Raw genomic sequence first — 72,089 nt, 5'->3', positions numbered from 1 at the left:
TTTGTGCAAATTGCAAAGAACACCTTTGAAAAGCCACAACAGGGAATCATCATCATTATGTGTTGTATTGTTTTCTTTTTATAATGCACTCATTTTAAACCACAGATCTAGTGTTTTGATGGCCCAAAGTACAAATTTAACAAATAAGTCTCTATTGAGGTTTTACTACATTTACTGCTGATAAACTTTGCAAAGATGATATGCAAGATCTATAAAGAGCATCTACTCAAAATATTTATATGAAATTAGCCACTGCCTTGAAGGTTCTATTGGGTCCTGAGGGCCTACATCACTATATGCCATATAGTGAAAAGACTTAAGGGAGTTTGAGAAATGTCATCTAGCTGTGTGCTAGGAAAAAGAGGAAACTGGTGAGCATTTAGTCTCTAACACAGTAATTAATGGGAATCAATTGAAAACCATTAACTTTTTCCAAACCAAGCTCAATAGTTAAGAATTCTTAACATACATTCAATTTGTGCTCAAATTAACTCGCATACAATAAAATTTAATGTTCACTAAATACCAAAACACTAGTAGTTTATCCCTATTCATGTTTTTCTTTCTCTTTAACTAATAAAAATAATAACACTGGTGGATTTTAAATAGTCTATTGCATTGAATGTTCACTTATTTGGGCCATTATTTCAATATTTACTACATTTAACATTATAGACAGAATACTCCCTGGATTGACCCAAGTGTTTTCTTTCATTTCTGCCTAGAAATTGTGTTTTCTTTCCATTTCTGCTTGGGGCCGCAGAGTATGGATGCTGAGAAAGTAAAGAACTATGAGGGACCCACTATGCATTCATGCAAACTTCAGCTGTCCATTTACTGTTGTTTGAAAACCACCATCACCACATCACCACCACCAGCACCCCACTACTACCATCCTAGCATCTCCTAGTGGCGCCTCGGGGCCTTCCCCCCATTGGTCACTACTTTCTCCTCCAAAGTCCTCATGCTGCAGACATCCCTTACTTTCAAGATAAATTCATCACTGCACTCTTCTTGTTTAATTTTATTTTTTTGTTCAAATGACTCTATCTCCACTTTATATGAATGCAGGAAGCATTTCTTTCATGTTTACAGCTCTATCTCTAGTGAACACCAGTGGGGCTATTTAGAGTCAGCTCTATCATGTACCTGACTTTTCACCTCAAAATAGCTCTGTCTCTATCTACAACACCTTCAGGTTCTTAACTCCTGTCCTGGAAGATCCTTCTTTTCTATCTATGGCTTATTTCTTCTTCATCATGATGTCTCTTCCCAAGATCTTCGAGTCTTCCTTCCTCAGCCATTCTCCTTCTCCAGCATCTTTACTCTCTCCGTTTCCACTGTTTTTTCTTTGTCACCTCTCAACATATGAATAATTTCTTGCCAGTTTGAAAAAGTCTTTGTTTTGCCCCTCTGTCTCTCAAGTGTTTAATTTCTTTCTTTCTTTCTTTCTTTCTTTCTTTCTTTCTTTCTTTCTTTCTTTCTTTCTTTCTTTCTTCTTTTTTCTTTTTGCAACCAAACTAACTGCTGGCTCCAATGACTCATGTCCCATGCACGCCTTCATCTTCTGCAATCTGATAATTGCTCTGTTCTGGGCTCTCAAAGGTCATCAGTGACTTCCTAGTTACCAAATTCAATGATCTTTTCTCAGTTCTCATTTTCCTTGATCATTTTGCAATATCTGAACTAGTACAGACTATGGAAAAGAGACTGCTGGTTGACCAGCACATATCCCATTCTCCCCTTCTTTCCAACACAACTCCAATTTTATTCCAAGTGATAATGTGTCCACCTAAATGACAATATTTCCCAGCCTCTATTGCACTGGAGATGACTTTATGAAATGTAGGCTGACATACTTATATTCATTAGGTTAAGGCCAGTTACTATAACAGATAAATTCTAAATTCCCGTCAACTTAGACAGTAGTGGTGTGTGTGTTTTTCTCACATAACACCCAAAATGTGTTCCAAGCTTTCTACATGGTCATTCTGGGACCCAGGATCCTTCCATATATTGGTTCCTTCTTTCCTAGGACCTCAAAGTCCTCTATAATGACCTAGCAGATAGGAAGTGGGTGTGGAAGAGAGCATGCGGGAGGCTAGAACTGAGCTATGTGTTGACAAATGACTGCAAGGGGGGCAAGGAAATGTAGTTTACATAACTGCTCAAGAAGAGGAAATAAATTTGGTGGGCAGTTAGCCAGTCTCTGCCCCACAGCTAAACCATTCCATAACGAATTCTGGCCTAGCCAAATCAGCAAGCATGATTGGAACAGGCCATAGTCACGCCTCCCTAACTGGGTGCATTCTAGGGCAGAACATTTCAATTGAGCAATCCTTAAGGCAACGATCAGCATTTCTTCTTTACTCTCTGACATAACAAGTTTATTACTCTTAACATACTTTTCTTTGTATTTTTGTTGCCATAAACCTTGAGTTAATTTACATACTGTCATAATAAGAACCATTGCCAATCACAATCAGACTTGTAATTCTTTACAGCTGTGAAAAGTGAAGTTTGAAAAATATTGAGATAACGAAATAGATGAGGTAAGCTGTAACTAGTTTGTATTTTAAATCCCCAAAGAGAGCCATAATTGTAAAATTTGAGTCAAATCAGTTGCTATCAACATAATGTTTTTTTGCAAAGTACAAAAAAAAAGCACAGATGAGGTTTATCAGACACAAAAATCATAGTGTCTCACTGCTCAGACCAACAACCCTCCTGTGAGTTTAATTCACTCTGTAGACACTACATCAAAGTCCTTCCCAGCCTTCCTATACCATGTATACCAATGTGGGTAACACTGTCTACTCTTGATCCACTAGTTAAAGTGGCATGCCTGTGGATTACCCTTCATTCACCTCGGATTCCTCTCTAGTAGGAAGACATTTATCTGTATTTAATTTCAAGGGAATCCCATAAACATTTGAACCAGATAATTTCTCCGCCTCTCTCTCCAATATAATTAATAGTAATAACAATAGTTCATTTGAGGGCACCAAGAGAATGGGTCACTTAGGTTTGGGGATGAGGATGAGGATGAACTTCTGGGAAGAATCTGAAGGAAATCATTGAGTGAACAGAGAGGTGAAATAAAAATCCAAGACTATGCTGAGAAAAGCTAGATCAAAAATTGTGTGAATAAAACAATAGAATTAGAAAGTTGTGCCCTAGGCATTGGCCTTACTTGCCTGGGGCCACCAGAAAGGTGTTTGGGGAGGCTCCTTTGACCTGAGGTGAGTACAGGTGAAGCTGAGGGACCCACTGCTCTGCGCTTCAGCTGAGATGCCCACTGGCACCATCTTGGTGGTGAATGCTGCAAAGCACCTCCCAGCTCCTGTTTAGGACTGAAGATCATAGTCCTCCAGCTGACAGCACACAGGCCTTCACTGTCAGCCCCTCCAAGTATCGCCTTGTTTCAAAAGAGTTGCTGCACCCAAGGCCATGTACCCTCTCCTACCCTCACCCCCTGGGTCTGGTCTCCCCCCAACCCCCGGGGTGTAAAGACCCTCACTCCCAACCCAGAACAATTGTGAGGGCCCCTCTCAGGTTAGTTAAGGCCTGTTATTAAAACTGTATCACAGCCTGACTTCTTCCTCCGCCCAATCCTGCTTCTGTTCCTTCCCTTTCATGGGTGTGAATACAAAAAACACTGTTTAAAAAATGTCCTATAATCTCCATCTCAGAGTCTGCTTCACAGGGAACAAATCAGCCACATCTGCTGACAACAAACTGCTAGAAAATCTCACTCATCAGAGAACTGTCACAACCTATAATTGGGTTAACAAATGTATTACTCCACCACTGACTTACTCCTGGTCGTCACCCATAGATTTTTTTTTTAAATCCATGCTAATATTTACAGTTTAAACTACAGCCAAGCTAAAACTGAGAGTAAGCTCTGGAAACAAAAGGTCACCTGAGGTTGGCCAAGACACGCCCGTTCCCCAGAATCTGAGGAGGATGTAATCTCTCTCACTTTGACAGCAAAAGGTATCAAAAAGGAATTTCTTACTGAACAAAAGGTGGGGGGACCCTAAAAAGCAGGAATCCGGTTTTTACATTTATAAAATCACAATCTAATTATATATTCAAATTTGTTCACATTATGCCATATATATTTTTCCAGATTTGTCTTAGAATTAAGCAGCCTGGTACAGATCTGCAGATAACAAAGATAATTTTATCATGTACCTCGGCCCAACATATTTTCATTAAAAGTTTCCCTCTTTTATCCCTGGCCACGTGGCTCAGTGGGATGGAGCATTGTTCATACACCAGAAGGTTACAGGTTTGCTCCCGTTAGATGTGTAACTGGGGGGCAACCGATCTCTCTCTCTCTCTCTGTCTCTTCCTTCCCCTCTCTCTAAAATCTCTCTCTCTCTGTCTCTTCCTTCCCCTCTCTCTAAAATCTCTCTCTCTCTCTGTCTCTTCCTTCCCCTCTCTCTAAAATCAATTATATATATATATATATATATATATATATATATATATATATATATCCTCAAGTGAGAATTTAAAAAAATGTGGTGGGAGGTGGATAAGGGTATAGGAGGGATAAATGGTGATGGAAATAAATTAAAATATATATATTTAAAAATCAAAGTTTCCCTCTTAACCATATGACCCAGCAATTCCACTTGTGGGTATTTGTCCAAAGAAATCCAAAACACTAATCAAAAAGATATATGCATCCCTATGTTCATTGCAGCATTATTTACAATAGCCAAAATAAGGAAGCGACCTAAGTGTCCATCAATATACAAATGGGTAAAGAAGATGTGGTAAATATATACAATGAAAAAATCCTCAGCCATAAAGAAAAAAATGAAGTTTTGTAACAACATAGATAGACCAGAGGATATTATGCCAAATGAGGTAAGTCAGACAGAGAAAGACAAATACCATATGATTTCACTTATATGTGGAATCTAAAAGATAAATAAACAAACCAACAAAACAGAAATAAACTCATAGGTACAAAGAACAAACCGATGGTTGCCAGGTGGGAGGGGCTTGGAGGAAAAGGTAAAGGGATTAAGAAATACAAGTTGGAAGTTATAAAATAGTCAAGGGGATATAAACTACAGTATAGGGAATATAGTCAAGATGGGTAGTAGAGTTACCAGGGGAATCACCTCATAAGTTACATAAAGGTTTAACCACTATTATGTATACTGAAACTAATATAATATTGAATGTCAACTGTAATTTTTTTAATTTTAAAAATAAAATGTAAATAGAAGAAAGGAGAAAGTATTAATCCACAATTTTGCATGCCAATTTTTTAAAAAAGTTTCCTTCTTAGAAAAAAAATCAGCCTTGTTATTCTGAAAGTTAATATAAAGTTTATAACCATGTAAAAGTCACATGACATGTCATTTGCCTTCCCTTATTTGCTGTATACTCCACAAGCTCCTTACCCCATGCCTGGCACAAAGTAAGAGCTCAAACCATACTTGATGCATGAACAATGATATATTTCTTGGCTGAATAAGATTTCTTAGGAGGACAGGAGACTCCAAACTTAAGCCTGAGAGCAGGACAGGGTGAACAAGAGCAAAGTAGGCAGGAAAGCAGCCGGAAACCCATGGTAAAGGCCAGCTACATTGGCCAAGAGGAAACATGTGGTTTCCTGAATTGTACCCGTTCAAAGCCATGAACTTGGAAGCATACCATATATATAGCATGTCAGGTCCATAACTGTCCCTTCAGTCACACTTTGGAGTGATTTTGAAAAGGTTATGTATAGTCCTGGGCTCCTCTGTCCCTGTGCATTGCTCCTGGAAGGGATATGGAGGTGGAGGCAGCTGTAACAGAAAAATAAGGCTGCAAAGAACTGGAGAGGGTACATTTCACAGAGCACCACTTACAATGTCTTTAAAGGGGGATTTTTTCTTTTTTTAATCCTCACCCAAGGATATGTTTAATGATTTTTTTAGAGAGAGGAAGGGAGGAAGAGAGAGATATTGATGTGAGAGAGGAACATCAACATGAGAGAGAAACAGTGATCAGCTGCCTCCTATAAGTGCCCCAAATGGGGGCCAAACCCACAACCTAAGTATGTGCCCTGACCAGGAATAGAACCTGAGATCTTTTAGTGTATGGGATGACGCTCCAGCCAACTGAGCCACACTGGCCAGGGCCTCAGAAGAGGAATTTTAAGCTAGAGTCACTGGGCCTCCTCTGGGCACCATAGTGGGATTTCAGGAAACTCTGCACACCCTGTAATTGGTGTAAAGTGAGTGAGTGTGTGTGTGTGTGGGTCTGTCTGGAGAGGGAGCCTCAGATTTCATTAGATTCTTGTGTCTTTGGTTATAAGACCTTCTCCTTCTTTGGCTTTCTCAACTCAGGTGGGGCTCTTCTCAACCCATCATTATCCTTTAAGGGCTGGAGGGGGTGGCGAGAGGTGGGGATGACAGGGAACTAACCATATGGGAAGCTTTCTATTAATTGAGTGAATAGATGTGAATGGATTAGAGAGTGCCCAGCATATACTAGTATAAGGACCTATAAATATTCACTCTTATTATTACTATTACTCTTTGCTAAATAAATTATGCTTTCTGAACTTCACAACAACACCATGAGGTCAGCATAAATCCCATGCTGTAAACCCTCGATTTTGTGGATCTTGATTTGACAGACTTTGGATTTAACAACAACAAAAAAATTTCCAGTCTATATGTCATATGTGAAAATGAACACCCTATTAATTTTAAAATGCTTTTAACCAAGATTTACTAATAACTAAATTAACAGATTAATTCTTTGTTATTAATTCACTGTTATTTTTAACAAATTTTAGCAAATAGGCCATATGTTGAGAAAAACACTGTAGTAATTTCACCGACATAAATTCATATTACATATCTACAACTATAGTCTACATATTTAAATCTGAGAGTCACTGCTTATAAACAATGTTCAGTGAATGATTAGCATGTGATCACATCACATGGCATCAGGTAATTGGTTCTGCAGCAGTTTTAACGCCTGCTGGCCCATGTTCCCACATGCACTGTGGGTATGTGTTTACTTGCAGTGACTGGTGAGTGCATGCATTTACTAGACCTATTCAGTATAAATTTAAAATTACAGTAATACATATAGGAAGCTTTTCTGTGAAATTAAACTTTTCATGAATACTTAATTTTAATTATACAAACATGTCTACGTAAGTAAAAGCAGGTAAACTAATTTGTCAACTTTTTAACATATACATTTGGAAAACCTACTTTATTATATAATGGACTTTCGGCTTTCACAGACACCCCCTCGCCTGAATTAGTTTTACTGTATCCTACTTGTGAGGGAAGGACCTCAGGGATTGGGTAAACTAACCCAGGGTCACACAGCTAGTGGTAGAGTTCAGAACTCATTCCAAAGCTTGGACTCTTTGTCTCCACCCCATGGCCAGAATTACTGGGAAGGCTTTCTGGGAAGGCAACCTCCCTGACTACGCTTAAGGCATCCAAAGCTCCAGGGTCTTGCTCTCTCCCTGAGTCTGTCCATCATCACAGGCACTGAGCCTAAAAATTAGCTTCTTCGAGCCAAGGCAGTATCTACTTGCTCATCTAAGATGACACTAGTCATCCCACTCAAATTCCACACACAAAGCTAGTTCCTCTCCTAGGGTATGAAGTGATAAGTAAAGAAGTAAATCACACTTATCACAACGCCCTTGCCTCTCTGGTGCAGCCACGTCAAAGGCCAGAGGGAAGACATGTTTTCTCCTTAGACACCAACCAGAGTGAGGAAGCTCTAAATGGAGTCTCCTATCTTTTGGTTTTCAAATCCATGCTAAGAACTGCAGTGAAATATCAGCTACTAAAATAGCCTTGCTAAAACCACGTGAGAACCCTGACAATTGCATTGTACTGAGCACTTTTTATGTGTCTGCACTTATGCCTCAAAGGAGCCAAGCTGGCTGGCTAGATGTCATTTTTAAAAAATATATTTTTATTGATCTCAGAGAGGGAGAGAGAAAGAGATAGAAACATCAATGATGAAGGAGAATCATTGATCGGCTGCCTCCTGCACGCCCCACACTGGAGATCAAGCCCGCAACCCAGGCATGTGCCCTTGACTGGATTCGAACCCAGGACCATTCAGTCCGCAGGCCAGTGCTCCATCCACTGAGCCAAACTCCCTTGCTTTTCCCTGCAACCACTTCCCTGAAACCTGGCCAAGCGCAGGAGGAGAAGTCAAGACTGATGGGCTTTATAAGTAGGAGATCTGGGTTCCAGGTCCAGCTTTGCCACTTACTAGCTTTGTCGCCTTGGGCAGATCACTTAACCTTCCAAAGTCTCCGTCAGTTTCCTCACCTATGCATGCAGGCCAGTGTTCCCTGGTGCACAGATCCAGAAGAGAATTCGAGCTAAGGCTTCAGTGTTAAGCAAATGTTAGTTACTCACCCCCTCCCTAACCCACTAATTCTAACACTGGTGGTGGCCCTTCTCAGCCTCCTCACTGCCCTCCTCCTCTTCAGCGTTCTTCTTGGCCACCTCCGCCACCGCCTCCTCCGACACCCCTCCTCCCTAGTAGCTGCTGCTTCATTTCCCCTTCATTTCAGAAGTTTTCTGGTCTCGTAGGAAGGACTGGCCGGGGTGCTGGGAGTCTGGCAGCTTTCCTTCTTCCTATTCGGCTCTGGGCATGAGTCTGTCCTTCCTGAGGACCCAGAGCATCCGGGCCCAGCTCTGCGCTCTGCTGCTCCACGCGCCCTCTACCTCTGGGCCCCGTGCGCCGCTGGCCGCACGTCCCGCCCCTCGGGAGGGGTGTGACCCGAGAGTTTAGATAGGAGGTGCCTGCTGTCGGGCACACCCGGCGGCCGCAGAGCTTCCTCTGCAGCGCAGCCTCTCCTCCCGGGGCGCACGCGGAGCGGCCAGGATCTCCTCAGCCCCGGACGCGGGGACCCTGGCCCTCCCGCAGCCTCCACGCCGCCCGCCATGAAGCCGTCGTTCTTCCGCTGCCAAAACACCACCTCGGTGGAGAAGGGCTACTCCGCGACCATGGGCTGGGTGCTCTTCAGTGCGGGCCTCCTGGGCAACCTGCTGGCGCTGGGGCTGCTGGCGCGCTCCGGGCTGTCCTCATGCTCGCTGCGCTCGCCGCGCCCGCCGCCTTCGGTCTTCTACGTGCTGGTGTGCGGCCTGACTGTCACCGACCTGCTGGGCAAGTCCCTCTTGAGCCCCTTCGTGCTGGCGGCCTACGCGCAGAACCGGAGCCTGTGGGCGCTGGTGCCCCCGCCGGGGAGCTCTCTGTGCCAAGCCTTCGCCTTCTTCATGTCCTTCTTCGGCCTCGCCTCGACGCTGCAGCTCCTGGCCATGGCCCTGGAGTGCTGGCTCTCCCTGGGGCACCCCTTCTTCTACCGACGGCACATCACCCTGCGCCGGGGGGCGCTGGTGGCGCCCGTCGTGGGCGCCTTCTGCCTGGCTTTCTGCGCGCTGCCCTTCGCGGGCTTCGGGAAGTTCGTACAGTACTGCCCGGGCACCTGGTGCTTCATCCAGATGGGGCACGAGGAGCGCTCGCCGTCGGTGCTGGGCTACTCGGTGCTCTACGCCAGCCTCCTGGCGCTGCTGGTCCTCGCCATCGTGCTGTGCAACCTGAGCGCCATGCGCAGCCTCTACTCCATGCACCGGCGGCTGCGGCGGCGCCGGCGCTCCCTCACCAGGGACCGCGTGGAGCCCGGCGCCGGCGAGAGGGTGGCGTCCCCGCCGCCCCTGGAGGAGCTGGATCACCTCCTGCTGCTGGCCCTCATGACTGTGCTCTTCACCATGTGCTTCCTGCCTTTAATTGTGAGTCGCTCCTCGCCGAGGCTGCGGGTGCCGGGAGCGCGTAGGTGCTGGGCGGGGAGGGTGGAGCGCGCTGGACGCGGTGCTGGAGACGCTGCGCCCCGGCCAGGAGGGCTGGTTGCTGGGCTCCCCACATCGGGTTCCCTCCCTCCACAGCCCCAGGACATATGACCCAGTTGGTTGAGTGAGAAGAGGGAAAGTCAGAGAAAGCAAGGGAAAGACCGAGTCCCTTGGTGTCCCTGTGGCCCCGCGAAACCTCTCCGGTTGGCAGAACCTTTCCTCTCTGCTTCCCTCTGGGAAGGTGAGTTATTTTTGTGAACTTTGGGGAGAACTTGGTTCCTCCTTGGCAACAGGGGTCCTCTCCTGCTTCCCGGTGACTAATTAATGTTTTATTTCGTTAGACCTGTCCATGCTTGTAATGGCATCCGTAGTGATCGAATGGGATCTGGGAGTTCTTCTCCCGGGTTTTGGCGTGGGAAGGGAATCAGAGAAGGTGTGCAGAGGGGTTTGCAGAGGCTAGTGACCGAAAGCATAGGCTTAGTTTTTCAAAACTCCTGCGTTAGCTTTGAGGAGTCCGGGTGCTGTGTCTGGTGCTGCTGCCGGAGTGGGTAGTGGTGACTGAGGCGGAGAGGCTGTTTGGAAAGCACTTTTCAGTCACTGGTGTCATTTTGATGACTTGTCGGGACAGGTTGGTTTCTTTCTGTCTTGGCAACGAGGTGACACAAAAGGCGTTATCTCTGGTTTCAATTTACTAATGGGGGTGGGGTGGGGATTAAAGGCATTTCCTCCTGGGGTCCCAGCCAAGACTGGGGTCCCATCCAGACACCTAAGAGTGTGGCTGAGGCCTGAGAAAACTTTTTCAGTGTCACTCCTCTCCCTTTGGCGCCCCCCCCCGCCCCCCCTGTGTACTTGTTCAACATGAGCAACATTTAAACAGATGCATTGCCAAGTCAATGCCTTTGGAGTTTTTGAGACTTCCGTGAATAGGAAAGTTACATTTCTTATAGCAACGTAGCAATTTTGGATGTTACTTTCAAGGGTGGATGAAAGTGACATATGATGTGATTATTCCCTTAAATTAAGGCTTTAACGAGTGTGTATGTGTGTGGGGGTGTCTATAGCTTCATCATGCAGAGTCAGGATCAGAGCACCCAAAAATAACTCAATAAATCTATAGCTGTATAAACAGATATGGATATATGTGTAAATATTTAGCAGTGGTTCTCAAATTTTACCACGCTCCGAATCATCAGCAGGATTTTTAAAAACATGGCTAGCTGGACTCCATTCCCCAGTTTCTGAGTCAGACGTTTTTGAAGAATTCTCATTCTTGGCAAGTTCCCAGGTGAGGTGGGAGCTGCTGATCCAGGGATCACATCTGGAGAACCACACTCTGAAGTAGGACTTGGCCAGCCACAGCCCACAGGCCAAGTCCATCCTGCCCGCTGTTTCTGCACAGCCATGAAATTAAGAATAGTTTTTACAAGTGAAGGCTTGCAATCAATTTGATGATAGCACACATGAACTCTGAACCCCCAGTTAAGCCAAACATTATTCCAAGAAAAAAAGGTTCTTATTATTCTCCTTAGTAGACATGTATTACCAACAACAACAAAAATTGTACTTAATTATTATTACAGTAGAGGCCCAGTGCTCGAATTCATGCATGGCTGGGGTCCAGCCAGCCTGCCTCCATGGGGGAAGAGGGGGTGCTGATCAGGGGTGGGGCCAGGGGGAGGAACTGCAGGCGGTTGGCCCGCTGGCCTATCCCCTGGTTGAACTCCCCATGGAGCTCGCGGTGGGGGAAACAATTTGCATATTGGCCTTTTATTATATAAGATTTTTAATTTCATTAATAGAAGTTGTAGGAAATGTGTCTTCTCTCATCATATAAGTACCCACCAAATAATCACTATTTTCTTTTTATCCCATAAAATAGAAAATATTTACTGATAGAACATGTTTGCAAACCCCCTGCTCTAAGCAATAGTCTTATTTTCTTATGCTGTGATAAAAGCAGACACTAGCCAAGTGCATGGATATTACGTCCTGAGTTTGAGTGTTTTCAGTAGAACTATGCTGAAAGCAGCATAACACAGTGGAAAGAACATCATATCTGGATATATCTCTAAGGGAAGTTAAGTGACTCATATGGGATTGCGAGGATTGATGGGAATAGTGGATTTGAAAATGATTTCCTAAAAAGCGTGTAAAATTCCAAAGATATGCAATGCAGACAGCATTCTCCACGGGAACTATCATTTTCTGGAAAGGGTAGGGAATCCGCATCAGACAGGAGTGTGAATAAGGTGTGTTCCTTACTAACTATGACAGTGGCTTAGTTACCTTTCTAACCACAATTTCTCTCAGACAAGGATAACCATATTGCTCTGTAAGATAGCTATAAAGATCTGAAGTTTTACATATATATGTATATATATATGTGTGTGTATGTATATATATATATATATATATATCTCCAAAATATACATATACTAGTACACGCTTTGAATAATTAGAATAATTATAAAGGCAATGTTGTTAAAAATACTTTCAAAATTGAGCTATCGGTTATTAAAGTGTGGATACATTTTGGGGGGAAACCCTGTATATATAACTCCTACCCAGGCACCTGGCCTAAAAAATTAGTGTCACTGTTATCACTAATTATTATTATTTCCATTTATTATTGCCCGCTGGACATAGAACATTAAGAAATATGGTCTCTGGGTGGACATGGAGAGCATTATGCTAAGCAAAATAAGCCAGTTGGAGAAAGATAAATATCACATGATCTCACTCATTTGTGGAATATAATGAACAACATAAACTGGTAAACAAAAATAGATCCAGAGACAGAGAAGCATTGAACAGACCATCAAGCCTCAGAAGGAAGGTCGGGGGGCGGGGGAGTAACAGATCAACCAAAGGACTTGTATGCATGCATATAAGCATAACCAATGGACACAGACACTAGGGGTGTGAGGGCCTGTGCTAGGGCGCGTGAGTGGCCGGGGAGAGGTCAATGGTGGAAAAAGGAGACATGTGTAATACTTTAAACAATAAAGAATTTGCCGAAACCGGTTTGGCTCAGTGGATAGAGCGTCGGCCTGCGGACTCCAGGGTCCCAGGTTCGATTCCGGTCAAGGGCATGTACTGTGGTTGCGGGCACATCCCCAGTGGGGGTTGTGCAGGAGGCAGCTGGTCGATGTTTCTCTCTCATCGATGTTTCTAGCTCTCTATCCCTCTCCCTTCCTCTCTGTAAAATATCAATAAAATATATTTAAAAAAAAAACACAAAAAAAACAATAAAGAATTAAAAATAATAAAATGGATAAAACAAACAAACAAAAAAGAAATATGGTCTCCTCAGGAGATAGCATTATATTCTAAGGCAGTGGTTCTCAATCTTGTTTTAGTCCAAGGACCCCTTTTTACTCTTAAAAATTATTAAGGACCCAAAGAGCTTTAATTTATGTGGAGTATATGTATCAGTATTTCTCATATTAGCAATTAAAAATAAGAAAAAAATTAAAATATTATTTCAAAACAAGGTAACAAAATGTACTTCTTGTATTTTTGCAAAGATGCAAGGAAAAAGCTGGAATTTCAAAAATGATTAAGTGAATGATAAAATAAAGATATAGCAGGTAAAGCAGAAAAACAAAAGCATGTTATAAGAGCACAGAAGTATGGAGAACAGTCTCTAAAAATGCACATATGTGTTTCTTAAACCAACTACCTTAGAAAGCTCTAGAAAGCACAAGAATACACAAGCACATATTCCATTATCCCTGGCAATGGAATGGATATCGTCATACATCAGGTAGCCTCCATAAAACTCAGTGTATACCTATGAGAGGATGAAAGGCAAAAAGGCAAATAATGTCTTTTTTATGAAGTGTGGGGGTCTCTAATACCCTTTCAGTGTGTCTGCAGGGTGAAAATCACTCTTCAAGGAATGGATCTAGGAAAAGGGGGGAGACTTTAAGAAACACTTTTATTCATAGCATAAATATTGTATTTCATTAAGCTGATGAAAAGCGTGTTGGAGTATGATTTTTTTAAAATATATTTTATTGATTTTTTTACAGAGAGGAAGGGAGAGAGATAGAGAGTTAGAAACATCGATGAGAGAGAAACATCGATCAGCTGCCTCCTGCACACCCCCTACTGGGGATGTGCCTGCAACCAAGGTACATGTCCTTGACGGGAATCGAACCTGTGACCCTTGAGTCCGCAGGCTGACACTCTGTCCACTGAGCCAAACTGGTTAGGGCTGGAGTATGATTTTTTTTTTTAAATTAACTTTGCTGTGATGCTGAATTAGAGCATGATACTTAACTAGATTGAATTTTCAAATTTTCAATTTGATGCAGTAGGAAGAAAGTAAGCAAATACAAGCTGAGCTTTAGAGGCAGTTTTCAGCACATTCTTTAATGTGGATGACATATTTTCATCAAAATTATATTTATCTTAGAAAACCACAATGTATTGGAGGTTGGTAAGGAGCAGCGGTGGGTGAGAGAGGATGTTCATGTGTAAGTTAGATGTAATAATTGGAGCCACATGAAGATAAGTAATTGCATATATCCAAGTCCATGGAGTCAGAGAAGTGGTAGAGGACATCCTGCATGTATTTCGATAACTCGTGTGTGTTTCATTCTGATGCAGACAGAATGGGCAGGATGCTCTTTCCACAGGAGGCTCTTAGAGGCATGTAAAGATTGGTAGGCAAGAATCGGGCCCGGGGAAAGGGTCAGGATGGATTGAAAGGGCTAGAGCAAAGGGCAGAGTATTGTGATGGGTGGACTGGATAGAAGAGGGCCTTAGAATTAAGAGAGCTCTTGAGAATGGAAATATCCCACTAAGATAGGTCTCCAGAGTTGGCAATAGCAACATTTTCTCCAGGACTTCTAAATCCAACAGAGGGCGCTTTTCTCACACTGATTCTCCGTGTAAATTGACCTACTTAAAAAATGCCAGGTGTATATTCTGAGGTTATTCAGTATTTTAGCCTCTTTTATAGAAGCAGTTTATAAAGCATGTTCTAGAGAATACTTTTGATGGACAGAGATTTTTCAAAAGTCAAAATTGTGTTCAAATTGATAATTTGTAAGAATTAATAGAAGGTGTACTTTGATCGCTGTCATAAATGAAGTTGTCATATTGTTAGTAAACTAAAAAATTAAAAATAAATTATATTAAATTGAAAGTTCAGGTATAGATCAATATACTTCTATTACAAATCAGGTGACTTGAAAATACAAATAATATGCAATAGGATTAACTTGGACAAATACTGCTTAAAAATAAAATGATTTGTTTTAATTATATAAGTGCCACTCAGTTACCAAGGTCCCAGCTTGTCTAGTATTTTCAAATACTTGGGATTACATTTTGCTGCACTACACTTGGAGGAGAAAGGAACAAATGTAAGCATTTGCTTTTTAAATCAACCAAATTGCATAGCCTGTTGTCAGCCATTTATCCATCCAGCACATGTCTGTTACCTACAACATTCAATATACTGTAAGTCATTGTGGAGATAAAATGAGAAAAACATCACATATGCCCACATAAGCTATAATACCGGAGTGGGTGGGAGTAATTAGGCCCATAAGGGAGTTTAGAGAAGGAAAAGAGCCTCTCCTATTTGATAAAATAATAGCAAATTATTGAGTTCTCATTATATGCTAGGACTTGTTGTCAAGGTTTAACTCAGACCATCTTATTCAAATTTCCTGACAATCCTAGAAGGTAAGTACAAGTACCCCCACTGTGTAGCTGAGGAGACGGAATAACTTGCCCCAAGTCACACAGCCAATGAGGGGACTCTAACCCAGAGACTCAGGCTCGGAAGCTGGTGTGCGTGGCCACTGCTTCACTGGGACTTCCTGAAGGGGGTGATATTTGAGGTTGGTCCTGAGAGGCGATAGGATTTGGGCATGTCATCAGTTTCCACTTCTAAAATGGAGATAATGGTCGTACTTCCTTCATGGGGCTTTTATGAGGATGAACTGATGTTTTCAAAGTAAAATGCTTAGAACAGGGCCTGGGAACATGGGCATTAGCTATTATTATCACTATTAGTATTATGAAGCCCTGATGATGGGAGAGGTCTTCCAGTTATGGCGTATCTTCCTAAGTGTACTAGCCGGGAGGTGCTGAGGCCATTACAATGCTCTGTAGAGAGAGCAAAACGGTAAGGAAACAGTGATGGGAAAACACATCTTCTCCAGCAGATGTCCCTCGATTGCCTAAGTGGGTCTGGTCTGTGCACTTATCCATATCTCCTCCCACCAATGTTGAGTTAGCCTAGTTCCTGTGCCATTAGGGTCCATTTTGTCCCATTATGGATTTAGAATCTCAGTGGGCACAGGGAGTATAATAGCATCGAGAAAAAGTGGCTGGCCTCCAGTGGAGAGGAAGGTAGTGGTAGTGCTGGGCGAGGCAGCAGTGTTGGCTGAATGGCAGGAAAAGCCATTCAGTAGTTTGCAGGCTCTGAGGGGTCCACAGAGACATCAGAGAGAATCAAGGCAGTAGGAGTGACTGGGCACAGGTAAGTAGGCTTCTATGTCCGTGTGTGTGTGTCTTTCCTAGTGTGAAAAGAGGGTGTTGACCTCAGAAAGGTAACCATCTATGCTAAGTAATTAACATGAGTCGGCCAGGTCCTTTCGCAGGTCTCCTGTCTTTCATTGGAGTGTTTCCTGTCTCTTCACAGCCGCTAGAAACTGCTATTTCATTGATGTTTCCGTACGGGTGACATTTCACAAGGGCGACTTATTTCTGAATTGACTAATAAGAGAGGATAGGGCCCTGGCCAGTTTGGCTCAGAGAATAGAACATCGGCCTGCTGACTGAGGGGTCTCAGGTTCAATTCCAGTCAAGGGCAACATGCCCAGGTTGAGGGCTCGGTCCCCAGTAGGGGGTGTTGCAGGAGGCAGCCGATCAATGATTCTCTCTCATCACTGATGCTTCTATCACTCTCTCCCTTTCCCTTCCTCTCTGAAATCAATAAAAATATAGTGTGTGTTTTTTTTAAAAAAAGAGAGAGAGGATAGGAAGTAGGCAGAAGGAAGGAAGGAGAACTGAAGAGAATATGGGCAAAGAACCTCAGTTTTTATGGAAGTGTGGTGACCCTGTTTGTAAAAGATTCAGTGGACTGGACCTCAGCTCCTCCTCTGCGGGGCCAGGCAGGGACCTAGAAACTCCCGTGTTCACAGCAGGTAAAACAGCCTCTAGGGACTTAGACTGGGTCTCCCAGGAGTCCCCATCTCCACTGAGCCTCCCATGTTGGCTCTGCACCTCCCAGGCTCCTCACTTGCACCCATCAGCTGCAGTAAATTTGCCCAAAATGCATATTCCAAGCCGAGCTGCCATATTCTTACAGAAAGGTAATGTATCCTGATTGAAATAAGTGAATGTATTGCTGCCATCAACCTTTCAATATTATGATGGATATATTTTCCCTTTAAAACAGTATCGTGCGTACTATGGAGCATTTAAAGCTGTCACCAAGAAAAGCAGAACTTCTGAAGAAGCCGGAGACCTCAGGGCCTTGCGTTTTATATCTGTGATCTCAATCGCGGATCCTTGGATTTTCATCATTTTCAGGACATCAGTATTTCGGATGTTTTTTCACAAGATTTTCATAAGGCCTCTTATTTATAGAAATTGGCACAGCAATTCCTGCCAAACTCACAAGGAATCCAGTCTGTGACAAAGTCTTACAATCTCTGGTAAGCTGAGGAATGTATCATATTTACCATCAAAGAACCATGTTTAAAAAAAAAAAAAAGCACTTCAATTTAAATCCTGAAAAGTTATCTCCCATCACAAAACATCTAAATGTATTTTCTAAAGTATTTGATATCTTAACAAGGCATTGTCACTCTATGTACTTGAACCAGTCAGGTACTTTTTTTTTTTTTTTCATTTCAAGGTAGTAATAGTGACTAGAATTTTAAATATTGTGAAAAATGTTAAAAGTTTTAAAGCAATGATATTAATTGTTCCAACATTTGTACGTGGTGTCCCTAATTTTTTAGAGAGGTCTTGAGACGTCTGGGTCTAAACCCAGTAGAAACACCACTGTTTACAGTTATGTGATGGGTGTTCTTAAAATTTCTTATTCATTTCTAGTGAAACCTGCTTTTTTTGTTTTGTATCACAATTACCCATTTATTGTTTTTTCCAACTGATCTAAGTATGTCTGAATTATAGATGTTCCTCAGAGAAGTGAGATGGGAAATACAGGCAAGTCAGGGGTTTGGAGAGGCGAAGCTATAAATAAGTAGATTTAAGGCAAGATGTGACTATGCCCACTATGCAGAGAAGAAAAATTAATGTTTATCGTTTGAAGTGCAGTTTCCTGTGTATTGAAGTAGGGATATCAATATCCTGATTGAAATAAGTGAATGTATTGCTGCCATCAAAATTTGGGAGTGGCTACAAAATACTGTTTCAATTTTTGGTACCTGCATTTTATAGGTTTATCATACTAATGGATGTTGGGGAGGAAGGATTTATGCTTCTTTGAAAGCAGTGATGTGAGAATTTCCAGGGAACTGAGCTGAGCTGAGCCGTGATTACTACCTGTGGTTGTGCAAAGCCGCAGGGCCTTCAGCAGAGCGAAAAACCTGCCCAGGACTCAGTCAACCTCAGCTGAGGGTGGTGGCAGGGACCTTAACATCTACCTATTAACAGCCGTATTCTGCTCTTTGTGGAAACAGTTAAGATTTTGCGGAGGTTCCGGAGAGCTATGCACATTTAAAACGAGCAGGATGGGCTCAGATGGAGCACAGCTGAGCACTTTAATTGTACATTAAATGTTTGCAAAGGTTCGCAACACTATGAAAAAGGAACAAGTGGGGAAGATACGCTGCAGCTGTGAAACTACAGCACACAGTTTGTAAAGGCTTTTACCTTTGGTGAAAAAACAGATGGGGGACATTCGGGCATTTTCAGCATCTCTAGAGTCCCTTGGTATCCTGACACATGCAGACTCTGAGATGGAGAGCCGGCTGCCCTTGAACAGACCCGAGATGCCGGGTCAGCCATCCCTTCCAAAGACAAGAGCATTGGACTTATTGCCAACGTAGCAGCAACCCCACTTTCCACCTCTGGTTTATATCAGTGATGATATTAACCCGGATACACGTGTGTGTGTGTGTGTGTGTGTGTGTGTGTGTAGCAACACTGTGAAATGGCCAATTAGGAATACATGAGTTATAATTTGGGAGTATGATGTGGTGAAAAATGCAGTCATTTTCAGTTTAATTTTCATTTGTATATTTAATGTGTGAGTACATATGTGTTTTATTGTGGAGGAAGTGTTTTGTGTTCTCCGTTTGGAAGGTATGTTGTGATGATTGTCAAGGTCATCTGAAAAGGTCAAAGATGAATCAATAAAAATCTTTATACTATTTTGCAGAGGAAATTACTTTTCTTCTAAAAAAGAAAGAGGTTTTGTTTTCTTTTTTGAATAAACAGTTCCAGGAGTACTTCTTTCTTTAGCAGTTTAATGGGCTGTTCCACCAGCATTTATATTACTGTAAATAAGTCAGCGTAGGTTTATCCAAGGACTTAATGACCCTTTCTCTAGAAAATGGAGATAAGCTACCCTGATGACATTCATGTTAAGTTAAAAGTCAACACTTCTTTGATCTTCATTGATTTATTCATTAGTTCATTAGCTAAGTCTTCATTGACACGTACATTGTACCAGGCTTAGTACTGAGGAAAAGAACACGTACAACTCAGAGCTGGCCAGGAGCAATGGGGGACACAGGCGCGTACAATTACAGTCCAGGGTAGAAATCCCAATAGCGAATGTGCACAGAGCTATCAGAAGAGGAGGCCTCGACCAGGGGGTACATGGAGCGTTGTCAGAGCTTCTCAGTGAGAAGATGCTAAGTCAAGAATTGAAAATGAGTAGGAATTTTGACTCCAGTTCAAAACTGGACAACGGACACAAAGCTATGATTTACATAAGAGGAGATACATATGGTTAATAAATGTAGAAAAATGTCCTGCCTAATCAGAGAAGTGTGAAATTAAAATAGAATTCTCAAGGACCAAACGAAGTATGACTCTCAATAACAGAGGCTGTGATGAAGTAAGAGCAACGTGAATATTCCCCTGGTGAGTTTGTCAGTGTGTCCACCTTTTCTTGATAGCAACCTGAGAGTGTAGATCAAGAGCCTAAAAGTGTTCTTTTCTACTGTTCCAGTAATCCCAACTTAGAATTCTCTCCCAGGAAACAATCAGAGGGGTGGGCACAGTTATGTACAAAACCTCATTTACAAAGGTTAAGATTTGGAAACAGCCTAAAGTGCCCATCAGCAGATGAGTGGATTAAAAAACTGTGGTACACCTACACAATGGAATACTACGCTGCTGTAAAAAAGAAAGAACTCTTACCATTTGCAACAGCATGGATAGACCTGGAGAGCATCAGGCTAAGTAAAATAAGCCAGTCAGAGAAAGATAAGTATCATACGATCCCACTCATTTGTGGAATATAATGAACAACAAAACTCTTCTTTGTAGCTTTATATATAGTAGCACAAAAAATGAAAAGGAAACCATCTAAATGGCCAAAGCAAGGGTTAAACAAACTCTTTAGAAATATATACACACAAACATATATGAACAATATACAGCCATTAAAGAATGTTTTCAATTCATTTATGAAAAATGAAAAGAAAGCTTATAGTGCAATAGTAGGTGGGGAAAAAAAGCATGATACAAACTGAATATGATCCATAAAAGTACATACGTAAAAAATACCTTGAAAAAAATAGATGAAAGTGTGAACCAGTTACCTTTTTTATAAATATATTTTACATAATTCTTTGTATTTTCCAAGTTTTAAAATAAGTCCATATTTCTTTTACATGAACTTATTTTTCCTCCGTCCCAGCTCCCCCCTAAAGTTATTTTTTAAAAGAATGAATAGAAATGGGCCGAGCAATCGAAGGGGAAAAGGCATGACGGAAAGCTCTCCAGTCTAAGGAATGGTGTGTGCAAAGCCACAGAGGCATAAAGGAGAAGGCCGTATCCAGGCTCCGTTAGTAACTCCATTGGCAGCGATTTGGGATTCTGAGCAAAGGAGGCTGGCAAAGAAGCAGAAAACAGAGGCAAGTTTCACATCATAAACGGTGTTGGGTGCAGCGGGGAAGGGCTGCAGCTCTGTGAGGCCTGGGTACTCACTGCAGACTTTGAAGCCAGGGTGCAATCAGAATGGAGGCTGTGGAAGATCATACTGGTGGCCTGGATTGTGGACAGGGCATTTGGGGCGCCAGATGGGTGGACATGGGTGTGCTGGGCCCTGGGCCGCTATGTGCAGTCAGTGCACTAGACCAGGGCTAAGGAAGTGAGTGGGACCCAAGTGCAGGCCTGGTGCTGCTTTCCCGGCTGTGGGCTGCATCAGCTCAGAGGAAAGGGCGCCTTTTTGTGACCTTTCTATTTGGAGAGGCACAAAGACACCGAATATGCAGGCAGGCCCCGGAGTGCCCTCCTGCAAAGGAGGGAAAGAGATGAGGAGCTGCTGAATTCAACCAGTGGGAGGGAGAGATGGGTCGCACAGCTTTGGTAGGTACAGCTGATGGGAAGGATTCCAATTTATGATGACTCAGTCATGCCTTTTGTTCCTTCAGTTGCATTAATTTGGCCATTTCCTGCTTCTTAGTTTCAAAGTTTCAATACATTCAGAAACAAGCTAGGAAAGGGAAAGATTCTGAATAAAACTCCCATTTCCCCTCAGTGTACCTGAACAAAAGATTGCAGCACTGAATCCAGGGAAGTTTCTGCGTTATCTCTAAACTTTAATTATAATACTACCCAGCCAAGTGCCTAAGGGCCAACTTTGTTCAGAAATCCATCAAAGGCTGTCTGGGCCAGGCACTACTGAAACTTTAGGGGAGAGAAGGAATCCCAGAAATACCAAGATGAACCCAGAACCCACCAGCCATGCAGCCTCCTTGTTCATGGTCTCCAGGCTCCAGGCCAGCACTTCTCTAAGCCCATGGTCTGGACCAGCATCACCTGGAACTTGTTAGAAATGTAGGTTCTCCGGCCCCACCCAGACCCTCTGGGGGTGGGGCCGGCAAACTGTGTTTTAACAAGTCCTCCAGATGATTCTCATGCCAGTTAAAGTCTGAGAACCACTGACCCATGGGGAAAAAATTAAAAAGACAAGAAAATAAAATATGCAATAGACTCCATTTATAATGTTTCTCTGATCTCTGGTTCTCAGAACTAATCACTCACACCTGACTCCCTCTATTCTATTCAACTATTTTTCTCCTTTTCCCCCTAACAACTAACATGTACTATAAGCATGTTATACTAGAGGGCCGGTGCATGAAATTCAGGCACGAGAGGGGGGTCCCTCAGCCCAGCCTGCACCCTCTCACAATCCGGGACCTTTCTGGGAATGTCTGACTATTTAAACCAGCACTCAGACATCCCTCTCTCAATCTGGGACTGCTGGCTCCTAACGGCTCACCTGCCTGCTTGCCTGATTGCTCCTAACCACTCTGCCTGCCTGGCTGACCACCCCTAACTGCTTGCCTGCCTGCCTGATCACCCCTAACTGCCTCTGCCTGCCTGCCTCATAGGCCCTAATGGCTCACCTCCCTGCCTCATCACCCCTAACCACTCTGCCTGCCTGTCTCATCGCCCCTAACCACTCTACCTGCCTGCCTGATTGCCCCTAACTGCTCACCTGCCTGCCTGATTGCCCCTAACCACCTCTGCCTCAGCCCCCACCACAGCGGCTTCATCCGGAAGGATGTCCAGAATGACGCCTGGAAGGTCGTTTGGCTGTCTAATCTAATTAGCCTATTACACTTTTATTATTATAGACTGGAGGGCTGGTGCACAGATTCGTGCACTTGTGGGATCCCTTGGCCTGGCCTGCACCCTCTCGCAATCCGGGACCCCTCGGGGGATGTCAGAGAGCCGATTTCAGTCCGATCCCTGCAGGCCATGCCCGATTCTTGCAGGCCAGGCCTCTAGTATGCATATAAGATCTTTGGTTAATCTCTTCCCGCCCTTCCCCCTACCCCCTTCTCTCTGAGATTCATCAGTCTGTTCCGTGTTTCCATGCCTGTGCATTGAGTGTCTGCCCCCTGGTGGTCATTGTGCATCATAGCTACCAGCCAATCAGCCAGTCGTTTAGGCTTTTATATATCAAACAACCGGAACGACCAGTCGACCAGTCACTATGACGCGCACTGACCACCAGGGGGCAAATGCTCAACACAGGTGCTGCCCCCTGGTGTTCAGTGCACTCCCGCAGCCAACCTCCCATGGCCAGCTGGTGGCATCAGCATCCGGCGTTCGTTCCTTCTGCGCCCAGCCTGGTGACTGTTGCCTCCTCTCCCGACCCCACTGGGGCCTTTGGCCCTGGGTTGGGATGGGGAACCGGGAGTGGATGGCAGCAGACACGGCCCCTTTCCCACGGGGGCCAAGGGCTGGGTCCCTCCTCAGGGCCAGCGGCCAACCTCCCATGCGCCCTGTCCCTCCTCCTGGCCTACAGGCCCTGATCAGCCTGGCCATGATCAGCCCTGATTGCCGGCCAGGCCTAGGGACCCCACCTGTGCACGAATTTACGCACTGGGCCTCTAGTATAGATATATTGAATAAAAGGTGTTCTCTTCCATAATCTCCCCCAAACATAAGTATCTCCATTAAGAGGCTATAACTTGGACAGGGAGTCCTCTGTATCTGATAAGGAATGTAAAGATTTTTTCTTAGGCCATCCAAAGGTGAAAATAGTAAATGCAGGAGGGAATATTCTTGTTCCATATTTATTCCTACTGTCCTAGAAATTATAGAAATTAACTCGATTCGATTCTATCCAGGAAATAGCAATTCATAATTAACCATGTAAAAAGTTTGTTTACTCGGCGATTTTAACGTTGTTAAAACACCCTTATCTTACTGGAGCGGAGTGTTTGGTTCCCTCTCCTGTAACCCCACTCCTGAGTGAGGCTAGAGTTGCCATTCTGGGTATTCCCAGTACGGCTTCTAGGTGGAGGAAAGATGAGCTCACAGGTAAGGGGTGGGACTGGAATCAGGGCTTGCTCTCCCTACCTTTTCACAATTGCCTAACTCCTTGAAACAAATCAGCAGATCTCACCTGGTAGCAACAAGGTGAAGTTTTCGATCTTCCAGACCAGTGGTCACCAACCTTTCGGACCTCACAGACCACCATTGGTCCACGGACCACCTGTTGGCAACCGCTGTTCCAGACAATTTTTAAAAACTGCATGTAGTCAGGAGAAGGTGTTTAGAATCCATCATGCTCTGGTTACATATGCTCTCTATATGGGAGAAGCACTTAATTTTTAAATGCCATTCAACACAATTTATAATGAGTTGGGAAAGACTCCTCTTTTTTTTTTTTAACTACGGGTACAAGGCTGGCTGCATCAGAATAATTTTGGGGACCGTGTTATAAATGTAGATTACTGGGCCTGGCCTCTGGGCTGGGGTTTAGATTTTTTAAAAATATTTTTAATTGATTTTTAGAGAGAGAGGAAGGGAGAAGGATAGAGAGATAGAAACATCGATGAGAGAGGATCATCAATCAGCTGCTTCCTGCACACAACCTACTGGAAATGAAGCCCCCTACTGGGTATGTGCTCTGACCAGGAATCAAATTGGTGACCTCTTGGTTTCTGGGTCAACGCTCAATCACTGAGCGACACCTGCTGGGTGGGAAAGACTTCTTTAAATCCCTTAAATTTAAAAATGACCCAGAGAGTTATCAATTTAGTTTAAAAAATAAAAAAACAAGTGTGCCCTAGCTGGTTTGGCTCAGTGGATAGAGTGTTGGCCTGCAGGTCCCGGGTTCAAGGACATGTGCCTAGGCTGGATCTCCAGCAGGGGGCGTGCAGGAGGCAGCCGATCAATGATTCTCTTTCATCGTTGATGTTTCTATTTCTCTCTCCCTCTCCCTTCTTCTCTGAAATCAATAAAAATATTTTTTTAAAAAAGTGTAATGACTTACTGGTCATGACTGGCACATCTAAAACAAAATGACACCCTTCAAATGCTTCAATGGAACAAAGGCTCTAATCTTCAAATGTGAACAAAACTTATTTTGATCAAATAATATGGCAATTAAAGTGCAAAGGAAAAAGCACTAGAAACATGAGAAATGGAAAAATTCCCTGTTGTCATGCCCCACCATCAATCAAAGGTAGTGCAAATAGACAAAAAGATATTTGTTTAAATATATTTATACTTAGAGGCCCAGTGCACAAAATTTGGGGAGTCCGGGAGCCTCTCACAGTCTGGGAGCCCTCAGGAGATGTCCAACTGTCGGCTTAGACCCAGGAGTGTCTGCCCCCTGGTGGTCAGGGCACATCATAGCTACCGGTTGTTCCACCATTTGGTCAATTTGCATATTAGCCTGCCCTAGCCGGTTTGGCTCAGTGGATAGAGCATCAGCCTGCGAAGTGAAAGGTCACAGGTTCGAGTCTGGTCAAAGGCACATGCCTGGGTTGTGGGCTCCATCCCCAGTGGGGGACTTGCAAGAGGCAGCCAATCCATGATTCTCTCTCATCCTGGATGTTTCTATTTCTCTCTCCCTCTTCCTTCCTCTCTAAAAATCAATAAAAAAATATTTTTTAAAAATTTGCATGTTAGCCTTTTATTATACAGGATTTCTGTTGTCACATCACTCAAAACTCAGATGGGTTTTTACTCAATATGTATACTTATAAAGGTCTGTTTTTAAGCATAGGTGATGATACAGACCTACAATTCACTTTGGGGGCTTTAGAGGCACCTCAAAAAGACATGCAGTGGTCCTCCAGAGTAGCTCAAACAGGTGGTCAACAAGAGGCTGAGTGACTGTGAAAGGTACATCCCATATGTAAAATGGTACTGTGGGCAGAGAAAATGGACAGTTTTTAAAATACAAGCTCCAAAGTCATAAGGACAATCCCTGGCTGTTAGATGTTAGTCTGTGATCCAACTGCTTTTTCCATGCAAAACTCTACACTGTGATCCAGGAGGAGTATCAGTCAGGATGTTACTTATTTAATAATGGTCAGAGATTCTCCAAAGCAACGAAGGAGACACCAGCTGGTGAGTTATATCACTGCAGTAGGCAGCTTCTGGTGGCACTGCTGATGATCCTTGTCTCCTGTCTTCATGCCGTGTATAATCTCTTCCCTTCAAGTGTGAGCTGGACCTAGCAACTTGCTTCTCATGCGTGGAATACAGCAAAACGCGCCTGGGGTGCTATACCCCAGATTAGGTAACAGAAAAGGCTCTGGCTTCTGCCTTGCTTGCCTGTCCTTATGGAAGCCGTGAGAGGCTTACATGGCAAACACGGAAAGAGGCCGCCAGCCAATAGGCAGCAAGGAGCTGAAGCCCTTCGTGCAACAAACCATGAGGAACTGAACCCCCCCGCAACCACATGAGCGTTCTTGGGAGTGGAGCCTTCAAGTCCAGCCTTGAGCGGGCTGCAGCCCCGGCCAGCACCTGACAGCAGCCTTGGGAGAAACCACAGGACCCAGGTAGGCTGCGCCCGAGTTCCTGACCCACAGAAAACGTGAGATAAGAAATGGCTTTTTTAAAATGACTTTTCATTTAAATTAAATACTTGGAATAAATTTTGATTAAGTCAGTTTGCAATTAACAGTTAAGTAATTAGGAACAACTAATGTACTAAATGCTTTGCTCTATTAGTTGTGCAAACAATGTAATTATTTAAGAGTGTTGGTTGATGGTAACAAGAATGTCAGTTGCCCAATAAATGTAAAAGATGAATGAACAGGACCTTAAATAAAATGTGCTTAGCTGTGGATAATCCTCCCCACACACAAAACCTTTCTGGACATGAATGATTTTATCCACTAATTGGCAGACAGGCTCTCCACTTCCCGATACCCTGGCCAACAACCCTGAAAGGATTAGCTTTCTGCCACACCAGCAAAGACCCCCAGGACACACAGCGCCCCCTCCCAGCCGGGACTCCACTGTAGGGAATAAAGTAAACAGACACCATGCAGCTGGGCCAGCCTGGCGCGGGTCCCTCCAGCTGTGTCCACACAGAGCATTGCAGCACTTGTAGAAGGTGGCCATTGGCTCGTCTGCAGAGCGGGTCTGAACTGCATGAGACAGGCACAAGGATGCTCACGTTTAGGACATGGCTCTGCAGGAGAGTCAACACGCTCCCAGGCAGCTGCTCACCAGAACATCCTCCACTTCCTTCAGCTTTGGATACTTCTGATTAGTCACCTTGCAGGTGATGTTGTGCATGCAGGGACAGGTGTTGCACGTGAAATCGGGGCAGTGCTGTCCCTCCTCCATGGTCAGCCCATTCCAGCAGTCCAGGCACGACAGCGGACTGGGCCCCACAGGCTCCTGCAGCCTCTGCTATGCTCGGGCCAAGAAGTGTTTTTAAGCAACTAAGTTTTGGGATAATTTTTCTGCAGTCATAAATAACATATGCAATCATTGCTATTTAATTGATGGATGTACACCCTGCTGATGTGGCTCAGTAGTTGAGCCTCGACCTATAAACCGGGAGGTCATGGTTCAATTCCTGGTCAGAGCACATGCCTGGGTTGTGGGCTTGATCCCCAGTAGAGGGCGTGCAGGAGGCAGCCGATCAATGATTCTCTCTCATCATTGATGTTTCTATCTCTCTCTCCCTCTCCCTTCCTCTCTGAAATCAATAAAAATATATATTTTTTTAAAAAAAGAATATAAGAAAGCGGAAAATGAACAGTTCATCTGCTCTTATTAGGAAATACATTTTTATTTAAGTTAAAAAAACTTTATTTGGAAAATTTTTTGTGTATATAATACATACTAAACAGTGCACGAAACATGACACACAGTAGATTATAATTATCAGGTGAACATTTATGTAGACAGCAGGCAGGTCAAGAAACAGCACTTTGCGGGGACAGAAGCCCCATGTGCCTGCCCCGATCACGGTTTTTGGGGAAACACTATCCTGAGATGACCATGTCTTTGCTTTTCTTTGTTTTACCTCCTATGCGCACCATGACACATGTCCTCTTTAGTGTTGCCCTCTCCAGCTTAGCAATATGTCTCAGGGCGGATTCCTCACATGCAGAGGCAAGGACCGGTCAGGTCTATGTGAATTGTGGATCTCATGCTCTCAGCATAAAGGTGGTGAAGGACACAGGACAGGGCAGGGCCAGTAACCAAGCAAGGATGAGGCATCTGCTTCAACCCTTTCCCAAGGGAGCTCTGGAATTGGATACACCACAGTGTTAGTCCCACCGAGGTACTGTGACAGCAAATCCGTAAGAAGTCTTTGGCCAGGATGTGCTGGGGGTAGGGACCCTTAGGCCAAGGGCAATTTTCCAGAGTACGGACCAGTTGTGAGCCATTATCAACCAATACATGCAGGCGCTGAGGGGAGGGTACCCTGGCCTGGAAAAGGGGATCTGTACAGGCCAGTGCATCCACTGCCTATGATGTTTGAGATTCAGCCTCATGTATGAGAGCTGCTGTGCACACATTTTCATGGCCAAATAGTGTTCCAGTGTATGAATATCTCACATGCTGCCAATGAGCATTTGTGTTGCTTCCAGATTTGCATATTTCAAATAATACTGCTTTGATTATTCTTATAATATATTGTATTGGACATGTAAACACATATGTCTAAGGCATGTCCTTGGGAGTAGAATTGCTGGATTGTAGGCTAAGTGCATCTTTGGTTTTATTATATTATAAAAATTGTTTTCCAGCTTACATGACCATCAACATTGTTTGATAGCTCCCAATTTTCCACATCCTTGCCACTTTTTAATTTCGCCATTCTGGTAAGTTTGTAATGGTATCTCATTGAGGTTTTAATGTGTTTTCTTTGCTAATAATAATGATGTTGCACACCTTTTCATACATCTATTGGCTATATGGAAATTGCCGTTTTATAAAACTTCTGTTCAAGTCTTTTGCCTGAGTTTTTCATATAATGTCTGTCTTTTCTTATTGATTAGCAGATGTCCTGTCTGCTGTTACTTTGTCAGTTATATTGTGTCGCAAATATATTTTCCCATTCTTCAATCTCTCTTTGGTGACTTCTGGTGAATAAAAGTTTTTGTCTTATGGAATCTAATTTATTAAGCTTTTTTATGTTTAAGCTTTTTTATGTATCATTTGAGCAATTTTTTTCCTAAACTGGAGTCATGAAATGTTTTTCATATATTATTTTATAAAAGCTTTATAGTTTTGCCTTTCACTCTTAGGTTTTATTTAATTTAGTTATTTTGTGTATGGTGTGATGCATTTTACTGTGTAAATAACCAGTGGTCTTCAATTAAACTTTTTATCAATACGCTTATCCTTTCTCCATTGATATTAAATATCATCTCTGACACATATCAAGTTTCCAGGTCTGAATGTCTATTTTTAGTCTGTCTATGTGATTTCATTGGCAACTAACTACCTTAGTTACTGCAGTTTTACAACAGCTGGCACACTAAATCCTTCCACCCAATTCTTTTGCAAATGGGCCCTCCTCATCTTAGTGCTTTGCATTTCTATACACATTTTAAAACAAGCTTGCCAAGTTCCACCAGAAACAAACAAAAAACCCTGCCAGGATACTGGGATTGTCTGGACCTACTGATCACTTTGGTGTATTCCCAATTTAGTTAGGTCTTCTTCAATGTCTCTTTATAAAGGTTTAAATTTCTAGTAAAGGATAATATATACAAGAAAGTATACAAATTATAAGTAGACAGTGGTATTCATTTTCACAAAGAAACACCTAAGTAACCAGCACCCAGATCCACAAACAGTACCGCCAGAATCCCATACCCTGCTAAAGTCCCCCTTTAGCTAATAACCTCACCCACAAGGGGCAACCACTTTCATAACTTCGAATAACATATATTAATTTTGTCTGCTTTGGGCTTTATAGAAATAGAATCAGTATACACTACTTGGCTTTTTTCATTCAGCATTATGCTCATGAAATTATCCATGTTGTTCAGATAGTTATATTTTATTTATTCTATTGTAGTGTGCTGTATTCCATTGTATGAATTTACCACAATAGATTAATCCATTCGTTGTTGATAGACATTTGAGTTATTTCTAATTAGGGATATGATAAATAGTAATAAACATTATTGTACACGTCTTTTGGGAACATGTGCATGAATTTCTACTAAGGATATAACTGAATGTAACTGCTAGGTCTAAGTTTTGTCCTTAGTAAAATACTGCCAAGCTGAATGGATTGTACTAATTTATACTTCTATAGCAGTGTATGGCAGTTCTAGTCAATCTACATGCTCCCCAATACTTTATATTGTCTTTCTATTTTAGTGTAGCCATTCTGAGATGGTATAGTGGTGCCATATTGTGGTTTTAATTTGCATATCCCTGAGATGCACCTTTTTTGTTTGTATTTGTTTATTTGTTTACTTTTATTGTTGACAGTGTTACAGATGTCTCCCAATTCCCCCTCCCCTTAGTCTCCTCCTCCCCGCCCCTGCTTCAACCCTAGGCCTTCAACACACTATTGTCTGTGTCCATTGGTTATGCATATATGTATATAAATTCTTCAGTTAATCTCTTCCCATCTCCCCAGCCTCTCTGAGATCTGTCCGTCTGTTCCATGCATCCATTCCTCTGGATCTCAGTTTACTTGTTTGTCAGTTTTTTTTTTTAATATATTTTTTTATTGATTTCAGAGAGGAAGGGAGAGAGAGAGATAGAAACATCAGTGAGGAGAGAGAATCATGGATCGGCTGCCTCCTGCACGCCCCACACTGGGGATTGAGCCTGCAGCCCTGGCATGTGCCCTGACCAAGAATCGAACCCGTGACCTCCTGGTTCATAGGTTGACGCTCAACCACTGAGCCACGCCAGCCAGGCATGTCAGTTTATTATGTTCATGGATTCCACATATAAGTGAGATCATGTGATATTTGTCTTTCTCTGACTGGCTTATTTCACTCAGGTCCATCCATGCAGGTGCAAAGGGTACCTTTCCATATGTTTCTTGGCCCTTGGATATCCGTGTCTGTAAGGGACCTATCTGTTCAAGTCTTTTCCCATTTATAAAAGGTTGTCTGCCTTTTGCTTATTGAGTTTCACCATCTGACTCTATTAGTTCTTGAATTTGGGGCTTTGAGCAGTATGTGGCAAAACTTTGTACAGTGTGGAAATTCTAGTACATCCAAATTGACTTGGTTCCTGGAATTCTATATGAAACTTTAAATAATGAAGGATACCGGAAGCCACTGGAGGTATGTTTCGCTGATTCTGGCTTATGGCGCCCATTTCCTGGTGAGCTTGATATGCTAACGGCTCATATTTCTGAGATTCTCTGCCACCAAAGATAATGGTGCCTTCTCAGAGAGGATTTGCATTCACCAGCACTTAGGTCATTCCAGGACTACTTTACACCCACTCAGGACAAGAGACTTTTTTTGGACCATCCAGCAGAGGTGAATTGGGGTTACAAACTCCCAGGGACCTCCAGCGTGTGGTTGTAACTTCTCAGAGACAGGGTTGTTTGTTTTTCTTTTCTCTTCTTTTCTTTTCTTTCCTCCCCCTCCACTGTTCAACATCAAAGGCTTTTCTTTTTTTTTACAGTGTCCTGGAGGTGGGGGTTAGCATGAGAGCAGGTCTGCTTCTGGTTCATCCTCAACCTGAGGAGGTTCCCTTTGGGACCCTAACCTTATGGAGGAAGGTTCTCTATTACACTTTCCATGTCTGCCAGAACTTAGACTTTAATGCTGAGCTCATGGGCCCTGAGAGGGCATGCGGAATAAAATCCAAGTTTCCTAGTTGGCCGATGTCCTCAGGGGCGAAAGCAGGGTCAGTGTTCTGTTTCCTCTTTAGATTCCAATTTCATTTAGATTTTGGTCCGATAAATCCTTACTATCTTATCTTCTTCATGCTTTTCAGACTTTTGCAATCTTTGCACATTTTTTAGTTGTTTTCAACTGGGGGATTCGTCTAAATAGTCTAGTCTGTTACATTACCCAAAATATGACTTCTTTTAAACTGTTTCCAGACTATCAAACAACCATGGGAAGAGAAAGGGAATCTCTCAAATGAAGCAGCTAAAATTGTTTAGTAAATAATTAAAACATGATCAGTTAACATAAATAAAAAGTATAGGAGTTAGTCAATACTGTATTGTAGAGGCAAAATCCATAGCAACAAGTAATTTTAATATTAAAAAAGAGGGACTACATTATTTACAATTTTAGAAAAAGAACACAGATACTCAGCCAAATTAGATTAAAATGACAAAAGTAAATAAATGAAAGAAAGAAAAAACGTAAGTAAACTAAAAGCTGATTCTTGGGGGAGAGGGAGATAGGAAAGACCAACTTAACTAATTAATTAGGAAAATAACACAAAGCAAAATAAAAGATAAAAGAGATGTGACGCTGATAAAAACTCGCAGTTGTAGGAAGATAGTAGGTACCAAGCATTTTCAAAGTCTACGCCCTAGAGCCCCAGGGGCGTAAGGCATGAAGTCAAATCAGGAGGGATCCAAACCTTTCTCCATCTGATTCAGACAGAGAAGGACCATTTATAGTGATACCTAGACTTGACACAAAATACCACGAAGAAGGGATAAGCATTACAAATTGTGTCAGGGGTCCCAAAACCACCCCCAGTTTTGAGGATTCTCAGGACTCACAAGATAAAACATATATTTGTAGTCACGGCTGTGATCCATGACAATGAAAGATGCGAAGCAGTGGAAAAGGCGCATGGAATCAAGTCCGGAGAAAACCAGGCACAAGATTCTGAGTCCTCTGCAATGGAGTCCCACAAACGTGCTCATTCCTCTGGCACAGAACTGTGACAACTCCTGTGACGTGGTGTCCTCTGATCTTCATTGGGGGTGGGTTACCTAGGCAGCCTCTGCCTGGCACATTCCAAAATTTCAGGCCAATGGAAGGAACGCAGATGTTCAGCATGAACCAGATTGTTTGCCCAAACAGCCCAGGCATAGTAAACGACCCCTACCACTCAGGGAATGGTGAGAACCCTCCCAAAATTCAAGTCCCAAAATCCTGTCAACCATAGGCCAACAACCTTGCAAGCCAGCAGGCCTTCCTAAGGATAGCAGACTTTTTCTATACACAAAATTTTATAAGAAAAACATAATTCTTCATTGATTTTATTGTGTATCTAGAAAATATAAAGGAATCATTTGATAAACTATTAAAATGAGTAAGCATTTACAAATATAGCTTAATGTAAAATATATAAAAAATCAGTAGCATTTTTATATACTTACAGCAACCTATACAAAAACAAACCCCAAAACTAGGTCCTGTTTGCAATAGCAACTAAAACATATATAATGCTTGAGGATAATCTTAACAAAATAAGTAGTGATGGCATGACAAAAAAATACAAGTTATATTAATAATGTAAAATAAGACTTGGAAAAGTAACCAGATATTTATTCCTGATTAGGAAGACTAAATATGAAAATAACATTTCTAAATTAATTTATAGATTCAACGTAACTCCAATTAAAATCTCTATTCCTTTAAGTTCCTTCTTTAAAAGAAAAATAAATTCTTTTGCCTACATTGACAAAGTGATCCTAAAGTTCATTTGGAGAATAAAAAGGGAAAAAAATTCTTTTTAATAAAAAAATTAGTTGTGGGAGGATTAGTCCTATTCTCTTTTAATCATCGTATGAAGATATGATTAAAATAATGTGTATTTGTACAGAGAAAAAGCTAGATCGATAAAATAAATGTCTTACTATATGAATGACAAGAATACATCACAAATCAATGAGAAAGGAAAAGACTAGTCAATATACTAGTATGATATAGGAATAAGTGTTTAACAATGAGAAACACATTACCTCAGGCCCTAATTTGTTTTCAGAGAAAGCCAAGTATGGCTTTTTTTTATTATTATTACTTCCAGTGGTCATTATGTGACACCTAATTAAAGCCAAGATATAGTTGCCTTTGAAAAGGATTTATAGGATTATATGCTACTTCTATATGTCCCAAAATAGCTAAAATAAAAGGAAAAATGTAGTTGAACAAAAGGGAAAAAAGGCCTGGGGAAAATATTGCAAAGAGTTAATACCTTTGTTATAAAAATAAAGATACATATTTATATTAGGCAGAGGTTGTAGTAGAAACTAACGCCCTGTGGCCTTGGGGAAGTTATTTAGCTTCTCTGAGACTCAATTTTCTTTCTCTTTGCCAGGATCGTGGCAAGGATTTAAAGTATAAGCAAACATACCAGTTTGGCTCAGTAGATAGAGCATTGGCCTGCAGACTGAAGGGTCCTGGGTTGGATTCCAGTCCAAGGTACATGCCTGGGTTCTGGGCTCAATCCCCAGTAGGGGGCGTGTAGGAGGCAGCCAATCAATGATTCTTTCTCATCATTGATGGTTCTATCTCTCCCTCTTCCTTCCTCTCTGAAATCAATAAAAACATATTTTTTAAAAAGGGGAAATAAACAATTTTTTAAATGAAGTATATGCAAAGTTCTTAGCACAATATTTGACATACGTATCATGGTTGCTCAACAAATGATAGTACTAACTACTCAGTGTTAGTACCACTACTAATGGTGGTAGTCATCATAGTAAGAGCTCACTAAGTAAAAAAACATTAAGTTCCCCCAAAAATAAATGCACAAAGAATGTGAACAGAGAGTTCTCAAAAGAGGAAATATAACTGATAAACGGGAAAATGTTCAACCTGACCAAAAGTCAAAGAAATGCAAATAAAAACGAGATAGCATTTTTTCGCCTACTAAGTTATCAAAACATTTAAAATCAGTAGTAGAACCCAGTGCTGGGACAGTGTGCGGAAACTGGTACTTTCATACATTCCTGAGAATATGTAAGTTGAGACATATATAAGTGATGTGAAAATATGCACTGTCATTTCAAAAATAATCATATTCTTTGTTTCAGAAATTTCACTGCTGAGATTCATCCCTAGAACAGAGCTTCAAACATAGAAAGGCTGCAGGCATAACAATGTTAAGTGTAGTCGTCACTGAGTAATTGGAAACAACCCATCCATCCAGTGATGGGAGGACTGAGTAGGATTCGCTCAGTGGATATGGTGATTACACTGATACCACATAGAAAATACAATGAGAGAAAGCAGGATGCAGCATTTTCTGTGTACTGCATAGCAAACAAATCTGGAAGGATATACACAGTTCAAATAAAAACTAGGATCATATTAAAGTGGTATGATTATGGAGAATTACTACCTTTATAACTAAAAAATTATACTTCATTAAAACTGTTTTCCTGATTATTTCCAAATGGACGCTTTCACTTTTAAATGACACCAAAATTTGCCCTAGCCCCTTTGGCTCGGTGGATGGAGAGTCGGCCTGTGGACTGAAGGGTCCCAGGTTCGATTCCGGTCAAGGGCACATGCCTGGTTTTGGGCTCGATCCCCAGTGGGGTGCGTGCAGGAGGCAGCCAATCAATGATTCTCTCTCATCATTGATGTTTCTATCTCTCTCTCCCTCTTCCTTCCTCTCTGAAATCAATAAAAATATATTTTAAAAAATTAAATGACACCAAAATTTAACTTCAAAACTCTTGACAAAAGCCTATAGCCCTGATATTTTTATGTTGCTCCTCTAGAGGGAGCACAAGTGCTTAAAATACACCATAACCATAACTTAATCTACTATGACTACACAGTGGTCAAGAATTTTAGAGCTACGAGCGGCTTCAAAGATAATCTAGTGTGTTTTCTTTAGTCTTGGGGATATACAGAAAACAACCTCGAGCTATAAATCATCTCGTTTCTATTATTAGTGCTGCTTTTAAATGACACAGACTTTCTTGTGTTGAGTATATAATCTTTTGGGGTTGAAGTTCCCAACGGAGAGGAAAATAGTACAAGAAAATCAAGGCTGCAAACTATTCTCAAAGCCCTAATATTTCTGCCATGGAATTACAGTTTAATAACTATCCCCTGAAATTCCAAAGAATAGTGATAAGGGCCCATTTAATGGTTTTGTTTTTTGTTTGGGTTTTTTGGTATCCTGTTAAGTTGTTTTCCAGAGGGCCCCAAGATAAGAGAAGAGTTTGTAGCATTGATGTGTGATTAATTTGATGATGGGTCTATCTGGGCAGGACAAATATGGGTCTAGTTGGGGCATGAAATGTGTGTCTCCTGATATGCCAATTGTAAGAGGAGATGGGGTTTGGCTTTGGATGGTCCTCAAGTTACCTCTGGGCTCAGCCACTTTCTAGCTCTGAGTTCACTCAAAACTTTCTCATCTGTTTGTTAAATTTAAATTTCAAAAGCCCTAGTCTCTTTCTTATAACCTAGTTTTGCCTCAAAGCTACTTGGAACCAAGAACAAAATGAAGAGCCAAGGCTTCTTCAGAAGCATTTATTCCTCCCTCCAAGTTTATATCTTTAATGGCAACAATAGATGGAGATGGTAAGAGCTTGAGAATATAGCAAGTCCTAGTAGCTGCTTCAAGTATCCACCGGGCTCCACACATACTCAGCTCCTTATTACTGACCATATTCCCTATGCTGTAATCCACATCCCTGTGATTATTCTGTAACTACCAATCTATACTGCTTAATTCCTTCACCTTTTCACCCATAGTAGGAATGCATACATTAAATATGTGCAGCTTTTTTGCATGTCAATCATACTTCAATTTTCAAAAAAAGAACACAACATTTAAAAAAGACAAACAATAATGAGATAACATATATGAAGACTTTAACAGCTTAGGGCAGTGGTCGGCAAACTCATTAGTCAACAGAGCGGCAAACCACAGCTTGCGAGCCACATGTGGCTCGCGAGCCGCAGTTTGCCGACCACTGGACTAGGGGATAATCCCTGCTCCTGGTATAGGGGATATAGTAAGCCCTTAATAAACTGTAGTCTTTTTTGTTATTATCATCTCATGATGAGCTTCATTAGGGCAGGGACCATATAGCATTGCTTAGGACCTGGCTCAGTGATAACATAGCTGACACCTGGCTGAGTGATTCCTATGAGCCAGGCCCCGAGTTCAACCACAACCTTCGTCGAGGTAAGTACTGTAATTACCCCCATATTACAGATGAGGACATTGAAGCACATAGAAATGAGGCAACTTGCCCGAGGACAAAACTAAAATTTGAATTCAAAGCAATCTGACTCCAGAGCCCACGTTCTTAAAACTATACTGTGCCGCCTCAGTCAATGTATGCCTTAATAAATTGTTGCTGAGCCCGGCCACGGTGGCTCAGTGGTTGAGCATCAACCTATGAACCAGGAGGTCTCAGGGTCACAGCTCCATCCCCGGTAGGGGGCATGCAGGAGGCAGCCAATCTATGATTCTCTCTCATCATTGATGTTTCTGTCTCTCTCTCCCTCTCCCTTCCTCTATCCGAAATCAATTAAAAAATAAAAAATAAACTGTTGCTGAGTGAATAATTTAATGGATTATAGATTTCTGAAAATGCAATTTCTGGGTCTCAGAACATACACATATTGTAATGTAAGTTATTCATTATATTTTTAAGTTTTTTAAAGAGCAGTATAAACTTTTAAATAATATTATCACGATATGGAAACAAAGGTGCACAGAAGAAATACTGAAGAAAAAAACACATCAAAATGTTAGGAGTGGCCACTGTTGAATACATTCAGGGGCAGCTTTTTCTTTCTCTTTTTTTTTAACCCATCTTTTTCCAAAATTTCTTTAATGATCTGTTATTCTGCACAGACTGAATAACCATAGCCTTATTTTTGTGTTATGTGTGCTTTACTGCTCGTTCTGTCCTTAGAAGCAAACCTAAGAGAATTTTCATGATTATATTGGGGTTTTTGTGCTCTGTCAATCTTGAAAAGAAAATTAGAATCACAGGTAATTTGCCCTCTTGACATTATTGGAGTGACTCATTTGATCTAACTCCTGGCGCTCACGAGCAGTGTTGTGGCTTTCCCTTTCTGATAGTTCCTGTCTGCAGACAAGAGAACTGTTGTACTCTTACATCCATTTGGAAAACACATTTTATTGACTCAGGGTTTTGCAAAGGCTTTATCAGGCTGTTTCTCAAACAATCCTGTGAGGCTGTAATAAAGCCCTCGAAGCCTTGAATCCACATACACAAGCCTGCATGAATGCAAAGGGGCAGGATATTAATCCGACATACTAACCTATGGGTTTTTTGCCCAGAACTTCCTGATACTCGAGACCTTTCCCTGGTTTTAACAGCAGCAGGGGCGTTCTACACTTACAGCCTCAGAGAAAGGACAACGGAACAGAACAAAGCCATCAATTCTTGGCTTATGACTTGAAAGACTAGGCCTAGAGGAGACCAGATCGGAGATGAGGAAGAGCAAAGCTGCACCACATCTCCCCCCACAACTCCCACAGGCTGTGAAGGAAGGATGGTGAACAAGAGAGTTTAGATGTTAACACAGGGGGTTCCTAGATAATGTGGCTCTGTACCCCCCAAATCTCAGAGAGGTCTGGAGGAAAGGGTTCAGGAGGCCCACCAACCTGCCATTGGCGAACACCTTATGTGAGAAAAATAGAACCCACGTCGTTTGACCTGGTGGGAATCCCATCCCATGCCAATCGCCAGGCCAGAATTATCAATGTGAGCTAAAATATTCATGGAGACCAAGTAGGCTCTAGTAAGGTGTGCTCTTCAGCAGGCAATCTTTCCCTTGTTCCAACATGAAGAATTTTTTTCCTTTGCCAGTTCCCTAGGCAGAGCGTTCCACCTTTCTGTCCTCCTCCCTTCCCCCAATGAATGTGACCTTCCTTATAGAATACTAGAGGCCCAGTGCACGAAATTCATGCACTGGTAGGGTCCTTAGTGGCTGCTGGCTGTGGCCAGGGCCTCTCTCCCTTCCCCCGGCCGGCCAGCCCCCTGGTCTAACTCCCGGAAGAACTCCGGTGGAGGAGACAATTTGCATACTAAGCTTTTATTATATAGGATAACTAGAGGCCCGGTGCACAAAATTTGTGCACTGGGGCAGGGGGGTCCCTTAGCCTGGCCTGCACCTTCTCATAGTCCAGGAGTCCTCAGGGGATGTCCGACTGCTGGCTCCATGAAGAGCAGGCCTAAGCAGGCAGTTGGACATGCCATGGAGGTGGGAGAGGCTCCCGCCACCACCAGTGTGCTTGCCAGCCATGAGCCCGGCTTCTGGCTGAGCAGCACTCCCCCTGTGGGAGCATACTGACCACCAGGGGACAGCTCCTGTGTTGAGCAGGACCAGCAGAAAATGGCTCTCCAACATCCCCTGAGGGGTCCCAGATTGCAAGAGGGTTCAAGCCAGGATGAAGGACCCCACCAGTGCACGATCCGGGTCAGAGAGGGACGCAGGAGGTTGGCCAGCCAGGGAGGACTGCGGGAGGGTTCCAGGGTGTGTCCTGCCATCTCGCTAAGTCCCGATTGGCCAGACCCTAGCAACAAGCTAACCTACCGGTCAGAGTGTCTGGCCCCTGGTGGTCAGTGCACATATAGCGACTGGTAGACCTGTTGACTGTCTGCCCCCTGGTGGTCAGGGCAAAAGCTCATCATAAGGAGTGGTTGAGCAGCCTTAGCATATCATTAGCATAGTACGCTTTGATTGGTTGAATGGACAACCAGATGACTGGACACTTAGCATATTAGGCTTTTATTATATAGGATTACCGCCCTGGACGGTTTGGCTCAGTGGATAGAGCGTAGGCCTGTGGACCAAAGGGTCCTGCTTTGATTTTGGTCAAAGGCAGGGCTTGTGAGGGAGGTAACCAATCGCTTTCTCTCTCTTGCCCTCTCTCTTCCACTCTCTAAAAATCAATGGAAAAATACCCTCCAGTGAGGATTAAAAAAAAGAATATAATTACCCATGTTGTCTATCAAACTGGATTTCTTTTGTTTTAAACAGCCCATTTTCACAACTCTGCAATTATGGCAATAGATGGTAAGCAACCATTTTTGTCAGCTTGACTTTTAAACTGACCACTTAACCAATAGACTTCGCCAGGAATGGGTTTTGCCGGGTAGGAAATAATTACCTGTGAAATAATTAATGGCTGAACAACCTTTTCTTTCAAGGTGGAGTTTGAGTAGAGAACAATGTGCAGTAGTTTAAAGCTGTGCTCACACAATTCTACACAAGTACAAGCAACACTGTGGGGTGTTGTTTTTTTCCTTTTGTAAAAAAAAAATGGTTGCTTAAACAAGTAGTTATCCGTTATGATGTTGACATAGGAAAAGGTGAAATGCTGGCAACCGAATAAAAGCAACAGCGGAACAGGCGGCTCAGTGGCATGCGTGGGATGTTCCTTGGATGGACAGACTTGCTTTTCACTTCCTCCCAATTTTGGTCCCGCCCTCTTAGTGTATCTTCCTGAGAATGCTTTTTAAAAAAAAGGAAAAAAGAACATATTGGTCTTACTGCAAGCGGTCTTTAGTGTCTGCTGCTCCCTTCTTTTTGACATCATGGGACTGGGTCTTCCTAACTGCGCCACTGTTTGGTGAGTCGCTTTGCTTTCCGCGTTGCTGCCTTCCAGCCCTCTGCCCGGGCTGAAAGCTTCCTAGCGGGGGTCAGACGACCCTGAGGCTTCCAGCACCAGACTCCCCGGGAGCGGGTTAAGGAGCACCCGCCGGCCGCCAGCAGCTCCCGGACGCCCACAGCCCGCGCGCCTCTGCCCAGTTCGGCGCCCGGCCGGTGCCGGGACCCCTCTCCCCACCTACTCCCCGCCAGCGCCCCTTGAGGCTCGCGGTGCCTCCGGTCAGTTCGCGGACGCCTGGACCAGGACGCGCGTAACTCCGCGACCAGCACGCCCCCGGGCGGCGCGGAGAAGGCAGCGGCCCTCTTCGCTCCCCCTCCGAGCGCCGAGGGCTTGGTGGGCGCGGGTCGGCGGAGCCTCCAGCACCGCCCGGATGCTGCAGCCCAGCTGCCTCTGTGGCAGCTGTGGGCGACCCGGGCCGATCCTGCCCTCGGTGCGCGCGGGGGGCCGGAAGGGGACTCTGGATTTCGATCCCTCCCTCTTTCCCTCTGGGCCCCTGAGCGCTCCAGCGTCCAGACCCTCCTCCTCCCAGTCCCAGGTGCCAGCCGGGAGAGGAGGACACGTCTCTGCTCTCGGCACCCCGCCATGGGCAATACCTCCAATGACTCCCGGCCCGAGGACTGTGAGACTCGACAGTGGCTCCCCTCGGGCGAGAGCCCAGCCATCAGCTCCGTGATGTTCACGGCCGGGGTGCTGGGGAACCTCATCGCGCTGGCGCTGCTGGCGCGCCGCTGGCGGGGAGATGCGGGGCGCAGTGCCTGCCGCGGAAACTTCATCTCCTTGTTCCACGTGCTGGTGACGGAGCTGGTGCTCACCGACCTGCTGGGCACCTGCCTCATAAGCCCCGTGGTGCTGGCTTCGTACGCGCGGAACCAGACCCTGGTAGCCCTGGCGCCCGAGAGCCGCGCGTGCAACTACTTCGCCTTCTCCATGACCTTCTTCAGCCTGGCCACGATGCTCATGCTCTTCGCCATGGCCCTGGAGCGCTACCTGGCCATCGGGCACCCCTACTTCTACCAGCGCCACATCAAGCGCCGCCGCGGCGTGGCCGTGCTGCCCGCCATCTACGCCGTCTCCCTGCTCTTCTGCTCTCTGCCCCTGTTGAACTACGGGCAGTACGTCCAGTACTGCCCCGGGACCTGGTGCTTCATCCGGCACGGGCGCACGGTGTACCTGCAGCTCTACGCCACCCTGCTGCTGCTCCTCATCCTCGCGGTGCTCGCCTGCAACTTCAGCGTCATCCTCAGCCTCATCCGCATGCACCGCCGGGGCCGGAGAGGCCGCTGCGGACCCACCCTGGGCAGCGGCCGGGGCCCTGCCACCCGCAGGAGAGGGGAAAGGGTGTCCATGGCGGAGGAGACGGACCATCTCATTCTCCTCGCTATTATGACCATCACCTTCGCCGTCTGCTCCCTGCCTTTCACAGTAAGTCACTCGCTCCGTTTCCACAGCCCAGCTCTGCGCAGCCTTCTCACTCTCTCCCCTCTCACTCCCACTTTTCCGCCGCCACACACACTTTGGTAACATTGTGAAAATGTGCCCTAATTTGTAAAGGTCTGTAGACTTCCCCTGTCGCTTCTCACCTTTACCCCACTTCCACCCCTCCCCAATCCTGGTGCAAGGGCCTCCTTAGGCCAGTGTTTCTCAGATAGTGATACAGTCCCACTGACGCGGAGCCTTGCCACTCACTAAGCCAGCCACACTCCTCATCCTAGAATCAAAGGCCCCTTACAGTATCCCTCTCCAGCCACTGCTAGCCTGGCTTGGCCCCTTCCACCTCTGAGGGGTTGGCAATTACATCTGACTTCCCTGAGCTGCGGTTTACCCCGTTCCACACACGGTGCTAGTTCTCTATACTTTGCCTGCTGTTTCTCCCAGGGCAACAGTACCCAAACCATAGCATTCCAGCCGTCATTGAGAATGGTCCCGGTTGAGAAGGGTTCCTGTTGCAGAGCTTCAGAGCCGTCATTACTTGTTGGAGAGTTCACCAGCATCCCCACCCCCCAGTGTACAGGTTTCCCAATTTACATATTGGTAGCATAACTCTTGGTGGCCATGAAAATTCATAATACGTCTGAAATGGTAGGTAGAGGAAAAGCTGGTGGCCAAGGAACCAGATCCCTAAGAGGAGGCATTTGCACTCTTCTTACAAAACATCTTCTTGATGTCACGCTCAGCAACACACACAGGTGCTCTTCAGTTTATAACTGCGCACTGGAACACAAGGCCACAACAGGAATGGCTGGTCCATCTCAGGGATGGGAGAGGTAGGCATGTCCAGCACTCGCCATGAACCGGCAGGCCAGAGCCTGTCTGGAGAACTGACAGAAAGGAGCCTACGTACTGGATGGGTGCTGTCCTGGTTTGGGGCAACCTCAGCAGTTAGTTCGGTGATGCTGTGAGTTTGAGCCTCCTAAGGTGTACAGAGCCTGGGATGTGTCTGAGCACCACTGGCCTCTTTTTTAAAAAAAATATATTTTATTGATATTTTACAGAGAGGAAGGGGGAGGGATAGAGAGCCAGAAACATCGATGAGAGAGAGACATCGATCAGCTGCCTCCTGCACACCCCCCACTGGGGATGTGCCCGCAACCAGGGTACATGCCCTTGACCGGAATCGAACCCAGGACCCTTCAGTCCGCAGGCCGACGCTCTATCCACTGAGCCAAACCGGTTTCGGCACCGGCTGGCCTCTTACATAGGAATGGAAACTGGAAGTTCAGGCAGCTCCACTTCCTAAACTTCAGAAGAACAAGACTGACCCTGCAGGCAGTACATAGTTGTCAGTGACTCCCACCTGCCACGATCTTGGAGGGAAAAAAGATGGGCAGTGCCTGCCATTAGCTGGTCTGAATGGTACAAGCTGAAGAAGTAACTTTATCCTACTTCCCACTATCATCACTGTTTTTTATTATCTTCATAGGCTCATCTTCAGGGGTGGGAAAGGACACAGGGTTCTAAAAGCCCGGATATGACCCTTCCCTGCCCCAAATTAACTCCCTTTTCCTGGCTATATTCTCTTCTCCCTGGTCCTCACTGTCCTCACTGTCCTCACTTCTACCCCATCCTTTGTCAGGGCAGAAGCTGGCCAATAAGTTACACTTTGAAGGGAATGAGGTGGAGCATGTAAAACGTACCCTGTTATCAAATGAAGAGGACTGTGGGAGGCTGCAATTCCCATCCCACCAACAGCAGGGAAGTCTGTGCAATAGAAATGCTGTGATGTAGAAACCAACATAGCTTCTGTGGGTTTGTTATGTTTTACTGATATAACCCATAGATTATGTTAGGAGCTAAATCAACATTTTAGGGTTGGGAATAGGATGCAGAATAAGTATCAATGAAAGAAAGCATTTCAAGTTCCATTAAACAACTTAAAATTCAACCTGGGAGACATAAATCGTCTCTGAATTGGGGAATTCCTGTCTTGGATAGGTGGGCCTTAGGATATCAGTTCTTGAAATTTTATTTATTATTTGTGAGTATGTATATAAAAATATTCCTGACCCTCAGCTACTTCAACAGCCTAGGGATGGGCTCAGAGGGAATCAGAAATGTGTACAAGGATTGTTCTTTCCTTGCCTAAGCCCAGGAGAGGAAGAGAGCAGGAGGAAAGGGTCTCCCCCCTGAGCATGACTGATCTGCTACATAAACTGTATTTTTCAGAACAAAGGCAGTGATTTTCAGTAGTTCCCCTGTTTTTAAGTAAATTTTCCTTTTATCATGAGGACTCCATCATCGCCACATGTTGCTTTCCAAATATATGTAATTTTATATATTTGAATACGTATGAATATATATATATGCCTCCCCTTCATTAAATATTAAGCCAGGGGTAGATCCAGAGTTGCTACATGGAAGGGGCTTGGAGCTAACAGTCTGGTTAGCAGGAATGGGGAGTAGGAGTTGGCTCTGAAGCTGTGTTTTTATTAGGATTGCCTGTTTATGGCATGGGAGGAGCTAGATGAAGATTATTTTGTCAGTAGATTCTTGGTACTTGTTAGTTCCTTTATTTACACAGCACTTTAACCCTTATGAAGTGCTACACTATCCCAGTGGTCGGCAAACTGCGGCTCGCGAGCCACATGCAGCTCTTTGGCCCCTTGAGTGTGGCTCTTCCACAAAATACCACGGCCTGGGCGAGTCTATTTTGAAGAAGTGGCGTTAGAAGAAGTTTAAGTTTAAAAAATTTGGCTCTCCGAAGAAATTTCAATCGTTGTACTGTTGATATTTGGCTCTCTTGACTAATGAGTTTGCCGACCACTGCACTATCCCAATTTATTTCTTGGAGGGGCTTATCTGATAATTCACAACTCATGGCTACAGTTTGGTGCACACATTCTGTTGTTTCAAAATGCTCATCATGTGCCCTGTGAGACACCTTTCCCCCTTATCCTTTTAGTTTATTGGCCCACACTGAGACTGGTCAGAAATGGCCTACCCCAGTCTCCCACCTGAGCCAGGAATCATTTCCACACATCCTAACTGGGGACACTGTCAGACAAGGCAAAGGCTCGTGGTTACCTTTGGACATTCTCATGTTCCTCTCCCAGAGCACATGCGGTCATGAGCCACAGATGTGAGCCACATGTACAGTTTAAAACTTTCTAGTAGCCACACAACAACAACAACAAAAAGAAACAGATATGAATTTTAATCAATATATTTTCTTTAACTCAAATTATACAAAGTATTATCAATTTAAAATGTAATCAAGGTAAAATAATTCTTAGTGAGCTATTCCCACTAATTAGCTTCCTTGCATCCCAGAAAATACTGGCAATTTACTCTCTTTTTGCCTGTTCCTACCAGAGCTGCTTTCTATGTCCCTTATAAGTGGCACAGCAAGGAGGAGAACTCACAGCTGTATGCCCAATGGGACACCTGCTTGTGTCAGCACTTTCGGAGTTGGGGAAGGAGGAGAGTGGGGATTTGGGAAACATGTAACTATTAATGTCACGTCGAAGGTGTGGGCAGGTCAGAATTACTGCTTCCTCCAAGGATCTCAGTCTAGGACTTCCTAAGTTTGGGAAGTACAACTATCAAAATGTAAAATACCCAGAGCCCCGTGATGAAGTCAAGTTCAACCTCAAAAATCATTATTGTCATCAACAACAAAATGGCTAACATTTTTAAGCACTAATTTTTACATACACTAACCAATTCTCTTCATAACAACCTGTAAAATAGGTAGTATTATTATACCCATTTCCCACCCACAGCTGGTGAGTGTTGGAGACAGGATTCAAAGCCAGGCAGTTTAAGCACAGAGCTTATGCTTTAACCACAATACTATCAGTGAGAAATTGCTCATTTCAGGGGTACCATGTGAGAAAATTAATCCAAAATTTCAAAGAGAAATTGTGAAGATGTTATAAATATCAGGACCACTTTGCCTCTTCATTCCAACTTATTAGCTTTAAAGGGAAAATGGCAAAGACCTTTTTCTCCATGTCTGATCAAAGGGCATGAGCTGGGCCCGGTGTGTGTGGTTCCTTTTTTCTTCTCCACACATCTGTGAATTAAAAGACTGAGACTGAGGTTTAAGGAGATTGGATAATGTAAATGCTGCTCTAAATAGGAAACATTCAGATTACCTCTCATGTAAAGTCTTCTATTGGTACCATAAAACATTTCTTAACTGGTTTTTTTAAAAAAGGCATGTGTTGTCTAGAAATGACGTTATTTTGGTTGTTCAGTATGAAATTCTTTATATATTTTATTGATTTTTCACAGAGAGGAAGGGAGAGGGATAGAGAGTTAGAAACATCGATGAGAGAGAAACATCGATCAGCTGCCTCCTGCACACCCCCCACTGGGGATGTGCCCGCAACCAAGGTACATGCCCTTGACAGGAATCGAACCAGGGACCCTTCAGTCCGCAGGCCGACGCTCTATCCACTGAGCCAAACCGGCTTCGGCAGTATGGAATTCTTAATGGGACCAACAACATATTCCAAAACCAAACTGTTTACGTACTAAAGGGATATTGTATAAATTAATAAATTCCTCCTTATGTTAATCAGCTGTTGTCATCATTTCACAGAAACAAATAGAAACTTTCTTCATGAAATGGAACAGAATGCAGGAAATATATCAGACTCCATTCTTGCCTCCGATACTGTTTGTGTCTTCATTCCCAACTACGTCAAGCCACTTTCTCACTACTTTACTAATACCCGGGCGTAGCTTCTGTCATTTTAAACTGTTTTCCACATGCCATTAGGATAAAGTGCTTATGCATTTTATTCAGTTCTAAAGTTTCAAGAGTGAACCATCAACTCATTCTAAAAATGTCTTCATCTTTAGAAATTCTTTAGGGCTGTAATTTCCAGGTAATACTGATTTATGGAAATCTGATCTTTGTGGTACAGAACAAATTTCAAGTAAACAATACTGGAGTTTGGAGTTTCCTGTTCATTCCTAATACTCTTTATGACATGAATGGGGGTTATGAAACTGATCAGTTACATACATGGAAAGGATCACAATTCTAGTAGGAATGAAAGAGCAGTCCAGAAATCTCTCTGCACAACCCCAGTGAACTTTGCTTGGTGATATTTTAAGTTAATATCCATGTAAGTTAATATTTGTGCATCATTAATGATGTGTCTGGGGATTGTTGAAATAGTTTTAATGCACATTACTTTCTGAGAGAAGAAAGTTTTCCTATATGAGTGTTTTCACTCAATATCTTTTCCTTTGCACGTTGATATTATGAAATGGTGGTTGTGAATAAAAGCACAATTGCACCGAGTTTTTAAAATGTAGACAGCAAGAACCATAGTCCTTTTTCCAAAAGGGAAGTTGTGTGTTATGTCTCCACCCTAGATTGAGTTAATCATCACTGTTTCATATGATTAAGATCTCAACTTAAAGAAAAACAGCTTTTAGGGATGGTATATTTCTTTTTTTTTGGCATTTTAAGAGTCCAGCACAGTATTAAGTTAAAGGGGGGGAAAAGAGTAGAAATGGTGCGTGATTGATCTATGGAGACACAGTGTTTCAGGAGGGCAATCAGCAAGTCTCTTTCCACCTAAAGGCCCAGTTAACTTGCAACCTTGTCTGCTTAAGTTTCCCTGGCTTCTCCTGGCTTCTGTTTTGAAGTTTCTGATCACCATTCCCCATCCTCATTTTGACTAACATTTTTAAGTATCTCAAATTATCTCAAGGTGTACCAAGGTTCATTTTTCTCAAACTATTCCGCTCCCTGAAATTGCACCCACTATAGCAGAAAACTAGACTTAAGGCTTCTGCAGTTGCATATGTGTGATGGGACGGGCGGAGGGAAAGGGCATTTGGGAAAGGCTGACACTTCCTGTACACCGGCACTCCATGGACAGGGCATAGATGACTTGGAAATCACTTGCAAAATCTTATGTTTATCTGAGTTCTGGGTAGATGGTTCATAGTGTCCGACATTTTCTCGAAGGGTTTAGAGCAGGGGTCCTCAAACTTTTTAAACAGGGGGCTAGTTCACTGTCCCTCAGACCATTGGAGGGCCGGACTATAGTTTAAAAAAAAAAACCATGAACAAATTCCTATGCGCACTGCTAAGCAGGACAGGCAGCGGCACCCGGCGGGCCGGATAAATGTCCTCGGCGGGCCGCATGTGGCCCGCGGGCCGTAGTTTGAGGACCCTTGGTTTAGAGTCACCACCCTGGAATATATAGGCCCAGAGCTCTCAACCTTAGCATTAACTCTCCTTTGTGTCTGGCACTGGGATCCCCTGGAGCACAAGGCAGGGGACACTCTTCAGTACTGGAACCCCATCCATGTCCCTCTTTCCTTCTAAAGGGAAATGGGCTCCTGTTCCCTCTACCACAAAGCACCTATGATTTGGGGGAGGGGTTTCTTTAAAATATCAAATACCTGAAAAATAACCTCCCCGTGAATTTTTTTTAAAGAATGAATTATGCAAAGCCGAAAGCCAGGTCACTCACTAAAGTCTTCACAAGGAAGATAAGTATATAACAATCTCTGCCTGCAGTTTAGTTGTAGAAAGTGGGGGAAAGAAAAGCACCCAAAGAAAGCCATGTAGCTACTTAGATATAGCCATGGTTCTTAACCGTGACACCCATAAACCTCTGTGCCACCTTTAAAAAGGTGTCCGACAAACCCACAATTCAGTCAGTCCCTGGAAGATGTTGTATGAGTCCCTACATCACAGGCTGGCAACAGAGTAGTGGCTAAAAGAAAAATTTGGGTCCCACTGCTTGAACATGACTTCAGGACTTCCCCACTTACCTGGAGTGTGATCTGGGACAAAGTAAGTAATCTTCTAAGCCTTGGTTTCCTCCTTCCAAAATGGGAGTAATACTGTTTTGCAGGTCCAGGTAAGGACTAAATAGAATAAGACTTAACATCATGCCTGGCACCTGTAGATATTCAGTACATATTAGCTGCTATATCCAAAGGATTCCAAAGGAAAATTGGATTGTATGTTAAAGATCAGGAATTCAGGAAGCTTCAAGTCATTTGTTTGATTGGCCAGGCCTAAGCAGGTATTCTGTTTTTATTTCAGGTGTTAGATAAGGTTCTAAAGCAGGGTTCTCAACCTTGGCTGCACATTAGAATCCCATGGGGTGGAGAGGGGATTAACACCCGAATATTTTTAACACTCCTTGGGTAATTTCAGTCAGATAAAGTTCTCATTTGCCGTAAAATTCTGAACCCACTATGTGGTTGTATTGATGGCAGGAAAGTAGCTCAAACAAACAGTATCCAGTCAGTGTCAAGATGAAGTTTTCCACAGGAGGATGCAAGGATTCTATAAAAGATGAAACAAACAAACAAACAAACAAACAAAACCCACTTATTTTCATCTGTGCAGCTTTGTAGGCATCATAGTCTTAATAAAGCCTGGTAGAGAGACCTATCCTAAGGAATTAAAATTATCTTGACTCATTTACATTAGCACTTGGTATTTTTCTTATAGCAAATTTATTAGTAGTATGTGCAAAAATATGTATAAATTCTACCAGCCTCTGAAGCAAAATAGCCCTGAAACATGATAATTAATTGACTTCTATGCAATGTGTCAGCCTTTAATTAAAACGTAGGATTGGCTGGAGGGAGAAGGGAATTGGGAATTATTGTTTAATGGGTAGAGTTTCAGTTTGGGAAGAAGAAAAGAGTTGTAGAAATGGATGGTTGTGATGGTTGCTGCTCTGTTCTTTTATGAGATGGTCAGTCAAGTGTGGCCACAGGAGAAGACAAGAGAACAAAGTTGATTGTACTCCCAGGTCCTAGAAACAGGAAGGACTGAACAACACCAAGGACCACATGGGAAAGTACTAGTGCAAGTTGGGAGGCAGGAGCAGGAGCTGGGGGAGCCAGGGCGCGGCCTTCATTGGGAGTTTCCGAGGGAAAGGCGAAGCAAGGCGGGGTGACCAGTGTAGGACTGGCTATTGGAATCATTTCAGCAGGCTCTAGGCTGCAGGACTGGCCCCTAGTTGCCTGGTACTGGGCCCTGGCAAGACTGAGGCAGAGAAATATTGCCTCTTGGGATATAAGGCCAGACAGAGGGGCTCTGGATTGGTTAGTTTGCCTATCGAAGGATTGCTCCCAGGTGAGCCCTTGGCTATCTCTAAGAATTGACCATCCCTGAAGGGGCAGTCTCTCCCCAGCCAGAAAGCTTTGTAGTATGTCAAAACATCATAATGTACAGAAAATGAAAAATATAGTACAGTTGTGCAACAGTGTGAATGCACTTAATGATACTGAATTGTACATGTGAAAATGGTAAATTTTGTTACGGACATTTTATAATAATAATAATAATAATAATCATCATCATCATCCAGTATCCACAAGATAAAAAATGGTGAACTCTAGACAAAAGACAAGAACCAAATTTTTAAAAAACGCAGAGGTCAGAGAAGACATCTTACATCAAGAACTTCAAGGGCTGCTAAAGTATATATCTCTTTTCCAAGAGTAAAACAAGAAATTGTCTTCTGCAAAATATTGGCCAGCTCCTGAAAAGCTAATTTTAAGCATTTTTAACAGTTTGCATAGTGGATGAAATGGAAACAAATAGTACAGAATTGCTTCATAGTCTAAAACCATTTCTCACTTCTCATTGCTCTGTCATACTCCAAGGAGACCAGGAACTGAAAACCTGACTCATCTTCACAGTGAAGCCGTGACACTAAAATGCCAGGCCCTCCCTACACTGCCCATCTGCTAGCCAGTGCAGTGTTATCAAAGTCTTTGGCAAAACTAGATTATAAAACTCAGACTTTTCTGCTACCAAGTGCTCGTGTGTGTGTGTGTGCGCGTGTGTGCGCGTGTGTGCGCGTGTGTGCGCGCGTGCACGCACACGCCCATGCATGTGGTGACTAATATATTTTAATCTACCAGATTTACCTACAATGTTATCCTGAATTTCTAAACTCCTTAAAGACACCATATAAGTCCTGTATATTTCTCATCCAAAATAATTCAGCTGCCAAGAAAATTATTGCCCCACTGCATATCCCCACCTAACTTTCTCTTCTCTCTATAATCAGGGAATCCACCATCAGTCTTCTTTTTCCTTACTCATCTGCCAAGTCTTTTCTCCATTCCCTATGCCAAGATTCCTGGCATAAACACCTGTGGCTGCCAAACCTTCCTGCTATTGTCCTAACATAAGCAACGCGAACAGGACCACTCTTCCCCCTCCCTGCAATTTGCTTTGTATATTCATTTGTCAGATGCCTACAGAGTAAGCAGGAGAGAAGGAAATAAAACATTCCTTCCTCTGGTGAAGGAGAGTGGAAGAAAGAAGGAACAGCTTTCTACCTCGTGGGCTCCCGTTGGCAAGAAAGTCCCTGAAACATTATAAAGTGGTTTTAAACGACTGGGTGTGATTTACATCTGTTTTCCTCTTTTCTGTAAACTGTGTGGAAGTGTTTGATCTTTATCGAGTACGTACAGTTCCATTCCTTTCAATCTGACCAAAAAGTTGTGTTGCTCCCTAAACATCTAAGAAATCCCATGAGAGCTGGTATCCCAGCATGAAAACATTGGCCCACATGTAAAGATGGGTCAGCCTCTCAGTGGTTAAGACATTGCTCTGAAGACCTTTGCTGTAACATTGGCGACCGGGATGGAGCACATGGTGAGCTGGCACCTGTGTCTTGACTCCACCACCAAACAGCCCTGGGTACTTGGGCGAGTCACCGAACTTCTCTGCACCTCGGGGTCCTCATTGGTGAAATGGAGAGAATAACTAACACTGTGGGGCACTTACTAAGTGAGCGCTGTTTTACATAGCCTATACATATTACTTCCTATCCTCTTCCCAACTAAGAAGTGGGTGTTGTTGCTATTACCACCTATTCTACAGATGTCACTGAGGCACAAAGAGGTTAGCTTCTTACTTCTGGTCCCAAAGCTATATATGGAACCTGGGTTCAAACCAGGCAGCCCAGTGGCCAGAATCCATGCTCTGTTGTGTTTCCTCTCGCACTGAATTGTGATCATCAAATCAGATTAAGTATCTGGAAGTGAATGTAACATGCTGTTATTAACTTTCCTGAAGTTCACTTCCTCACCCGCCAAAAGGAGACAATACTTCTGTTTCAGGGTTTCTGAAAGGTATAAACCAATGGAAGAAGAGTGAGAATTTGCTATCCACCTTTCACCACCACCACCACACACAAAACAGGTTTTGCTTTAAATCTGAAGAAACTGCATATGGTCTAAGCCTGTCCACTGTGATAATGTACAACTAACATCATTTCCCTCTTTTGCTTCTTACAGATTTTTGCATATATGAATGAAACCTCTTCCCGAAAAGAAAAGTGGGACCTCCAAGCACTTAGATTTTTATCAGTCAATCCGATCATCAACCCTTGGGTTTTTGCCATCCTGAGGCCCCCTGTTCTGAGGCTAATGCGTTCAGTCCTCTGTTGTCGGGCTTCATTAAGAACACAAGATGCAACAGAAACTTCCTGTTCTACACGGTCAAATGCCAGTAAACACGCTGACCTTTGTGGACAATAGCTAAGAAGTGCTTAGTTAGCCAGCATCTGGAAGATCATTCTGAAATGGTTCCTTGGAGAAATGAGAAAAGTAGTTTGTAAACAAAATGAAGCTACCCTAATAAGACAGAGGAAATCAACATTTCAACAGTGGTTTAGGCTACAGAGGAGCTGACAAGCACTTCCTGGAAGGTGTCAGGAGGAGCTATGGAAATCCACCCTCCATGAGCATGTTAGTTACATGACCTTTTAGAGGAACAACCAACTGCATTAAAGATCGTTGCCTTTTGATTGAAGCTTTCCTGTTGGATGAGAAAGCATGTGGTTTTGTAATCTGTTTAAAACCTGAAAGAGTTACTGTGTGTTTTCCATTTACTCTTCTGTGTTACTACTGTTATAAACATACAGTGCACAGTCAGACCAGGTAAAACTTCATGTTTTTCTAGGAAGTAGATATGTGGGAGCAGCCAAGCCTCGTGTTCTGTGATTGCTTAAGAAACCCTTCCTTTGGAAAATGAGTTTGCGAATCATAGGCACTTTGTAGTATAATGTGTGTGTGTGGAAGGCGGGCAGTGCTCTCTCCTCACTGCGGTATTACTAGTAGAAGAGTAGACTCAGTTGGTTAATGTCAGCTTTTTCACTAGTCCTCCGGAAGCTGTGTGTCAAAGTATCAGATTATTTATTTTATAATGTCCAATAGTAATTAAGAAAATGTCAGGAATTTTCCAAGAAATAATAGACTAGTAAGAGAGTTGATTCTGATTAATACTCTTCATTCTATTTCCAAGGGAGAGTATATGTCGCTATGTCTGAAGCCACGTATTTAGGGTTAAAAACTGAAAAATCTAGTCAATTCTTCAGATACACTGGAACCTTTTTATTGCTGGTGTTGAGGCCATGACTGACATCTACTTTATAAGATGATTGTGTTGTAGCAAAATTCATCTGCCCATATTTTTATCCAGGAAACTAATGGTTGACTAATACTACATAGGAAATCCTGTATCAGTGAGTCATATCTTTATATATTTCTACATCTAAATGTTTGGCCTGGTGTAAACTCAGCATCAAACTATTTCAGTGAATTTGCACTGTTTAATCATATCTTAGTTACTGTGTAAACTCATCTGAAATGTTACAAAAATAAACTATAAAACAAAAATTTGAAAATGAAATAGTATTTGCTAAATCCTTCCAAATAACATTTAATAGCTAGAATAGATATAATATTTTTTCAATGAGATAGAACAAAATTTAACTTGGCAGGTTTCTAAAGAATGGTTGCATTGTAAATTAGAGTTTAAAATATTCAATATAGTACTTGGTACTAGAGGATTTTTTTCCTTCCACCATGATCTTCCAAGTAGTAGAACCATCTTTTTTTTTTTTTTTCCAGTGAGTGTTATTACAAGATAGCTGCTATAAAAAACACAAAAAGGGATGCTAGTTTTTTCCAAAATCTCATTGAGTTGCTTACGTAAAAACATTTCCTATAAGTAGTTATCAAACTAGATGATCACTTGGAGTTTTTTTTCAAACCATTCTAGGCACCAGTGTATTTGACACAATCTATGTCAAATCAGCTCTTATTTTAAAAAGAATAAATAAATGATTTGCTTCTCTACTAATTTAAACAAACCAGGCAAAATTTAACTTTACTAAATTCTGCACATGTAAATAAATCTTCCCTGACTACCAAGTAGAAGGAATTAAGCTCATGGGTAATTCCTAAACATGAAATTCTGAGGTTACTTTGAATCTGGAAGATTTAATTCTTTCATCAGATGGGTGTGTTTTTTTTCCTCCAAATGAAAATGTTAACTACGTTCCTTCACCCCCCCCCCCAAAAAAAAAAAATCTGGAATAATGCCTGATAACTTTTTTAAAAAAGCAAACTTGGACATAATATCACTAGTGGGAACAAAATAATTCACTCTGGCCACCCAAAATATAACAGTTTAAGACATTTAAGAACTGGTAGATTTCTAGAGCTTTATTTCCTAGTTTACTCCTGTTTCTTGCACTGTGTTAAATGACTATTTCGTTTGCACTGACATATACATAGAAGGAATTGAAGATAAAAATTCTATGTAATAGTCATTCACCTAGTATGAATGGTAATTTAAAGGCAACAGAAAAATTTACTAGGATTAGATATATGTGGATATTTCTTTTTTTTAAATCCCACCTCATCAGACATACTTGTTTAGGTTTACTGAGTCATTTTCAAGTTAAATGAAAAACACTGAACTTTGCCTGGTATATTAAAGAACCAAATTGTGATGAAAGAAGACCTGGATTTTAGTCTTTGCCCTTGACAGTCAGTGTAATGAAAAGGGAGAAAGAAAGTATAGTGGATATTCACCTCAAAATGCCAGCCCCAACTTTAGGTGTCCAGAAACGGGCCAAACCAGTCTGTTCTGAGTTGAATTATTGCTGGACAGTTCACTGTGCCCTCAGGTCATCTTTCCCAGGAAAGAACTGGGAAATTCTCATCCTAAATTGTGGCCTTGAATCTCCAAAGATACTGTAGGGACCCGAGTTTGCTTAGAAGCTATAGAAAGCCTCTCCAGAAGACCTGAACCTCAGAGAGTTTGAATCCAGAATCAGACCTTGAACCAGACCAAAGCTCTAGAAACAGCACCCACCCCAAATCGCCATGCTGGCAGAGGCTGCAAGCCCTGAGCGGCAGGGAGGGCAAAGCCGAGCCACATCATTACATTCTCAATGTAATTCAGTTAAAGTGTTAGCACCCCTGCCTGCTCCTGTCAATGCACATTACAAGAAAGGTCCTAATGTTAATGTAATGTCATTTCTGATTTGAACCAAGAAAAAAAAAAAAACACTGTAGTCAGGTTTAGAATTTGATGACTTAGAAAGTCAGGCTAAGGCAATTAGCTAGCACTTGAGCAGAGATTTATTTATTTCACTTAGCCAAATGTAGTGGCTTAAGCCAGTCAAATGGTTTTCTGAATCTGAGAAGAATCCTTACTTGAGCTGTTCACAGATAGAGAAGCAGTCTTGTCTGCAAATGAGTGATTTATATATAAGGACTTACAAAGCCTACTTATACAGGTGGTGTTGCAACTTGAATATTTGATGTCTATTTTCTGTCTTCATCAAACACTTGACTCCATTGGATTTCCTCTCCAAGGGCACATTTATAACATACCTCCAATCACTAACAGCATTATAATTGATTGCTTTTAAATTTACAAAGCATTTGATTGCCTGAGTGAAATACACTATGGAAAGAAATGTTGTTTTAGCAATTCCCCAAAGCTATAGTCGAACTTATACATGGGCCAAGGCCATACATTGGGCATTAATTTTTTATTTCAGAAAGTTACTCGTTTTTGTTCTGGTAGATTGTGTGATTTTTTTTTTTATTGTAAGTAAATTTCCTTGAATTATATTTTTTTATTTACTGTACAATGTCTGTACTATTAAAGGTCAGTTTGAGTGGTTTAATTCTGCGATATTCGTGTTTCATTTGTTAAAATCTGCCAAGAGTCAAATATATTAGTGAGGATTCCAACTGAAGGAGATGACACACTCAGGCAGGGCTGTTGAATGAAAGGAATAGTTACAGAGAAGGAGAGGGAAGGGTCCCTTGCAGCTGTTATCACTCATAAGCCAGAAGGCACAAGTGAGGAGCAGTTTCTGGAAACCAGTGAGAGCTGTAGGAGGTTCCACCCAGCAGGAGCTATGGCCTTCAGGAAGGAAGCACAGTTGCTGCCACCACAGGGCGGAAATGAAGGGACTACCTTCCTGGAGAATCTCTCCTCCTGCTCTCTATTAGTCTGCTTGTTCCTCCCATGGGCCAAACCCAACCTCCAGACAGTAAGAGGAACCTGGGTAATGAAGCCCCGAGTATGGGTGGAGAGTAGATTTAGAGGGAAAAATGGAGAATATCCAGCATAAGTAGATTAAAAATACATGTTGTTTTTGTTTTTGTTTTTGTTTTTTAGTTATACCTAGACAAAAAGTGAAACCACAAAGTGGGCAGCCTCTCTTCCTGAAGTTTACTCCAAATAGATAGATACCCAAGCCTGGGGAATAGGGATCAGCCCCATCTGTATGGAAAGGAGTGAAATACTGTAGATTTCTTTACCACAATATTTGTCATTGGCTAGGTGCTCTCTGAGGCTGAGCATTTATATCTCTCCTACTCTGGAGGCAGTTAATATGATCAGGACAGAGAAAGGGGACCAGATCAAAGCATCTTTCAGTTTACCCTGCCCACAGACCTATAGCTTATAGCTATTCCTAAGCAGAACAAAGGGAGACAGCCATGTCTACTGGTCTGGAAATGTGCTGAAGCCTTATTTTTAAGAAGGGCCACTGAGTAGAAAAAGCTCACTACAATGCTGAGGGCATGCCATATCTCCAAATTTAACATAAGCTGGGATAGGTCCATACAGCTGTTATCTAGAAAGAGTATATGTAACAACTCAACAATTCTGCATAGTTTAAAATGCTGATAAAAAATATCATGAAAAAGCAAATTTTAACAAACTGGAAAGAGACTGGACAAAGTATAATGCCTCAGGCCATCTGTCCATGTTGCCTTTTCTGTATCACAGAATTTGTCTTTACTTTGTCTTTACTCTCTCCCCTCACCTCCTAGAAAATACTTTTCCTAGCACACACTGTCTCCTGTCCCCTCCATCACTAGATCCTGTCCTCCTTCATGCACACACTCAACCTTTCCCTTTTTGGCAAATTCTAGATTTACCAGGAGATATTAAAGGTTTGTCAGACTGCTGGGAGTTTCTCAGACAAGTTATTTGACCTCTCTCACTCTATAAAATAATAATAATGAAATTATCTATCTCCTCAATTATTTTGAAGATTAAACAAGTAACTACATGTAGGACATTCAGCATAGTGCCTGGATGTGGTAATGAAATTAGGAATTACTATTATCTTAGATGCCCAGTTCAGTGGCCCCTCTGATTTCCTCACACCCATCTGACTCAAATTGCTCCCTGTTGTTGGGGGTTGTGGTGCTAGGGGTCATGGGATCTATTTGTTAATTCTGGGTAACTGTCAAGAATAGTCATGATAATAAGCACATAGGACAAGTTTGTATTTCAGAAAATGTAGTGGAGACTGGCACACATGGGACAATGTAGAATGTGTAAGCATGAAAGAGGAGACCAGGAGAGACAGAAGGACAACAGGACACAGAACATGGTTCATGTCCTCTCAATGGAGGCATGGAAGAGAATGAAATGTGTTTCAGACAGGACATGTCTGTGTCAGGAAACACACCTCTATCACAAAACTAAAATCTTCTGAAGATCCTCAGAGTAAGTCCAAGCCATGCGCCACAGGTGACCTTTTCATGTTCCTGAAACCAGCATCCAAGACTTCCTTCCCTTCTCCAGGCAAAACATTCCTCATTTCCTCAACTGTCCCTTATGTGATACCTCACCACTTGGGTCCCTTCCTTCAGATCCTATCCAAGCTATAAGTGCCCATCTTAAGCTGCTGGGCCAGAACCAAACATCAATAAATAATTCTAGACCAGTCTTGTCAGTACTGAATGCTGTTCTGTCAGTTGCTGGCTTGGTCCGTACCTTGTACTTCCATTAATGCAACCTGAGATTACAAAGCTTTATTAGCAACTAGGTTGTGCTTTATAATCTTCAACAAATGAAAGAAGCAACAACATTGCATGTTACTAGAGGTAAACTGGGTGTGCAGCGGTGAGGGAGTTGCTCACTAAGGACATCCTCATAAGATATCCTTATGATTATGGTGCTGATCTTGCCTCCCGAGACCACAGAGCATATCGGGTTCTCATTAGTCATTTGCCTATAACTTTTCGGATTGGCCTCTGTAGACTAGGGATGGGGAGCTTTGAGTTTATCCACTGAACCTGGCCTTTTGTGTTAATAACTGGTCCTTGAAATGATGTGGAACTGGATCAGTGCCAGAGCCCAAAGAACAATTTTTCCCTTGAAAATGGAACTCACTATTTTTAGTTATCCAATGAGATTTTTGCTAGAATTAACTGCCAATACTCATCTCAGCCCTAAGAGTGTGTCTGATATATCCTGATAAACATTTAAAAATTGCCACAGCTGCACAATTCAACATTGAGGAGAGCTGAGACTATCTTTCAGCTCTTAGAGAGCTTCTCAACATGCCCACACTGGGAATAGCTCAGAGAAACAAGCCAGAAAGACCTAGACGTTTGAAAACTCAACATTAAATTTTTATGTTTTTAAAAATAAGTGTCCTCATGTGACTTATAAAATGGAAGACATGATAACCAAAACACAGCGAGCGGCATGCTGTGGTATACCACTATTTGACCTGTAAAAATAAATCTTCCTGCTGTGAGTAGGCATTCCGATAAAAGAAGAGCACGCTTTACCATAAACGAAAGATCTCTAGTCTCTTTAATACCTATTATGGTGATCGGAGAAACACTAGTGCAGATGGTCACATCTTTCCATGAAATGCCAGTTTGGAAAACTAAGGAAGATGGAGAGTCCGCTTCCTGTCTTTCTTCTACAAATAGCTTCTGTGTTCTCAATTAGGTTACAGTGAACCTCAACAGTCGCAAAGAAATGCTAAGTAAGGAAACACAATTATCCTGTGTTATCAGTATTCAAGGCTCTTTTAAAATAAGATCTTGCCTTTTGTTTAGCTACTTGAGCATGTTAAAAATACTACTGTTTTCGATCCTTTGCAATAGGAATTTTGGGCTAAAAGAAATATCACATGGGGGAGGGGGAACTGATATCTATTTTTAAACCACCGCTCTGAGAGGTGAAGAAAGCTGAAACTGGAGTTAGAATGCAGACATCTAGTCAGGGAGATCTTTTCTCACATGCTCTGTCTCTGTTCCCTGGGCCTTCTCTCCCGTCTCTCTCCTCTGCTCCTTGACTCCAGCCACCAAACCCAATGGTCTGGACCTGAAGCATTCCAGCAAGCTTCCATCTCAGGGTCATTGCCCTGGCTCTGTCTCTACCTGAGATAATCACTCTTCCCCCAGACAGCCATGGTTCACTTCTTCATTTTCTCATCTCCTTCAGAAGTTTGCTCCAGTGATGCTTTTTCAGTGAGGCCTTCACCGACCACCTTTCCTAATGGTGCACCCCTGCCCCCCATTCTCTTTACCCTATTCTATCATTTTCCAACATGAATGACCTTGAACATACCTACAGGTTGATGTAGTTATAACATGGTCTGTCTCCTCACACTAGAATGTGAGTTTCAGGCGGCACAGATTGTTGTCTAATGTCATGGTAGCTTACAGTTACCAGATGTCCCATACACTTAGAATTGTATCTTATGCCTTTCAGGGTCTTCTTTTGTTATTGTTTTTTTATTTACTCAATATATTATTCTTAGGATATTGTTTTAAATGATCCCATACTGTATTTTGAGTGTTTTATATATAAATCTCATTTAATCCTCCCAATAACACTGTAAGATCAATGTTGTCCCCATTTTAGAGATGACAAAATAACTGTTCAAAGTTAAGCAACTAGTTCAAGATCACACAGCTTTTAAGGGAAAGTTAAAAAAAATTAAACCATTTTCTGATTTCAAGCCCAGGAGTCATTCTACTGATCCCACAAAATGGACATCTATAATGGCCCTCTATCTCTGACTACAGTCCACTGGAATAAAGACTCCATGGGCATGTACCTTGCCTATCTTTATCGCCACCATACTTGTAGTATCTAGGATAATATCTGGTATATAGCAGGTGTTTCTAAATATTTGTTGAATGAATGAATAAATGAACAAATTGAAAGGCTAATGTCGAGGATATGATCTTTGTTCATCTCAGAAAGACTTAAAAGAGTTCATCTTCTTTCTTCTCTTTCTCTTCCCCTCCTTTCTAAACAACTCAATCCTAAACCATTTGGTGGAGCGGAGGAAGGTAGGCTTCTGAAGGTACACAGTGTGAGAGCTTGAGCAGGAGGGAGCCATGCAGGGGAGTTTGGTGTGGGGTGTCAGAACCCAACCAGGGTGAAAATGTATCTACACAGGGGATGGTGCTTTGTGGCATGTGGAGCCCTAGTGGACTGAGGAGGGTGTCCCCCCACCACACACATACACACCAAAAGGCATGCTGGAGTGGGACATCAGAGCCCAAAGAGTGTAAGGAATTTATCCACACAGGGGGAGTGACCCAGTGTGGGGAGTCAGAACCCAAATGGTGAGGGCAACCTAGCATCAGGGTTTAGGAGCCTAAACAGAATGAGAAGTAAGAGGGTGTCCAAGGAGAAAGGCAGCCTTGCATGGTTCTCAGAGCCTACTGTGAGGTTCTCCACACAGTAGGTGAACTGTGTACAGTCAGAACTTGAGTCAGAAAGTAGGGCATCCTTGCAAGGAGATGGCTCAGTGATGGTTTAGGAGCCTGAGCAGGATAAGAAGGGTGTGTACTTGTAGGGCATCCTGATATGGGCTGTCAGAGCAGGGAGGATTGTGTTGTATGGGGTAGTTTGGGTCTCAGAGTGGGGAGTGAGAGCTGGAGCAGGAAGATGGAGATGTGGGGAGTGGTAATGATGGGGATGATTACATACTAAGGGATTTAGCAAACAAGCATATATATTAAGGATAATGGCTAGTGCTCATATCCTCGCCAGCCCATCCTCCACACTGCTTCAGCAGCATCACCCATGAAGGCAGTGACTGAAATAAAGTTTGGACTTTGATGTTAGATAAAACCTCATTGCAAACCCTGCCTCTTTGCTGTGTAACCTTGAGCAATTTATTCAGAATTTTTTTGCATGACTTTTATAGCCAGGCTCTACTCTTTTTTTTCTTTTTATTAAATTTATTGGTGTGGCACTAATTAACAAAATTATACAGGTTTGGGGTGCACAATTTAAGTTAGACTTTCTAAGCCTCTTTTCTCACCTCTATCATGAGTGTAGCAGTTGACCACCTCACAGAATTTCTGAAGGAATCAAATGATATGTCACATGAAATACTTAAAACAATTTCTGACATATGGTATATGCTTCAAAATATGCTGATAGTTAATGTTGATATTTTAAGTGAAAATCTGTTCATGGATCTGATCTTTATAGTGTGTTGACTTCCAACCCTCTGCTGTTCAAATCTTCCTTATCATAGAGAGACCATCAATACCACCAACACCACCAATACCACCAATACCAACACTACCATCACCAACAGCAACACCGACGACACCACGAGTATCATCATATTTGTGTCTACCTAATGACTTTGACAGATGTTACCAATAAGTCATGATGACTTGTGGGGAAGCCTGGGACTTGTTTGGAAAGTCTGTAAGGAGGATTCTCTGAAAGGTCAGGGGTCTCTAGGAGGACCTTGCCGAAGGTGGCAACCCCTGCCTTGACTTCACCAAGTCCGAGCCCCTGGGTGTTTTACTGGAATCTCTATGTTTAGTCTTTAGACCCAATCTTGTAGAACCATGTGCTTTCTCAAGGATACTTACCCTGCTGATTATATCTAGAGGTTAATTTTGGTTCAACCTGTTGTTACAATAAAAACCTAAGGAGGCAGGCAAACAGTGCTGTTTGGTCCCTATAGCCAAGCAGCCTCTTAGCCCTCTCTTTCACAGAAATGTGTGTCAGAGTAATCTATTCATCTGCTGCTCAGGGTCTGCTGGTCAGTCCCGGCATTGACTGGGGATGCTGAGGAGCCCAATAAAGACAGGTGATACAGCTGATTGAATCTACCTCAGTGCTCACAGCAAGGAATCACTGATGAAATAGTTACCTGAGCGACTGCCCCACCCATCTCCATACCATCCAAAGACATTGGAAGTCATTCAGGCATATGTTTTCCTTCAAACAGTCTCATTGCTCATTCTCTCATTTCATTCAGGTTTCTGCTTAGATATCACCTCCTCAGAGAAGTCTGCCTTGACCTATATGGAATAAAATAACTCAATAAATATTTCCATCATTCTTTTTCTCTTTCTCTTAGCTTGACCCTAAACTCTAACCTTAAAGTTTCTGTGTGTGCATACTTATGGCCTTTCTCTCCAAGTAGAAAAAAAAAATCTCCATGATGGCAGGGTTTTTATATTTTGTCTTTTTGTTTGTTTATTTACCGTTAGAACAATATCTCATGCAGTATGTGTTCAATGAATAGTTATTAAGTTGAGTGAGTAAATCTAATTGTCAGCTAAGAATTTAGAGGCAAATTACCCTAATTTTTAAGTGAGGCCAAAGGTCTTTGGAAAAATAAAGTATTCCCATGTTTACTACAAGGAGATTTATAAGGAAAAGAAGACCATTGCGGTACAGTTCATGCAAGAAAAACAAAACAAAACAAACAAAAAAACTAAGTAGCCTTCACTACATAGCGCTTAATACACATTGGTAAAAGCATAGATTTTATATTTTACTGTTTATTTTCAGGATTGGGGTTTTTCTTCTTATGAAATAAATTTCCAGGAACAAACTCCACTCTGTAACATTGCATCTATAGGACCTAGCTCTCCGACCCATGACTAATGTCCAGAACCAATTCATTCCTACATCATCAGTTTCCCCAAATCGCCAGCTCCCTGCCATCTCCAAGTAAGAGCCAGGCTCCTTAGCAGACAAGGAAGAGGGGACTGGGTCTACTCCATCCCTCCTCATCTCCTGCATCCATACACCTCTTCGTGGTGCTGAGATGCTTCTGGTTCACCTCTGCATACGTTGGCTCAAGTCACCCCTCAGTCTGCAGGGCCTCTGGTTCCCTGTCCTACTGCACACCTATCCACTTTTAAGTCTCTGAGGGAGGTATTTCTGACCTCCCCTTTCCATCATGATATTAAAGAAAATCAAACTAACTCAACATTATCCTAATATATAAAGAGCCAAGGTCTGTAATATCCAAAATGACCCAACGGATGACCAAATGCCAGGCTGTGCACACAGCAGGCTCAGGTGGGCGGGGACTGGCGAGCGGGCTGAACTGCGGACCTCTCAGTCCCTCCTGGGTCGTGGGCACTGCGGCGGCCCAGCACTGACTGCTGAGGGGGCTGTGGGCCCCGGGACACCGCGGTGCTGTGGCAGGAGGGGGCTGTGGGCCCTGGCCAGCTGGGGCTCGGTGGAACTCTGGGTCTCACGCAATCGGGGGCCAGCCTTCAAACAGGACCCTGACAGGAGGGAGCCCCATTCCTCGCAGAATCGGCCGTTAGATAGCTTGCTGTCAGGGGCCTGCCAGCCAGGAATCCCATTCACCTGCACCCCGGACCCTGACAGAAGGGAGGAGGGAATATGTCTAAAGACCAATTGTTGGAACAAAGTACCTCTGAAGCCGAAAGAAGCCATTGTTGGCAATTTGAAAAAATCTGACACTTCTATTATAGAGAAAGGGCAAATAGCAATATTAAAATATTTCCTCTAATTAATTCCCTTTTAATGTGCACGAATTTCGTGCACTGGGCCACTAGTAGTCAAGAATATGTTTGTAATCTTGTGCTAAAACTGATAAGAGCAACTGAAACTAACCTAACCCTTACTTTTTCTCCAGAACTATATGTATCTCTGAGGGCATATCTTCAAAATGTTTTTTTAATTTACTAAAAGAAATTCATCCCAGTTCATAGCAACTGTATCTTCTGAGATCCTAATTATGATAATATAATATTCATCTCACTAAGACCTATAGAATTGTACCATGATCCAAATCTACAACAGAAACATACTTGTGGTAGATTATAGATTGAAAAATATACCACAGACTAGTTGCTTTTCCCCTGCAGATAATCTTACAAACAGTTCCCAACTTTTTTTTTCTTTATCGTTGTGTCCTTATCCCCCTGTTGCCCCCCAACCCCCACCCCGCTCATGCCCTCACCCCCCTAGTGTCTGTGTCCATTGGTTATGCTTATATGCATGCATACAAGTCCTTTGAATGATCTTTCCCCCATCCTCCCACACTCCCTACTTCCCTCTGAGGTTTGACAGTCCAGTTCCCAACTTTTAAGAAAAAAAAACAAAGAACACATAACACTTATTTGGTCAGATGTGTTTTTGTGAACTTACCTTTTAACTAGCCATAACTTTAAATAAGAAAGTCCAGTTTTGTAAGTCTCAAAATTATATATTTCATGAAAATTTTCAAAGGATAAATTATATCTAAGAAATAACTGGTGCCCTGGCCGGTTTGGCTCAGTGGATAGAGCATCGGCTTGCGGACTCAAGGGTCCCGGGTTCGATTCCGGTCAAGGGCATGTGCCTTGGTTGCGGGTACATCCCCAGTGGGGGCTGTGTGGGAGGCAGCTGATCGATGTTTCTCTCTCATCGATGTTTCTGGCTCTCTGTCCCTCTCCCTTCCTCTCTGTAAAAAAATCAATAAAATATATTTAAAAAAAAAAGAAATAATGGTGTTATACTAAAATACATTATTTTATATGAAATTTTCCCAAGACACAACATAAAATAAAACTGATATCTGATAAACATTTGCATTTCTTATGCCAAAGAATAATACCCCAGAGGTTAAAGCTAAAAGTTGTAGTTTGGGTTTCTTAAAAAAATCAAGATATGATCTCAAAATAGTGACATAAATAATAAACTAGGTCAGATGCCATATTTAAAAAACTTTTTAGTACATTTCCACTTTACATCTTTTCCCAAAAGTTTTGTTTTGCATTTTAGACTATTTATTTTGAGTGAAGGATTCTTACCCAAAAATCAGGACCAACATGGGCATCTAGCTTTAGCTGAAAAATAAACATAGAAATTAGCAAATACACACATAACAAGAGAACTGGTACTTTTATTGTGAAGAGATTATTATGATTGTATATCTGGTTTGTGAACATTAGTAAATAGAAGTATTCACTGAGAGGATGCTTCTCCAGAACTGCAGGTGTTGATTAAGAGGGGTCTTTGGACTTTTATTTGGAAAGTCCTGTGAAAATCAAAATTGTGGAGATAAACTTTATTTTTATTTTTTGTGTCCTACATGCTTCCCCCAAAAGGGATTTGAGGAAAGTTAACAATGGTAAATGACATATGCAACACAATAATTATGTATAATTTTGGGACATCTCCAATTTTTATGTCTCAAAAAATATCTGAAGCAAATAAAAGACATTGTTAACGTTAATTCTGAATAGTGGGCACCCGTGTCTTTTTTATATTCCTTCCATGCTTCCTGTGAGTCTGAAATTTTTCAGAATAACATAACCAATAAGTTTTCAGAACATAATAACCAACAGCCTATTAATGTATAGAAATAACATAAGCAACTCTGTAAAGACAATGTAAATGTGTAGATTTTACTATGGCGAGAAAATTGATGAAAAAATTGTGAGAGAGAGGGAGAGAGAGAGAGAGAGAGAGAGAGAGAGAGAGAGAGAGAGAGAGAGAGAGAGAGAGAGAGGGAGTTCTATGTAATGGAAATAGCTAAGTTGTGTTTCAGGAGAGACCTCATGACAACTTTGGTGACATTCCCTAGTCAGAGATCGCTGGACAGTGCAGTGCCCAGAGATTTGTATATCTGCCCAGGACAATGTGTACTGCAATTAACTAAAGGCACTTCCTGTTGCTCTTCCAGAGAGGGCAGCCAAATGACAAATCCAGAACAAAAACTATCACCCATTCCTGGCTCACTGAATATTTTTCATAGGTACCCTGGGTTCATTTATTTCTTATTGATGTTATTAGTTGGATCAAACATAGTTTTTTAGATTACCTTTGTTATTATAATTACAACTGGGGAAGGAAAGAAAAAACACACGATCTCCAACCCATTTACTTTTGAGGCTGTTTCCTGACACCAGCTGGTGTTTTCTGAAGGCTAACAAATGGACAATGTTATCACTGCTCATTTAACAGATGATCTGCTGTTGATTTTTGGGGCTGCATATTCTGAGTTAACATCCAAACAGCCACACAGAAATGACAACTTCTTAACAAAGAGGCTGAGAGGTTTCGGGAACCCACAGTTCATATCTCTTTCCTGGTGGGTTGCCTCCAGATGGCCCGCCTGCTCATCACATAGGAACGCAACTCTTTCAAACGAATAAACACTCCTTTCTAATGCAGGGCTGCTGGCAGAAGACCTGACAGTGTCCTCGGGTTTCTTGAACCTTACCACAGGAGATAAGGCAGGGAATTCTGTTCCCAAGAATCATCACAAATTTATAAATATTGCATGTCAGTAAATGCTACATGAAGATAGGATTTCTATTTGCTCAGATTGGTGACTGCTATTTGCACAGCAGGCTTTCTGAAATAAAGAAAGAGAACTTACTCCTTAAGCAGAGGGCACAATAACAGTCTCAATCCTTTACCTGCATCTCACCATGCAAAATTTTCTAGAACACAGCCTTCCCGGTTAGCATATCAACTTCTTGTGAGCAGGTATTTGGTCCTTATTTCTCACAGGGCCTGGCACCTGGTTGGTCCCTGTTGAGAATAGTGCAAACAGCAGGTGATCACAGGGATCAGGCATTGCATGAATAAGGAAACAAATTTTTAAAAAGGAAGTAAAAATGCTACAATTCTAATCATTCTCAATTAAGAAAACCATCTTTTCACAGGTAAAGAAATCATCAGTACAGTGATTGTGATTTTAGCAAAAAGTCATTCCACACTAAAGTCTATAATGATAAATAGCTCACGAACCCATTAATCTTTGAAGAACAATCCTTTATATTGAAGAAGGACCATGATAATGTTGATGTGTAGACGTACACACACATACAAAACAAAAAACGTACTTTTATTTACAACCTTAAAGCTTCTAACTTGAGGGTTTGACTTTGATACTGGAGTTTCTGCTAAGCAGCTGGATGGGTTTGGGTATGTAAATTTGGGCACAAGCTCAGTGGCAGAGCTGATTAGTTCTGTGCCATAGTAGAAAGAGGAATTTGAGATCCGAAGGTCAGTACACATTCGGAAAGAGAAGGGCCAGAAATACTGGGCGTGCTGCACAGAAGAAAGATCAGAGAGAAACCTGGAAAGTGGAGCCAAGGACCAGGAAAGGGCTTTAGGAAACAGCGTCTAATTAGTGTGTAAGCTGTTTGCTATGAGATTTATGACATAAAATGCCTCCCCCACCTCCCAAGGGAAATCTTCAGTTTACATTGCTCCTCGAGGCTTTTCTGTATGTGTGAATTCTATTTCAGGATCTAAGCGATATGCTGGGCTCTTTTTCTTGGTTTAAAAGAGAGAGGGGACATACAGACAATGGAGACAGACGATGATGGTTGTTGACACTCTGGTAGCCCCGCTTGGGTGACTCTTGAGCATCTCAAGTCTATTCTGCTTCTTCCCCAGGCTTCCTCGTGTTACTAAATGGCGCCACATCCACCAAGCAGCTCAAGCCAGGTATCTGCTTTAATTTCTCACTCTCTTACTCCATCAGCAAATTCTCCCAAATCTACCCCCACAAACATTCCCCAAATCCATCCACTCTGCCACCCTTGTCCACCACCATCCCTTCAGGAACTACTGTAATAGCCTCCTAACTGGTCCCCTTACTCTCCCATGTCCCTCCCATGGTTAAAACTCTCCAATACCTGTCCATCCTACCGAGAGCACAATCCTCCTGCCCCATGGCCCACAGAGCGCTCTGTGAGCTGCCCCTCAGGCCACATCTTACCCCTCACTCCCGCTACCGGTCCAGCTTAGCAGCATTGCATGACTTCTGTTTCTCAAACACCTTTGCCACAAGATCATTCCCTTTGGCTCGTGTGTTCTTCCTCCAGATCCTTGCGTGGCTGGCTTCTTTTCCTTAGTAGATCTCAGCTCATATGTCACTTCCTCAAAAAAAAAAATGGTTCCCCATCTAATACAACCATCCTTCCACTAGAAACTCCCAATCACATGACCCTGCTCTATTATCTTCGTAGCACGTATCTCTATTGGAACATTCTTTTCACCTTCATTTTCTGCCTCTCCTCACTAGAACGCATGCTTCACAAAGGCAGGAACCGTATTGTCACTACCAAATCCCAGGACAATGCCTGGCACGTAGGACAGAGTGGGTTTGAACTGCAGCACAGCCAGTAAGTGGCTGTGCAAACTTAGGTTACTTACTTAATCTCTGTTTCCACATCTGTAAAATGAGATGATGACAAATGGCTTTTACCTCATATGGTTTTTGTGTGGATTAAATGAGTTAGCATTTTAAATGCTCAGAAAAATCCCTGGCACATAATAAACACCATATGGACTAGCTATTATTCATTTACTCTGATCTGCCCTTCATTTCTTAGGCAGAAAAAAAATTCTGTATCCTCAGACTTTGTAATTCATTAACAGCCAGCAACATACACCCGGTGATGTGTATACTTTCCACTCCTCTTTAAAGCAACTAGAAAAGGAGCCAGCAAAGGGTCTTGGATGCTCCCACTGAGTAGCTGGGAGAATATCCCAAGAGCATATGACCAGAGTCATTTGATGTCAGAGACCTTACAAAGAGTTTGACAGTCTTAGGAGTGTGAGGGCAGGGCCCCAGCATCCTTCCCTCGGAAGCCCTCAGAAAGCAGAGAGTGCGTGACTTCTGCAGGTGTAACAATCAGTTCTTTTCAAATATACTCTACACTGACCACACACTGTCCCCATCAACAAGTCAGCTTTATATTGGTAGGGTTGCCAGATAAACTACAGAACACCAATTACGTTGGATTTCAGATAAACAACAATTTTTATCTGAAATCAGATTTAACTGAGAGACCTAGATTTTTATTTACTACAATCTACATACAGGGCATGGACAGGTGGCTTTGCAACAGATAGATCTGGGACTAAATCCGAATTCTTGGTTGTACTATGGAAGCAACTTAGAGCAAGTTACTTAACTCCCACTGAACTTCAATGTCCTCATCTATGAGCAAACCTGCTTCACAGAGTGTTTAAGAGGTTCTAATGAGGAAGGCTCTGAGAGGGTACTTAGCATAACGCCAGAGGGCTGGTTAAATAAAGATCTGCAAAAATCCATTCATCTGCCTTCTGTTCCCTTCTGATGCCTCGGGTCTGATCTCTAGCTGAGATGCTGAAAGCCAGTTTTTTTTCTAGGATAATTAGAACCATTCTTGAAGGCAATCGAATTAAGGAAATAAAATTATGTTTAAACAGCACATTCTCCTGTATCAATAATGTATTGCCACAACAATGCTCGGTAGCAAACAACCATGAAACCTCACTGGCATTCAACAAGGGAACATCTATTCTTGCTCATGAGTCTAGGGCCACCGTGGGCAAACTACGGCCCGCGGGCCGGATCCGGCCCGTTCGGCTGTTCTATCCGGCCCGCGGAGCTGAAAGAGCGGAGGGTTCTCTTGCTCTCCCCTCCGCTCCTTCACCAGCAGCAGTGTTAACATGGCAACGTCGGGGAAACACTGCCGCAGCTCCTTCTTCTGAGTGGGCGGATTTATATCCCCATTCAGTAGAAGGAACAACCTCTCAATCTTCCAGAGGCTCCTTGTAATGCCCGCGGACGCGTCCCCCGACATCACCCTGGGAATGCGTAGACACGTTATCGTGGTGATGTAGGGAGACACGCCCCTGGAGAGCACAGTATCAGAGCATTAGCTAAAAAGGAGACCAACAACACTGTTCCCACTGAAGTTGATGTTTTAAAGACCAAAACCCTTTCAACCCAGTCTACATTGCCATCTACATCTACGTCCCGGGCATAATTTGGAAGTTGCACTAAAGAAAATGTTTAATTTACTGTTTACACATTTTGTTCTTTTCTATTTGTTTTAGTTTTAAATTATTTTGTTATATTTAAGTTTAATTTGAAAGGCTTTTGTACCTTTCCTTTGTTAGGCAATTTTATTTTGCCTTTGCCGTCTTCAATATAAGGTATGTTATTGTGCTATGATTCCTCCATTTTTTGAAGTTTCAAATTATAATAATTAGTGTTTACATTCTTCTTGTTAAAATGTTTGAAATGAATAAAACTATTGAAATAAAAAAAAAAGACCGTACCCTTTTATGTAATGATGTTTACTTTGAATTTATATTAGTTCACACAAACACTCCATCCATGCTTTTGTTCCAGCCCTCCGGTCCAGTTTAAGAACCCATTGTGGCCCTCGAGTCAAAAAGTTTGCCCACCCCTGGTCTAGGGGTTGGCTCAGCAATTGTAATGATCTGAGCTGGGCTAGTGGGACTCATGCATCTGTGGTCAGCTCTCAGGTCAGCTGGGAACAGGCTGGTCTAGGATGGCCTCAGCTGGGATGACTCGATTCTGTGCTACATGGTCTCTCATCCTCCAGTAGGTGGCCTGCACCTGCTCTGAAGACAAGGACAAAGTTTCAAGAGAAGAAGCAGGAATATGTAAGTGCTTTTACAAGACCATTTGCGTCGTTTGTTATTGTCTCATTGTCCAAAACAAGGCATGCAGCCAAGGTCAGATCAGGTTAGAAGGGCACTCCCAAAAGGTATAAATATATAGAGGCATGAAACAATGGGCTCATTAGTGTGATCAATCTACAACACCCCTGATACATGAGATTTGCAGAAGAAATATTCAAATTTAGGAAGTCAATAAATAAAAGCATGAACAATGTAGTAGACACTGATGAAGGTCTACCCTGCCCCTCAGCTCTGGGAACTACCCAGCCCCTCACAGAGGTGGCTTCCTGGCAGTCTTGCTTATGCTGTGTGACCCCACTCCCTGGTTTTGGCTGGCCAGCCAAAGGGGGAGCCCCCGGCCCAAGTTGACCTGGTCATATTCTATTTCTGGAATTTAGAAATGGAACCAGGAGAACCAAGTTAGAATCTGTGTGTGACAAGATCTGCAACTTGTAACCCTGGGCACTCTGGGGAGACCGTGTTTTGCCACATGAACTGAGGAACAGAAAAAAAAAAGAAAAAGCCAGTCTCTCAGCCATTAGAGACAGACAAATGAATAAAATGCTGTATGCATTTCCTATTAATGCTATAACAAATTACTGCAAACTTAGTGGCTTAAACAAGCAAATTTATTATTTTATAATTCTGGAGGTCAAAAGTCTAAAATGGGTTGGCAGGGCTGTGTTCCTTCCGGAAGCTCTAGAGGCAATTCCATTTCCTTGCCTGCTCCATCCTCTAGACTCAGCTGCCTGCTTTCCTTGGCTTGTGGTTGCATTACTACAACCTCTTTCATTGTCACATCTCCTTCTCTGACTCTGACCCTCCTGCCTCCTTATTATAGGGACATTTATGATTAGACTAGGCCTACCTGGATAATCCAGGACAATCTCCCATCTCAAGATCTTAATCATATTCACAAAATCGTTTTTGCCCTATGAAATAGAATTTCCACAGGTTCTGGGATTAGGACATTTTGGGGAGCCTTTATTCTGCCTACCACAAATGCTCCTGGAGAAATGGAAGGTAAAGAAAAGGTCCCAACCAACAGCCTTCTGCTTTAGACAAGACATTTCTGCATTGCTGCCCTTGGGTGCTCTGACACACTCTCATGTCCTTATAAGTCTTTTGTGTGTAGCTGCCTGGAGTGCTCTGTTGAGAAGAATTCTGAAGGCTTATTGGAATGCATGATCAATTAACAATAGGTACCAACCAAACTGGAGAGTTATATACAACTAGATGCCCGATGCACGAAATTCATGCAAGAGTAGGCCTTCCTTCCCCCGGCTGCTGGCACTGGCTTTCTTCTAGCACCTGAGACCTGGACTTGCTTCCCTCTGGCCTCCAGCAGGCGCCCGGGACCGGGGCTGGCTTCCCTCGAGCTGGCCGCTGGCACCTGGGACTCGGACAGGCTTCGCTCTGGCCGCCCACAGGCAACCGGGACCTAGGCTTCGCTCCAGCCCAGGCTTCGTCCAGATTGACGTCTGGCCTAATTAGCATATTACCCT

The 72,089-nt window shown here is 42.8% G+C and overlaps 2 protein-coding genes across 2 annotated transcripts; both read left to right on the top strand.

The window, feature by feature from the left end:
- The first annotated feature begins 8,831 nt into the window (after nt 1-8,831).
- On the top strand, nt 8,832-17,584 carry PTGDR (prostaglandin D2 receptor). The gene is made up of 2 exons (XM_080663091.1): nt 8,832-9,800; nt 17,281-17,584. The coding sequence occupies exons 1-2, from the start codon at nt 8,955-8,957 to the stop codon at nt 17,518-17,520; spliced, it is 1,086 nt and encodes a 361-aa protein (XP_080519217.1). The 5' UTR covers nt 8,832-8,954; the 3' UTR covers nt 17,521-17,584.
- Nucleotides 17,585-40,079: 22,495 nt separating this feature from the next.
- On the top strand, nt 40,080-55,760 carry PTGER2 (prostaglandin E receptor 2). Its single transcript, XM_080662814.1, has 2 exons — nt 40,080-41,750; nt 52,077-55,760. Exons 1-2 carry the CDS (start codon nt 40,911-40,913, stop codon nt 52,317-52,319), a joined length of 1,083 nt encoding a protein of 360 aa, XP_080518940.1. The 5' UTR covers nt 40,080-40,910; the 3' UTR covers nt 52,320-55,760.
- Nucleotides 55,761-72,089: the final 16,329 nt, after the last annotated feature.

This window comes from Plecotus auritus, assembly GCF_963455305.1.
Source record: "Plecotus auritus genome assembly, chromosome: 1".
Classification (NCBI taxonomy): domain Eukaryota; kingdom Metazoa; phylum Chordata; class Mammalia; order Chiroptera; family Vespertilionidae; genus Plecotus; species Plecotus auritus.
The sequence above is the reverse complement of the archived record's forward strand: the minus strand, read 5'-3'. Positions and strand labels throughout refer to the sequence as shown.

What these genes read in the sequence shown, in the direction of transcription:
- PTGER2 (XM_080662814.1), top strand. Translation starts at nt 40,911, where the DNA reads ATGGGCAATACCTCCAATGACTCCCGGCCCGAGGACTGTGAGACTCGA. An exon ending in TCTGCTCCCTGCCTTTCACA is followed by an intron (nt 41,751 to 52,076) that starts GTAAGTCACTCG and finishes TGCTTCTTACAG; the next exon opens with ATTTTTGCATATATGAATGA.
- PTGDR (XM_080663091.1), top strand. Translation starts at nt 8,955, where the DNA reads ATGAAGCCGTCGTTCTTCCGCTGCCAAAACACCACCTCGGTGGAGAAG. An exon ending in TGTGCTTCCTGCCTTTAATT is followed by an intron (nt 9,801 to 17,280) that starts GTGAGTCGCTCC and finishes CCTTTAAAACAG; the next exon opens with TATCGTGCGTACTATGGAGC.